The sequence below is a fragment of the Pinus tabuliformis genome, chromosome 5_1 (genome assembly GCF_031772625.1).
Source record: "Pinus tabuliformis cultivar Carrire ecotype Pingquan chromosome 5_1, CPIR1, whole genome shotgun sequence".
Classification (NCBI taxonomy): Eukaryota; Viridiplantae; Streptophyta; class Pinopsida; order Pinales; family Pinaceae; genus Pinus; species Pinus tabuliformis.
In genome coordinates this window covers 100,666,667-100,738,755 of record NC_142305.1, presented here as the reverse complement: position 1 = coordinate 100,738,755, position 72,089 = coordinate 100,666,667, and the positions used below count along the sequence as shown (strand labels likewise).

Sequence of the window (72,089 nt, the reverse complement as noted above, 5' to 3'; positions counted from 1 at the left end):
GTATTACCGACACTTGATCCGTGGCTTGACACCTGATTGGTCCATGAGTTCTATTTAAAGCGCATGGAGGGTCTTTGTTCGGGTAATCCGTGCATGAGAGAAGCTTATGTAAATTTTCATTCTTTGATTAATAAATTGCCTGTAGTACCCACGTTGGGACAGGCCATGGACTGTTTCCCTCCTTGCACTTTGAGGGTTTTAACCACGTCAAAAATACTGGTGTATTGATTTGAGATCTGGTTGTGAGCGGTGTCCTTTTGGTGTTCTTTCTGAGGAACTTACCCTGTAAATTCCTACATTAAGCGCATAAACCTGCGGATTTGGGGAGGCATGCACGCAGGAAATACAAGAGGTTGTCACGTCTGTTGGACTCCCTTGTAACCCCTGTGGGTACCCCTTCGAGTAGTAGCGCATTAGACAGAACCGCGCACGGACTGTCTTCCACGTACCCTCTGGGTATATAGGAAGCCCCCTAGCTCCCTTGAAACCTCACCATAGATAAACCTTCGGCCGTCTTGTGGCTACAGTACACCGAGAACAGCACTCGGAGAGATTACTCGCCCGTACGATAGGGTAGTCGGATTGTACGGCTAAGGGTACGGTCGATCCTCCTTAGTTAGAGCCCTGAAACATTGGGCCGAGTACTACTGTCAGACCCTTATGTATATTGCGATCTGTAGCACCTGACACTCCCCAAGACCATAGTTCCCTTTCTATCGGAGGATCACACATCATCTATTCCAGATCAGCAACAGCAGTTGTTCCACCATTCAGATCTCTCAGATCCACCAGATCGGATATTCCAGATCAGCAGCAGCAGTTGTTCCACCATTCAGATCTCTCAGATCCACCAGATCGGAGTAGTTGTGAAGGGTTCCTGTACCTGGATATAATTTTCGCAGGACTTTTGGCGGCATTGACATTTTGAGGATTTGGCGACTGCAGTATTGATCAGGAAGGAGTAAAACTCCGTTAGGAGTTTTCCAAAAAAAAAATCTGAGATCTTCCGGGGCACTTATTGGTGACCTAGCCCATCAGTATCAGGACGACGAGCTGAGCAAGGTGGTACCATTCAATTTCTTAGTAAAAAAATTTTAGGCGGTCCCAATTTTTCATCAGGTTGGTGTATGGTAGAAACTCGCGCTCAAGCGATGGCCAATGAAAGGATCGACAAAATTGAAAACCATGTGCACTCCCTCCAAACTGTGGTGAACAATATCGAACTTCAGCTTCAAGGAATGAGTAACCAGATACAACTTGAGCTTAAAGGAATAAGTAACCAGATACAGGATGCACTCCCAAAGGGCAAGGAGCCAGCCTACGAGGAGGCGTATAATGGCCATGAATACCATGAGGGTGAGTCTAGCCACTCTCATCACGTCTGGCACTCCCATCCACCACCCAGTCAGCGACCTCCCAAGTTGGATATGCAGAAATTTGACGGTTCTCACACGTCCACATGGCTAGCACAAATGGAGCAATATTTCCAATTGAATCATATCACAGATGAGGGGACTAAGCTTATGGTGGGCACCATGTACTTGGACAATGAACGATGGCAATGGAAGGAATGGCATCAGCGTTGCAATGGACATTTTCAGAATTGGGCCCAATTTGCCAAAACTCTTCGCAGTCGCTTTGAACAGGAAGACTCTTTTTTGGGGCGTCTCACTAAGCTCCGACATACGGGTACAGTAGAGGAATATATTACTGCTTTTGAAGCCTTAGCCTTCCGCACTAAGGGTCTCACAGATGAGTTCTACATGGAATGCTTTATCAGCAGTCTTAAAGAAGCCATCAAAGCTCAGGTTCTACTCCACCACCCTCCCACATGGACAGAGGCTTGCCAGGTAGCCAATCCAGCCGCCCCAACTTCCCCGCTAAAGGTCGTCCCTCACAGGCTCCCAATATGACTCAGACACTTAAGATTCAAAAGGTGTCACCTGCAGAAATGGCCGAAAGAAGGAAGCAAGGACTATGTTACTACTGTGATGAAAAATATTCCCTGGGTCATAAATGCAAAGAGCACAAGTTTTTTCAAATAGATGCCACTGACTACAGCTCCACCGAGGAAGACCCACCACTTGAGGAACCGGAGGCGATCGAAGAAGATAACCAACAGGAGATTGTATCTAATGAACCAATTATTTCGCTAAATGCATTGGCAGGAATTTCTTCCCCTCAAACTCTCAAAATCAGGGGTTTTCTTAAACATCGCCCAATAGTAGTCTTGATTGATAGTGGAAGTACCCATAATTTCATCCACCAAAAGATCGCTGAAGCAACACATTGTTTCGTCCGGGCAGTTTCTAACTTCCAAGTCCAGATTGCAGATGGGGGCACAATGAAATGTGAAGGTCGCTGTGAAAATGTCAAAATTCAAATGGGGGATTATCAATTGAAAACCCACATGTTTGCAATACACATGGGGGGTTGCGACATTGTCCTAGGCGCGGAATGGCTCCGCACTCTTGGGCCAATCACAATGGATTTCCAGGAGTTATATATGAGTTTTAAGTAGAACAACTCCACACATACCCTCCGTGGACTACAGGCGGGAGCCCCCTCTATCATCAGCTCGCATAGGATGGAAAAATTGTTAAAAAAGGGCCATCATGGAGTGGTAGCTCAATTTAATGCCATCCAGGTAGTAGACACCATGTCTCCGCCAATTCATCCTGAGATGCAACAGATTTTAAATAAACATCGGACGGTCTTTGACAAGCCTCATGAGCTTCCACCCTCGCGAGGGGAACATGATCATAGCATCACATTGGTTCCAGGGGCCCAACCCCCAAATGTGCGGCCATACAGATATCCGTTCACCCAAAAGGATGAAATAGAAAAAATCATCAAGGAATTGTTGGAAGCAGGTGTCATTCATCCCAGCATTAGTCCTTATTCATCTCCAGTGGTCATGGTCCTCAAGAAAGATGGGGAGTGGCGGATGTGTCCAGACTTCAGGGCCCTCAATAAGTTAACAGTCAAAGATAAATTTCCCATCCCAGTGGTTGACGATTTGCTGGACGAACTCAATGGGGCTCAATTCTTCACTAAGTTGGATCTTCGCTCAGGCTACCACCAAATTCGCATGAAGGAAGTCGACATTCCCAAGACAGCTTTCAGAACTCATGAAGGCCATTATGAGTTCCTGGTCATGCCATTTGGTCTCTGTAATGCCCCCTCTACTTTTCAGAGCCTTATGAATCACCTCCTCAAACCATATCTCAGAAAATTTGTCCTTGTCTTCTTCGATGACATCCTCATCTATAGTGGCACTTGGGCGGCACATCTTCAACATGTAGATCTACTCTTGCAACTGCTCTGCACGCATAAATTATTTGTCAAGATGTCTAAGTGTTCGTTTGGCATGGAAGAAGTTGAGTATTTGGGCCACATTGTGGGGCGTGAAGGTGTCAAGGTGGACCCAAAAAAGATCCAGGCAATGCAAGAATGGCCTCAACCTAAGACCTTGAAAAGCTTGAGAGGATTTTTGGGTCTCACATGCTATTATCGTAAATTTGTCCGCAACTATGGCCGCATAGCGAAGCCCCTAACGCAACTCCTAAAGAAAAATTCCTTCTTCTGGAACGAAGAAGCACAACAGGCATTTACTGCTCTCAAAACCGCCATGTGTTCCACTCCTGTCTTAGCACTACCAGACTTCACCAAATCATTTGTCATTGAATCTGATGCTTCGGGAACAGGTATTGGAGCGGTCTTAATGCAGGAAGGGCGACCATTGGCCTTCACCAGCCAACAACTAAGTGGGAGGAACCTGGGCCAATCTACCTACGAGAAGGAAATGATGGCCATCTTACATGCAGTCGAGACCTGGCGACCTTACTTGTTGGGGCGACGTTTCCAAATCCGCACAGATCATCACAGTCTTAAATATTTTTTGGAGCAACGCCTATCTTCCCCACAACAAAATAAATGGTTAGCCAAAATGCTGGGATATGATTATGAGATCATTTACAAGAAAGGGAAGGACAACAGGGTAGCAGATGCATTGTCGTGCCAATTTGAGGAGGAAAGTACTCTGCTCGCAATTTCCCTCCCCATTCCAGACTGGATTGAAGAGGCTCGCAGGGAATGGTTTTCACATCCCGGGCTCTCCCAACTCATTTCTCAATTGCAGGTAGATCCTAATTCCAGCAAGGGCTACTCGTGGCAGAATGATATTCTTCGCTACAAGGACAGAGTCGTAATATCACCAACATCCACCCTCAAAAGTCGCATTTTGGCAGAATTGCACTCATCTCCCATTGCAGGACATTCGGGCTTTCAGAAGACATATGCTCGCACCAGAAGATCATTTTTTTGGGCCGGCATGAAACAGGACATCCTTACTTTCGTAGCAGAATGTGACGTCTGTCAACGCCACAAAGGGGAAACCGTCAACACACCAGGCACATTACAACCATTGCCCATTCCGGCGTCAATTTGGACGGAGGTCTCCATGGATTTCATTACAGGTCTTCCAAAGTCTGGGAACAAGTCAGTCATCATGGTGGTTTGTGGACCGACTGTCGAAGTATGCTCATTTCTGCGCCCTACCCCAACCATTCACACCCACTTTGGTTGCTCAAACTTTCATGGATCAGATCTTCAAATTGCATGGCATGCCCACTTCTATTGTGTCCGACCGCGACCCAATCTTCACCAATAATTTTTGGCAGGACCTCTTCAGAATACAAGGCACTCAACTCAAACTCAGTACTTCATATCATCCGCAAACAGATGGTCAAACCGAAGCCGTCAACAAATGTCTAGAAACCTACCTTAAGTGTTTCACTTCAGAAAAAAAACACCTTTGGGTACAGTGTTTACCTCTGGCGGAATGGTGGTATAACACCAACTATCATGCCACCACCAAAATGACTCCCTATGAAGCAGTCTATGGACAACTTCCGCCTTCCCCTACTTCTTATCTCACGGGGTGCTCCAAAGTACAAGTCGTGGATCAACTCCTACAACACCGCGCAACCATGCTTGCCCATCTGCGCGAGAATCTTCATCAAGCTCAGAACCGTATGAAGCAACAGGCTGACCAACATCGCTCAGAGCGCCAATTTCAAGAAGGGGATCAGGTCTTTTTGAGGCTGCAACCATATAAGCAAACATCACTCAAAGACAAGGGTTGTCAAAAGCTCTCTCCAAAATTCTACGGACCATACCAAGTACTTCAGCGCATTGGAGAAGTGGCTTACAAGTTGGCTTTGCCACCTACAACAAAAATCCACCCAATTTTCCATGTATCGTGCCTCAAGAAAGTGATTGGGAACAATTGCCGAGTTCAAACCAGTCTACCTGAATTGGACGAAGAAGGGTCAATCTGGCTTCAACCTGAACAGGTTCTAGACACACGAGACAAGCACCTGCGCGACCGCATGCTTAAGGAGGTCCTCGTCAAATGGAAAGACACCTCTCCGGAAGATGCAACTTGGGAACCAGCCACTATTCTTCAGCATTTTCCGCAGCTTCAGCCTTTAGGACAAGGCTAGTCTTAAGGGGGAGGGCATGTTAGGGTCCCACCCTAACCCCCTTACTTATGTCATGGGATCACGTCATAGTCAAGAGTCAATAAAGCCCATATTAATATTTGTAAGTGGTTAACCCGCAATTAATGACGGGACCACAGTTAGTTGCAAATGGGCGGTAGTATTAGATAGATGGTATTAATGAAACCCACGATATTGGCCCATGGTATTGCATGTATGAGTCATATATAAAGGATAGAGACTCCCTGCGAGGAGTATCGTGTCTTGTTTTGTAATCGAGCTCTTCTCTATTGGAGGTTGCCCCCTCGAAGAGGCCTGTGAACATTTCTCTCTGAATAATAAAATCATTGCTATTCTGTGTTCTGGGTATATTTCTTCGCATATTTTGTGTTCTCGGTATCTTTTCTTCGCAAATTCTATGTTTGGGTATTACTTTGCAGGTTAAGAGCATAACACAAGATGTCATCCATTAGACTTATGAAGGTTGCTGGAGCATTCGTCAATCCAAAAGGCATAACCAACCATTTGAAAAGGCCCTCCTTGGCTTTGAAGGCAGTCTTCCACACATCAGAGGGTTCGATTGGTACCTGGTGGTATCCTGACTTTAGATCGATCTTGCTGAAATATTTTGCCTCCTTTAGTTGGTCCAGGAGGTCATCAATCCGTGGGATCGGGTACTTATTACGGACAATGATCTTGTTCAGCACCCGATAGTCAATACAGAGTCTCCAAGCTACATCCTTCTTCTGTACCAATACGATTAGGATCCCACAAGGCGATGAACTTGGACGGATGTGACCTTTCTGTAGCAACTCTTGAATTTGCCTCTTGATTTCATCGTTCTCCAGAACGTAGCGCCAATAGATTGGTCCATTGGGTAGCGGTGCACTTGGGGTCAGATCGATGGAGTGCTTGACCTGATAGTGCAGAGGAACCCCTAAAGGGGAGGTGAAGATGTCCTCGTACTCCTCCACAACCTTGTCCATCTGGAATTTTTGTGCAGAGGGGCCCTGTCTAGAGGTCGTGGCCACCGTCTTCTTCTTTCCTTGAGGGCGTATCATCAGGAAAACAAATTTTCTGGTCTTGGAAATGAGCTTACTGCATTGTTTTGCAGTAACCAAAGAGATGGCGGTAGGCGGTGCTACCTCCGGTATCCTGTACAACTTATTTCCCAATGTAACAATAACAGCACAGGGCCTTGATTCATACACAGCATGACGCTTCCACAAGTAGGGTTGTCCTAATAATACATCACAAACTTCAAGGGGAGCAATGTCACACAATACCTCATCCGTGAAGGGCTTGATGTTGTATGGAGGGTGACATTGTTGGCTCACACAAAGATCCCGTCCTTGGTGAAGCCACCCGATGGTGCACGGTTGTGGATGTGCTGTGGTCGGTAAGCCCAACCGCTTCACGACCTCTACCGAAATGAGGTTCTTTTGGCTCCCGCTATTGACAATGAATTGTAGCGGGGAGCCTTTTACCCACATCTGGGAGTGGAAGAGACACTCCTCCTCCTCTAGATCTTCGGGTTCCTCCTTCTGTATCTTCGTGGTGGAAATGGTGGCGTTGGGCTTCGCATCAATAATCTGCTTCCCTTTGTCATTCCCCTTATCAAGTTCTGACTAAGAGTCAGAACATGCATCTGATTCTGAAAACTTTAGCTTAGCCACCAGTGACTGCTTGGCCCGACACTCACTTGTGTTGTGAGTGGAGCTCTTATGGAATTCACACCATTTTCCCGTGTCCTTTTTCGGCTTCGCGGTGTTGCTCTTTGCTTGCAGCTTTGGTCGGTTGTCTTGGGCTGCCCCGCCTTGGCTTTGTCCTTTGTTCTGTGGTTTAGGGGCACCTTTCCCTTGGTTCGAATTCGCAAATCCAAAGTCTTGCTTCTTCTATTTAAACTTCTGCTCGACCTTGACGGCATATCGGTATGCTGTGCCAAGCGAGGAGATGTTCAGGAATTCTATTTCTTCCTGGATATACTTGTGCAGGTAGCCGCAGTATTTGAGTATCAAATGCTGCTTTGAATCCTTGATACCCAACTTTGTGCAAAGTGTATGGAAAAGATTGGTAAACTCCGGCACGTCTTGGTCGCTTCCCTACCGCAGCGTGGTCCATTTTATGTATTGATCCTCATCGCTTCCGACAGGGTAGTACTGCTCCTTGATGGCATCCCGGAATGAATTCCGAGTGGGTGCAGCTGAAAATAGTGAGCCGGTATTTTCATCCTTCTGCTCGCAGTAAGTTTCCCACCAGTCCTTAACCTGGGGGGCTGCTTTGAGAAGAGCGAAAACAATCTTTTCCCGACTCGAAAATTCATGAACAAAAAAATAACCCTCTAGGAGATTTAACCATTTATCTACGACATTTGTGTCTATCTTACCATCGAATATGGGGATTTCAAAATTAAATTGTACCTTAAAGGGCGTGGCATTTCTAGAGTAGCTGTTGGAAGCCGATGTGTCGCTTCTGGGTAGCCGTTGAAGGATCTAGGCAAAGCTGTCCATCATCGCGTTCATTTGTCACTCGAGGGCTTCTTCGAGCAAGATTTTGATAGGATCTCCTGCCCCCATGACCTGTTTGGCAAAGCCTTGATGACACCCATAAGAAGTTAGATTCATCAATTTTTTCTTAGCACACCACCTTGCCCAAGCATGAGTTTCCTCTCCATACCTCTCCGCATGTGTAAAAGGGTAGACCAAAGCCCGCTTATACCAAAGGGGGGGTCTCAGACTCTTACCTCAAGGCTTGTCATTATTCCCTACCCCCTTACTATGTGTTATATGCTGGTTGTCCCACTGTGTCTAAAGCCGAGCCCACAGGCCCTTCCTAAATCTGGCAGGACGCCTGCAGTGATTCCATCTTCTTGCTCCCTCGGCCCACAGAGAAATGGCTTGGCCTCTCGTGACCCTCCGGCAAGTTTTCCACACAGGGTTCCTGGCTTTGCCTTCAATGTCATACGGGTTCCAGCGATCCTAGTGGGTTCTCTGCAAGCTACTGCCATGGTTGCAGCCCCATCCCCCTGCCCTCAACTTTTCCCTGCCTCTCTCTACAACCGCCAACCCCTCTGGAATTGCAATGCCTCTATCCCGTGTCCCCTTGGCCTTAAATACAAAGCGCAGACCCTCCTAGCCCTGCAACCCACTTTTGCCCTACCCCCCCGCAGCCATGGTTCTAACTCAATTGGGAGAAAATATATATGCAAAACCAGGCTATGGCATGCCATTTCCGCCCCCATTGCCACCAGCAACATTCTATTCCCCATTGCTTTGGAAGCTTACCCCTCCCTTCCCCCCAACAGAACATTGATTCAATGTTGAGGCAAGGTCAAAATACATACTCGGTTCCTGCAGGCATCTGTCTACGACCAAGGTTCCTCTCTTGCCGTCGACCTTCTCCTGCTCTGTATTGCCACCCTTCTCCACAACGTTTCCCACCTGCACTGCACGTTGAATTGTCTTGTCTACTCCAACACCCTTATCTTATTCCCTTCTCTGCCACCTTGCCTACTTACCAAACAAGCATTCATGCCAAAGGACGCTGCACCCCCTACCTTGAGCATGTGGGAGGCGGCAATGATTATTGCCCGAGTACTACGCATATCTGCACCCAGCCTAGCCTGACTAACAACAACTCGAGTACTACACATATCTGCACCGAACCTATCGTGACTGTCAACAACCTGCATCTCAATTGGGAGAAGAAAAACATATTAATATAACAACTATTCATATTCAAATAAATATACTTATTGAACTTCCTTGTAAAAAATCTTCCGAAATATATTTGAAACATGTTCTCAACATAGTTCATACTAGAAAGAAAGAAGAAAAAAATTAAAAATAAATTAATAAATTATTGATAATTCCGGGATTTCACATTTAAATATATTAAGATTTCAACCTATACCTATATTAAGATTTGAAACTCTACCTAATTCACTTGAATAAATCTTCATTTGCATGAAGATACGAAGACCTCTTTCACTTGATAAAGGTTGTTAAGATGTCACGTTTTCTTTATAAATAATGAATTTAAATAAATATTTTATATTAAAGGGTAAATTTATTAACTTTATTTTCATTCATTTAGTTAAAAATAATTAAAATTATTTTTCATTATTTAAATTTAAAATTAATTTTCCTATTTAAATTTTATTTAATAATTTTAAAAAAATATACTTATAAAATCATTTTATTTATAAAATTTTAAATTATTTTCGAACTTCACATGAAAAGGTTGGTTGAATTTCGTTTTTACAACTCATCAACACTTCCAACTTTCTTTTTCACTTTCACTGGATACAGTTTTCTATTCACAACTCTTCAGCACTCCCAGCTTTCTTTTCACCGTCAACTTCAACCTCATTGACAAACTTCTTTTATTGCTTACACTACGACTATCTATTAATTTCATTTTTTCACTGTCAACATTCACTCCCACCCTCTCTGATTGCCACTAATGGCAGTGGCAATACTCAACTTTCTACCAATTACGCCTTCAACTCCTGGCAGTAGTCAGCTTCCTTTACTGCTGACAATACAACTTACTTTTTGACTGTTAGCTTCATTTACTACTACTGACAATACTCGATTTCCCTTACTGCTGAATCTCTGAGAAGTGTTGAACTTGGTGGTCTTCTTGTTATTTCTGTGAACGCTGCAACGGACAATTGCAGTAGACCAGAATGCAGATTCGTGCGTACACGCAATATCCAGCGAAAGACAGCGAGGCAACACTAACGTGTGTTGTTCCACTTGTTGCTTATTGGCTTTCGCCAAAACTTGCACATTTATTTATAAATTTTGTCAGCCTGTAAATCTGTGTACCATTGATTTGTGGACCTTGTCATACTTTCACCCTGTCAACAGATGGCTGGAGCTAACTAGTCATATATTGGGTATTTAATGCCTTGAGAGCAGCAGCAACTTAGCCCGATAACAGGGGAGCGGGCAAATATTATTTAATGCCGAATTTCCCGTGTTATCGCGTGCTACTCTGAAGGCATTAAATACCCAATATATGGTTGGTTAACTCTTTCTGTCAACAGATGGCGGTTTCTATTTTGTAGACTATAGAAAAGTAAATGCGGGCTGATATGTCAGGCATTTACTTTTCGCCCTCTTTCTCCAGGCTGCTATCTCGATTCGCTTGCTATGAGAGAGGGCGAAAGGTAAATGCCTAGCATGTCAGCCAGCATTTACTTTTCTATAATCTACGAAATAGGAGTTGCCCATCATATCTCGGTAAACTGGGTTCTTATTTCGTAGACTATAGAAAAGTAAATGCTCGCTGACATGTCAGAGATTTACCTTTCGCCCTCTTTCTCCAGACTGCTATCTAGATTCGCACGCTGTGAGAAAGGGCAAAAGGTAAATGCCTGACATGTCAATCAGTATTTACTTTTCTATAATCTACTAAATAGGAGTTTCCGTCAACAGATCATGTTCTTTTATCTACTCGTTTCCATTTTTCAAAACAAAGTCGCTGACACCATAGAATACCGTGCCAACAGATAATCTACTTTCCTCCCTCCTTACTATTTTTTTAAGCAGTTGTCTATAACGCGACTTTTTGAAAGCTTTTCCGGCGAGTTTTTCCGGTCGAAATCCGGCAGGAATTTATTGGAATCGCAAGTTTGATAGCTAGTTTCTGCACAATGAAAGCGTCCCAGGGGTTTTTCAGGGTGCTGAATTCAAATATGCAGTTAAAAAACCATTTTAACTGCAACAAATCAAGATTTAACATCAATTTCTTCCGCCGGAATCTCCAAAAATTCGCATTATAGACAACTCCTTTTTTTAAAACAAAGTTGCTGATACCAAAGCTTATCGGGCCAAGTCGAACGTGGACTTTCTGGCATCGGAAAGCGTTTGCTGGGCCTTGTCCATGTTAGAAACTTGATTTATTTGTTAGATGAGATTTGGGGGTGGTTGCAGTAATTTCAGGAAAAGTAATTAATTTTATTGATTTAAAAAATAAAAAATTATTGATTAATATATGGAAATATAATAGGCCTCGAATATGTTTTAGTTTAACTGTTAATTTTATTGATTTAAAAAATAAAAAATTATTGATTAATATATGGAAATATAATGGACCTCGAATATGTTTTAGTTTAGAACTATTTTTGTTTGGTTAAAAGTTTGTTTACCTAGAAAAAAGAGCAGTCAATCCATCCATTCATATGCGACCCAGAGGGAGTAGCCTTCAATACCGGTCATACGGGTTGCGACCAAAGGGAGCTGTGATGACATACGATCTAAAGTCAATTATCTCCCCTGTCCAAAGATAGCATAAAGAGAATAACCCCTGGGTAATTCCTTACTGAGGTAACTAGAGAGAGCCTAGATCTTAAGTCAATTATCTCCCCCAAAATGATAGGGCGTTCAGATATAAGTGGTGCTTGTTTCATTACATAGGTTGCACAATTGATGTGATGATGTGAGATGAATCAATTATGTTACGTATATAATCTAATTTTGAATAAGTGAGTCGAGATTATTTATGTTTTTTTCATTAATGGCCCAAGACTCATAGGCATGTGTTATCAGTGAAAGTCTATCTCTTTATGATCACCAATTGGTTATTCCAGGTGGCTTGGTTTTCTTTTAATAAGGTTGATGAGTTAGCATGCATTCTCGGATAATAGCGAGAGATAGTTATTATGATAAGTTTTCCATGTACGAAAAAAACATATGGAGATATAAAACAGGGTAACTAACCAAGACTGAGAGGTATTGGGGAGGAGTGAAAATCTGCCTCCCAAGGACTACTAGCCAGTTATTCCAGGTGGCCTACATTCACCGGTAACAACTAGAGATGAGGTATTTGGGTGGAGTTATTCCAGGTGGCCTACATTCACCGGCAACAACTAGAGATGAGGTATTTGGGTGGAGTGAAACTCTGCCCCCTAAGGACTACCAAGTGGGTTATTCCAGTGGCGTGCATTCACGGGTAACAACTACAGATGGTTGTCCTGGCGTGCATTCACCGCTAGAGATGGTTGTCCTAGTGTTGATGACTGAGTTATGATAGGTTTTCGAGTACAGATATCATATATTTTATTCAAATGGGTTAATAGTATTTACCCTAAAACTAGTTCGTTTCTTTTGGACATAAGGAAATATCTCATATTTAGAAGCATTTGGTAGAAGGGAAAGCTTGTCCCAGTGAAGACCAATCACTAACAAGATAATTCCACATAGTATATAATTCAATAATAACGATGAATCAACTTATATTGATAAATAACAAAGGAACTCTTACATTGGTATGGGGGGGAAGGAACAAGCATGAAGGCAGAGGTTGTTGCTCTTTGGGGTTTATTATGGTTTATTAAGTTTTTGGATATCCCTCGAGTACAAATTTTTGGGGATTCCAAATGCTTAATAGATCATATAAATGGAAAGAACAATATCCAACAGGTTTCCCTACGAGGCTGGATGAGACAGAGATTAAAAAACATATGGAACTCCTTTGAGAAACCATCCATTTAGCACATTAACAGGACACATAACAAAACAATCGATGATTTATTGAAGAAAGGATGAATAGCCACAGAAGAAGAAATGTATATCATGATCAAAATGGGAGAAGACGAGACAGAAGTAGAAAGTCTAACGCTGTGAGGATAGGACACCAAAGACTATGTAAGTCTAAAGTTGCTAGGATAGGACACGGAAGACTATATAAAAAAGGCAGAACTTCAATACAGATAAGTTCAAATTTAAAATTTTGTACAAATTTTGGTTCAGTAACTATAAAGGAAACACATGAGGAATGCCAACTATATACTGAATTACAGAATATGTAAATGTCCTGTGACATATCTAGAGCCTAACATCCCTTTGATTATTCTGTGATATATTTGTAATTATAGCAGAGAAATCTGTTCTTCATAATTATGTACTGTTTTAACATAATATAAAACAAAAAAAAATTTCTTACTGGAAAAAAATTCCTCACCGGAAAAAAATAACAATCAACAATGACTTTCTTCATTACTAATATAGCAATTAAATTATAATAAATTTTCCAGCCATATAAAACTAATATTATTTTATTCTAAAATCATTATGATTTGGTCCTAGCGTTTCTCCCGGTCATTTGTGATGGCGCTGACGCCCAATCTATTCTAACGATGTTTTGAACACTTACGTAACATACAGATAATTGAATCTCCATAGAAGTCCAGGCTTGAAAGGTATGTGAAAGAAAATTCAAAAAAGAGTTAGATCATTTGAATTCGTGTGGCGGGGGTACATGCAAATATGGATATTTTATTTTGAGTCCGTGACTCTGAGAAATCTGCAACCACTTGAATTAAATTAAGATAAATGTATCCTTATAATCCTGTGAATTAAGTTAATTGGGTCACTACAGCCTATTTTTTAATTTCTAAACACAGTATCTGGTATGTTTTATAAAATTATATGTTAGCATATGCTTATTGCTATTATCAAATGTTTTAAAATATATTATAATGAGCCGCTGCTGTCTGGTATGTTTTGTGTGTTGTTATCTATTTATTGTTATTATTAAATATTTAACAAATTAGTACGATGATCTAATAATGGTACATAGACGATAATATTGGTGTAGTTTATTTGTAAGATGTTGAATTTATATATATATTTAAAAATCTGATTTGAATAACAAAAAAATTAAAATTTGATCCAAAAAAATATACAAAATTCTAATCACAATCTCTAAAATATGTAATAGTTAAATACTTCTCTAATATTTATGATTTACATATAAAATATTCATTTATCAATCTATATATATATATAAAAGTAAATATAAAAGTTTTACTTATAGTTATTAATTAGATTTATTTCATGTAATTAAAAAACATGATAAATATTTTCTGTTCAAATTTATTTTTTATAAATAATATGATGAATTTGATATTATAACTCTAACGAAAATTTTCACATATAAAAAACTTCATTTATAAAAATAATTATAAATTTAATATAAATTAAAATAAAACTTTACTCATATTCATTTAAAAAAAATCACATAGAAAACTTCACTTATAAAAATAATAAAAAATAAAAAATTTAATAATATAATTAATATAAAGTTTGTGAGAGATTTTTCGGCGAAAATCACATGGAATACCATTTGTCGACGCGTTTCGAACCAACTAGTGTGGTTCATCGTCAGGACAAGTTGAAGAAACAGATCCAACTTAGCATGTTAAATAGTCCGAACAGAGCCTCCAACGGCTAACTTGACCAACGGCTAATTTGACTTAGGACTGGGGTCAAAATTATTTAATAATATAGTTAGTAATACCTAGAATCAATATCTTGAAAATATATAAAATATTTTTTAATGGGTATTCAGATAAAAAAAAAATATTATAAAAATTATAAGTCAATTAATATTTAAAAGGAAATTTAGTTAAATAAAAGACCCTACAAATAATGAACTCTTTAATAATTAATATAAATTAAAATAGAAGTATACACATATTCATTTAAAGTAGTAATTTATTAATCTCTTTTTCAACTTTATGGAGTCAAAGTTTAGATTTGCTAATTATTTATACAATATCTGCATTTGAATTATTAGCCTCCAAACAACATCTATCATGGTGCATTTGAATGACTAGCCTCCAAACATGTTGAGGTAATTCTTATTTATTTTCGGAGTCAAAGTTTACACTTGCTAATTCCTAACAAACATGATAGAGGTAATTCCTATTTATTTTGTTACATGAGTTTTCATTTCTTTTTAAATATGTAGGTGTTGACTAGAAAAGTGAATAAGCAATTATTGGTATGTAACAAATAATATGTTTAGGTAATTATTTTCACACATGGTTTTGAATATGTAATTGTTGACTGGAAAATAGAATAAACAAACAAAATACAGTGCGCCTAACTTTACCCAACAAAAATGGCGAGATGAAGCCCAGCTAAGCAATAACAAGTATTTGTTGAACCTTTCAATATTTATTAAAATGATTTATAAACTAGTTTAAATTTATCTCATATAATTTTTTAAAATTTGTAAAAATATTTTTTAACTTTTCAATATTTATTAAAGTTTAAATTTATCTAGACTAATTTTCTAAAATTTGAAATTTGTAAAAAATAATTATGTTGATAAGAAATTTTCACTTTTAAGTATTTTAAATATAAGATTAAAATAAAATTATATTAGTTATTTTTCAAACATAAGGTTAAAATAAAATTTGGTGAGTTATTTTATATATTTGAAAATGTATGACTCTAACATTTGTGTTAAATAAAATGGATTTAGGATTTGTGATGATTGATTTATAAATTATGGTGGATATTTTATTGTTTGATATAAAATTTATTGAAAATTTGAAATTTTGTTACGAGGGTTAATTTTTGTTTAGATTTCTAGATTTGTTAAATTATTATTTTAATGATAAATGTAATATATGAAATAGGAAAAAAAGAGAATAGTAAAAACCGAACACTTCCAAATCACAATGACACAATATATACTCTAAGAAACTTTTATAAGATAAAAATTAGTCAGAAGGTGAGGTTGTTATGCTCTCTCTTTCTTAGAATGGAAATGGTGCAAATCTAAAAGAGTGAGACATGTGGCCACTATGTTTTCTCTCTCCCTATCCAATCTCAACAACTCTACTCATCTAAGGCACAAAATACACTCGAATAGAATGGAACCCTTTTTCCTCCTAATAGCCCAATTATAACATAGCTCAATAACCTACTAGTTGTTAAGTTTGACTCTTTCAACCCTTAACTAGAGTTACAATATTGACTCTTCTAGAGTCTTCTTCATCATGTTCACATGGCTAGCCCATTTTCCATGTGTAATGGGGCTAACGTGGCATCCTTTTGCATCATTGTGATCAAAATAAGAAGGTTTACTTCTGGCTAGGACAATGTTTGCATATGGATTCCATTTTAGGTCTTTATTACATCGTTGGGAAGGTATTTAAGCATAGAACAATGACATGGGGTCTACATAAGCGAGATTTTTTGGACCCAAAAAAGATTTAGGAATGCCTCAAACTACCTATGTAAATTTTAAAACCCTAATTTGCCAGAGTGGGACTTGCTAGTAAAAATGGTCCTAAGAGTTGATTCCTCCAATTTTTCCACTCTGAAAACATCAAGATGGATGGAAAATAATATGATGATCTAATCTAGATCATACTTTCCCATTTTGGGAGGCTTTTGGTCCCCAAAATCTTTTATTGAATGAGGTGAGGAAATTTATCCTCTACCTTCTCCTTGGTATACCATTTAACCTTGCATGGAAGTTGTCCTTTCAACCTAATCTACCAAAGGTTATATTTCTTTTGTCTTATAGTTTTAGATCACTTATGCAAAACCATATCCTCTGTCAACTTTTCCCGAGCATCTATTGTTAAAAGCTCTACAAAAGGTAAGACTTGTTTCTCTTACTAATCTCACATGGAAGGGTCATAGAGTTTCATATTTTGCACATTAACCACAAAGTAAATGCACATGTGTGGGGGTAGACTTAGAGTATAGGCATTATCTCCCACCCTTTTCAGTATCTTAAACATACCATATTGCAAAGAATTGATTTTATTACTAAGAATCTTTAGCTTCACATTGTTCAACTATAACCATACTTTTCCTCCCACTTTGAGTGACTTCTTTGTCTTGTGTTGATTATGCTTGTATTTTTCTTGTGACTTTTTTAGTGTCTCTTGCACTTGTAGATGGATCTATCTAATCTTCTCAATAATTTTTTCTACCTTTGAGACATCTCTTGTAAGATCCTCCCTCACTCCTCCTTATTTCCCATATGCAATATCTAGAGAAGGTGGAAAATATCCAAAACAAGCTTCAAATAGGGACTTACCAATAGACATGTGGATTGCTCTGTTATAAGGGTGATGTATATATACTAGATTTTCATCCCAAGTCTTTTTTATGCTTCATATTGTAACTCCTCGCAAGCTACACCAAAGTCCTATAGATTACTTATGTTTTCTCATTTTCTTATGGATGGAATGTTTTAGACCTCTTCAACTTCATGTTTAGCTTCTCCCACAATGTAGTCCAAAATGCACTAAGAAATATTGTGTCCTTGTTTAAAAAAATGCTTCTTGGGATTCCAAAGTGCACTAAGACCCATCCAAAGAACAAGTTTGTTTCTTCTTGGCCTACTGATCTGGATTTAAATAGGAACACAACAAATTACAGAGATAACCACAAACACAGATATGCAGCGGAAATAATACTTCATTTAATTAATGTAAAATACTGAAATACGCTTACAAACAATAATGGAAATAAACCAGCTAGGGCAATGGTAGCTTATATCTGAGAAGAGATGTGGCGGCTACATGCCTCTGAACTGTCTTATAATGAGGCTCGAAGGCCTATTTATTGTTGAGAAACAATGGAAAACCCTAAACATCCAAAAACCTGACCTAGAAGATGAAACGCCAAACTGTGGGCCCCGTTTGGGTAAATTGGTACATCAACTTCCCCGGGTCGTAACTTTGGCATATGATCTTCGTTTGACGCGCACAATATCTCGTTAGAAAGATCTATCCGAGAACTACAACTTTGGGAAGAGCAGCATAGGTTCATGGACCCATGTTGCTCCTAGTTTTCCCAAAAAACGTTGTTTAGGGCCTCAAAACGGCTCCAGAAGTTCAGGATTCGAAAAACTGCTAAAAATAGTAAGTTGTGCTACAATTAAGGAAACTGGTATCACAGGAAAAGTGATGGTGCCTGAAAATCATAATGATCAACAGCTATAACAACAACCACAACAGCAACAAGCACCTCAAACACCTGAAAGTGGTGTTAGAAGATCTACTAGGATAAGTAGACCCCCTGAACGATACTCTCCTTCATTATATTATGTATTGTTGACTGATTCTGGTGAACTAGAACGTTATGAAGAAGCAATGTAGGTAGAAACGAGGAAGAAGTGGGAGAGAAGAGATGGACTCCTTAGCACATAGCCAGACTTGGGACTTAGTCAGGTTGCCTGCAGGTAAAACAACATTATAGAATAAATGGGTTTACAGGCTAAAGGAAGAAGATGAAGGTAGAAAAAGGTATAAAGCTAGACTTGTGGTGAAAGGGTTTGTACAGAAAAAGGGTATAGACTTTGATGAGATATTTTCTCTTGTTGTGAAAATGACTTCAATCAGAACTATTCTAAGTCTAGTAGTAGCTGAAGATTTGCATCTTGAGCAGTTAGATGTAAAGATAGCCTTTCTCCATGGGGATTTGGAGGAAGAGATATATATGTAGCAGCCACAAGGATATGAGGTAAAAGGGAATGAGAAACTAGTGTGCAGGTTGAAGAAGAGCGTGTATGGCTTAAAACAGGCTCCAAGGCAGTGGTATCTAAAATTTGACAGGTTTATGTCTGAACAAGGTTATACTAGGTGCCACTCTGATCATTGTGTTTATCTCAAAAGGCAAAATGATGACAACTATATTATATTGTTATTGTATGTAGATGACATGCTTGTTGCAGGTTCTAACATACAGGAAATAAATGTGCTCAAAAGGAAATTGGCAAACTCATTTGCAATGAAGGATTTGGGTGCTACAAAACAAATCCTTGGTATGAGAATAACTAGAGACAGGAAGAATCGCAAATTAACATTGTATTAAAGTGAGTACATAGAAAAGGTGTTGAAAAGGTTTAATATGCAGAATGAAAAACCAGTTAGTATACCTTTGGCTAGCCATTTCAAATTAAGTAAGGAGGTGTGTCCCAAGACTCGGGAAGAAATGGCTCATATGTCTAAAGTTCCATATACATCAGCAGTTGGAAGCTTAATGTATGCAATGGTTTGCACAAGGCATGATATTGGACATGCAGTGGGAGTTGTAAGCAGGTACATGAACAATCCAGGAAAAGAACATTGGATGGTAGTTAAGTGGATTCTCAGGTATTTGAGAGGTACCATAAATCAAACATTATGCTTTGGTCATTCAAACATTGCTCTACAGGAATATGTTGATGTAGATATGGCAGGTGACAGAGATAACAGGAGGAGCACTACAGGATATGTATTTACTGTAGGTAGAACAACTGTCAGTTGGGTTTCAAAAATCCAAAGTGTTGTTGCACTTTCAACAACAGAAGTAGAGTATGTTGCTACTATAAAGGCTAGTAAAGAAATGATTTGGTTACAAAGGTTTCTGGATGAATTAGGTAAGAAGCAGGAGTTGGGCAGGTTATACAGTAACAGCCAGAGTGCCATACATCTTGCAAAGAACTCTGCATTTCATTCCAAGACTAAACATATACAGCTCAAGTACCATTTCATATGGTCAGCATTGGAAGATGGACAGTTGAAGCTGGAAAAGATACACACTAGCCAGAATTCTGCAGATATGCTAATAAAAGTTGTAACCAGGGAGAAACTGAGAATCTGCTCAGTTTCAATTGGTCTTCAAGTATGATGAAGAAGATGAGAAACAACCAGGTCCAAAGTGGAGTTATTGTCTAGCAAATGAAGCAGCGGTGGAGTTGCTATAATCGGTCTCCAAGTGGGAGATTGTTGGGTGTAGGCCATGATTATTTTTTGTATTCAAAGGTCTCAACCGGATGTATACCCTAGGAAGACTGTACACCCCACCACGTGGGGGGGACTTGTCTCCCTCGCGGGGGTTCAGGGGGGCTAATCCCCCCTCGACTGGGGGTCCGGGATCTAGCAGTCCCCCGGCGGGGGCTCGGGGGGCAGCGCACCGAAAGCTAAAAACATATGTAAAATTGCCTTGTAAAGGTATAGTAATTTCTAGTCAATCTGGGCCATTCATTAGGCGGATGATCTGACAGTAGAAGTTATGTTTAGTTTAGGGTTTTTTGCCCTAGAAGGCAACCCCTCACTATATATGAGGGAATTGTATTGTGTCTATGTATCTTTGTATTCTGAGTGAGGAAGAGAGAGGAGATTGAGAGCGAAGAGGGTGTTACAGCGGATCTGCTGTAGGTTGTATTTCTTCAGTTTGATGGATAATATAATAAAATAATGACTGACTGTTTCTCTGTGGACGTAGCCCAAACTGGGTGAACCACATATATCTGTGTCTCTCTTGTTTTATGCGTTTTTTGTGTTTATATTTCTGCAATATTTTATGTGTTCCATTGCTCTGTAATATATAATTTTCTAACAAGAAAATAATCTGAGCCCCTTAAAGGAATGGGATGTCTATCTTAGGAATATGTATGACTCCTTAGACACCATGGGCTACATCAGAAGCACTCCTATAGAGGGAGATACCTTTTCTTTGGATGACGTGGAACCTGGGATTAAGAAACTTTCTAACAGGAAAGCTAGGGATATTGAAGGGTACCAAGCTGAAATTATCAAAATTGGAAGGTCCATCCTCGCCCCACACTTGCACAATCTCCTCAACTTGTAAGTTAAACATGACTTCCCCAAGTTGTGGACGCAAAGCCTTATGATGCCTATATTTAAAAGTGGGGATAAAAAAAGTTCACTCTAACTATAGGACTATCATGATCATCCACATTTTAGCCAAGTTGTATGGTCTCATTCTAGAAAAGAAGATTAACATCTGGCTTGAAATCTATGGTAAAAGAGCCGTTGGGCAAGCTGGTTTTGGGAGGCATCACTCTACGATCAACCACCTTATCACTCTTAGGACCATTACCAAGGATTGTCGCAACAGTAAGACTAATCTCTTTTGTTGTATTGTTGACTTTAGAAAAGCTTTCGACATGGTTCCTCGAGAAAAGTTATGGCAAAAGCTCGATGAGATAATGGTTCAACCCGAGTTAAGGGTTGTTGTTATTAGATTATAAGAGAATGTTATTGCCAAGCTTAAGACCACCGAATGTTGGTCTACTGATATTAAATGCAACATTGTGTTAAGCAAGGGAGTCCCCTATCCCCTACCCTTTTTGGCATTTACATTAATAAGCTTGAAGAATGCTTAGAAGTTGTTGGCTGTGAAGAGCCAAGCTCGCTGGTATACTCATTACTCTTCGAGGTGATATAATGAACATGAAGAAAATATAGTCTTGCCAAACTTATAAACAAAAAAAAATATACAAAAAGGGCTTGAAAACATGTTGAATCTATCCCCAAACATACAAAAATTAACATAAAGATTGAAAAATCTTTATCTTTTCATGAATATACTTTGAAAAAAAAAATATAATATCTTTAAAACCAATATAACTTAAAAATCATTGTAATATTATAACAATTAATATAAGCAAAACTCAACAATTATATAATCTAAAGTAAATATTCTTTTCTTTCCTACTTATTTTTCTTTCATAAATTTACTTTGCTATTCTGAAAATGAAGATTTATTTCTTCAACGTTGATTTTTAATTCATAAATTTATTAAATTTATTTACCTTTCCTCATTAGAATACCTCCACTTTTGTGATTTGACATTTATTGAATTATTTAACAGCTCCACTTTTGTGATTTGACATTTATTTATTTTTGTTCTTATTTCTTCACCGTTGCTTTTTAATTCATAAATTTATTAAATTTATTTACCTTTCCTCATTAGAATACCTCCACTTTTGTGATTTGACATTTATTGAATTATTTAACAGCTCTACTTTTGTGATTTGACATTTATTGAATTATTTAACAGCTCCACTTTTGTGATTTGACATTTATTTATTTTTGTTCTTATTTCTTCACCGTTGATTTTTAATTCATAAATTTATTTACCTTTCCTCATTAGAATACCTCCACTTTTGTGATTTGACATTTATTGAATTATTTAACAGCTCTACTTTTGTGATTTGACATTTATTGAATTATTTAACAGCTCCACTTTTGTGATTTGACATTTATTTATTTTTGTTCTTATTTCTTCACCGTTGATTTTTAATTCATAAATTTATTTACCTTTCCTCATTAGAATACCTCCACTTTTGTGATTTGACATTTATTGAATTATTTAACAGCTCCACTTTTGTGATTTGACATTTATTTATTTTTGTTCTTATTTCTTCACCGTTGATTTTTAATTCATAAATTTATTTACCTTTCCTCATTAGAATACCTCCACTTTTGTGATTTGACATTTATTGAATTATTTAACAGCTCCACTTTTGTGATTTGACATTTATTGAATTATTTAACAGCTCCACTTTTGTGATTTGACATTTATTTATTTTTGTTCTTATTTCTTCACCGTTGATTTTTAATTCATAAATTTATTAAATTTATTTACCTTTCCTCATTAGAATACCTCCACTTTTGTGATTTGACATTTATTGAATTATTTAACAGCGCCACTTTTGTGATTTGACATTTATTGAATTATTTAACAGCTCCACTTTTGTGATTTGACCTTTATTTATTTTTGTTCTTATTTCTTCACCGTTGCTTTTTAATTCATAAATTTATTAAATTTATTTACCTTTCCTCATTAGAATACCTCCACTTTTGTGATTTGACATTTATTGAATTATTTAACAGCTCTACTTTTGTGATTTGACATTTATTGAATTATTTAACAGCTCCACTTTTGTGATTTGACATTTATTTATTTTTGTTCTTATTTCTTCACCGTTGATTTTTAATTCATAAATTTATTAAATTTATTTACCTTTCCTCATTAGAATACCTCCACTTTTATGATTTGACATTTATTGAATTATTTAACAGCTCCTGAACTCTGTGTTTTCTTTCAATATCTATAACTCTGTGTTTTCGTTTGCAGTTCTTAATCTATCACTCTGTGTTTTCCTTCTTACTTGCACTTGTCTTCAATGGCGGACCTGCAAACGCCCACCGTTACTTCAGCAGTTGATACCCCCTCCACCTCCAATACTTACCCAAACTACAACTTCGATGTCTTTATCAGTCATCGGGGTCCCGATGTTAAAAACTCCTTTGCTGGCCATCTCTACCGTGACCTTCATGCACATGGATTGCAACCTTTCCTCGACAGGGAAGAATTGCAGGCGGGCAAGAGCATAAATCCTCAAATTGAAGACGCCATCAGAAGCGCCTATGTCCAAATAATCATTTTCTCGCCTGGATATGCCGACTCAACTTGGTGTTTGAATGAGTTGCTTCTTATATGGAAAAAGTCCGAGGATATCATAATCCCTGTATTTTATAAAGTGAAGCCTTCTGAGCCTCGATGGGCCAAAGATGGAAGGTATGCTCAAGCCCTTGCTAAACATGAGCAGACAGGCAGATACGACGGCCAAACTCTTGAAAACTGGAGAAATGCGCTCCACGACGTCTCAAACAGAGTCGGTTTCGAACTCGACGCCTATAATGGGTTGGAACTCTTAACTCTCCCTTCCCTATTATTAATTAATCTAATTGGCATTGATATACACTTCACGTTTTGTATTAAATTTTACAATAAAGAGGCGGTTTTGTTTGTTTTGTTTTGTTTTGTTTGGTTGCCAATTTCCAGTGACGAGGTGAAGCTGTTGGAGAAAGTCGTGGAATGCGTGCTCAAAAACAGCAGAAACCGGGGAAAGAAGGCCTTGTATGTGACTGATCACCCAACTGGTCTACAATTAAAAGTAGAAGATTTTGAAAACAAGATGCTATTGCAGCAGCAGCATCAGAAGAATGACAAGGCTCGGGTTCTGGGGATTGTTGGGTTGGGTGGAGTTGGCAAGACAACGCTTGCCAAAGAACTCTTCAACAGGAAGAGTTGCAATTTCAAGCAATCCTGCGTCTTATATGATGTCAGAGAGGTTGCAGCTCGAGAATCTTTAATTTTCTTGCAGAGCCAACTTCTCAAGGGCTTGACTAACATCACTGAAAAAATATATGGCATTGAAGAAGGTATACAAATACTCAAAAGGCACCTTTCATCTTTACATGCTATAATATTTATAGACGATGTAGATGATGCACATCAGTTGAAAGCACTTTTGCCAGTAAAGGAATTTTTGCATTCCGATAGCTTGATTTTGATTACATCTCGCTCCAAGGATGTTCTCACACATTCAGGAATAGAGGAGTCATCAATATATTACTTAACAGGTCTCGATGAACAACACTCCAGACAGCTCTTTTGTTCGCATGCCTTCTTTCAGCCTTATCCAGCACAAGGTTTTGAATGTCTAGTAGATGAGTTTTGCAAGGCCTGCAATGGATTGCCTTTGTCTTTGAGAGTGCTTGGGGCACTTGTTTATGGAAAGAATGACATATCTTATTGGGAACGCCAATTGGATGCACTTCGTCAAGTCAAACTTCCCAGTGAGATTCGAGAGAGGCTTAAGATAAGTTACGATGCACTGGAGGCAGAAGAAAAACAAATATTCATAGACATTGCCTGTTATTTCAATGGAGAAGACAGGCATATGGCCGTCCGAATATGGGATGGATCAGGTTGGAATGGTTTGATGGGCTTTCTAAATCTGAAGGGAAAGTGCCTTGTCGAAGTGGATGGAAATACCATAAAAATGCACGATCAGCTGCGAGATTTGGGAAGAGAAATTGCGGATGAGGAAAGGCCGTTGCGTCATCTTTGGCGACCAACCAAGCACATTGGTGATTTGTGGCAGCAATCTTCTGTAAGTGCTTGAATTTTTCATTAAACTTTAAGGTTTCTCTGTTCAACAGAAGCAAGAAGAGATCCTGTTACTCTCTTTCATTTGTATGTTGTTTCTTTGTTACGCACAGGTAATAACGGAGGTGCGCGGTATTAGGACGGTTCCTCGCCTTGTTGAATACTATAAGAGCCCAGAATCAGAAGAAAAATGGTCATGTTTCAAAAGTCTGAGGAAGCTGATCGACCGTGCACCATATAGTTTCAGGAACTTGCAACTTGTTGCAACTGAAGAAGGTAATCTAAAAAACATATTGAGGAGGGTTGAGTCGCCAAACTTGAAATGGTTACGCTGGAACAACTGTCCCTACTCTTGCCTGCCTCCCTGGATTCCGATGAAGAATCTAAGAGTTTTAGAAGTGGCGGGATACGAATTGAAAAAACTCTGGCAAGCAGAGTCTCAGGTCAAAGCTCGTTCTTTGTTTTTTCTCTGCTCTGATTTATAGTAGATTACTGTTGCTATTAGTATACCGAGCATTTTGTAGATGAAAAGTGATCATATCTTAAATTCAAATAAAAACGTCGGGTTTCAGGCACCTCTGGAGTTGCGGGAGTTACGGATTTCTGCTCCTCTTTTCAAGTTTCCAAAGTCCATTGGGCGGCTGATGCACATCGAAAAGATTGTGGTTACGAGTCATAACCTCAAATCGCTGCCAGATGCTTTCGGGTCTTTGACAAACCTCCAAGAACTCGATCTCTGGTGCGACAGTCTGCAAGCACTTCCAGATTCCTTTGGGTGTTTGACAAACCTCCAAGTACTCTGTCTTCCACGCTGCGGAGGTCTGCAAGCACTTCCAGATTCCTTTGGGTGTTTGACAAACCTCCAAGTACTCTGTCTCACAGGCTGCAGAGGTCTGCAAGCACTTCCAGATTCCTTTGGTTGCTTGACAAACCTCCAAGAACTCCGTCTGACACTGTGCAGGGATCTGCAATCACTTCCAGATTCCTTTGGGTGTTTGACAAACCTCCGAGAATTCTATCTCACGCGGTTCCACAATCTGCAAGCACTTCCAGATTCCTTTGGGTGTTTGACAAACCTCCAAAAACTCTCTCTAAAAGGTTCCTCGAGTCTGGAAGCACTTCCAGATTCCTTTGGGTGTTTGACAAACCTCCAAGAATTCTATCTCACAGAGTGCCACAGTCTGCAAGCACTTCCAGATTCCTTTGGGTGTTTGACAAACCTCCTAGAACTCGATCTCTCAGGGTGCAACCGTCTGCGAGCACTTCCAGGTTCCTTTGGGTGTTTGACAAACCTCCAAAAACTCGATCTCTCATGGTGCGAGATGCGAGCACTTCCAGATTCCTTTGGGTGTTTGACAAACCTGCAAGTACTCGATCTCAGAGGGTGTAGCAGAATGCAAGCTCTTCCAGATTCCCTCCAGTTCTTAACAATTCTCCGAGATCTCTATCTGCCAGGGTGAGGCAGTCAGAAAGCATTTGACAAACCATTCCATCTGGTGCTCGACAAACCTCCATATGTCAGAATGTATACGTCTGCAAGTGCGTACAAATCTCCAAAATGCCGATTTCTGAGAGTGTGGCACTCTTCAAGCGCTTCCTTCCACAGTCCTTTCGGTGCTCGACAAACCTCCAGGAGCTTCAGGAATTTAATTCGACTTGAATACATAAGGCTGTGTGGGAAACATAAATATTCGAGTTAAATTATGGTCATTGTCCCGGCCAGCAACGTATCTCCATCATAAGTCGCAATGATCAGGTGAGAACTGCCAGCGAGATTTAGTATTTGTTTGTACTCTACTAAGAGGGGCATTGTAATCTTAAAAAACTTGAGGATCTAAACATTTGCATGTGTATGGAAGTCGAGGAGATTCATTCTGACTTAGGATGGTTATGATGGTTGTTATGAGTTGAAAAAGAATACATGGCCTGACGCAGCTAAGCACGATTTGAGTTCGTTCCAGAAGCTTATTGCTAACTGTACCAAACTGCCCCATTTATTGAAATGAGCGTTGAAGCACAAGTGTATATGGCTCTGTGGTGATTTTTTGAAAAAGCATTTGAGTGGTTTGTTTTTCTTCAACAGTGAAAATCGAGAAAAATTCTTATAATTTAGTTTATTCAAACCCGCAGTGAGTGGTTTGTTTTTCTTCACACAGTGAAAACTGAGAAAAATTCTTATAATTTAGTTTATTCAAACCAGTAGTGAGCTCAGATTCTTCTCTTGAAAAGGATATTATACACGGTTAATATTTTACTTGATTTAATTGAATTATCTTTTTATTTTTTATTTTTTGGTAAGTAAACACCCACGGGGATTTGAACCAGTGACCTATCGCAAGAAGTGTCTTAACAATGCACCCATTCACTGTCAATTCAAAGCCCCATGGGCTAATTGAATTATCTTTTTAATACTAATACATTTTTAAATATATATCTCTTAATATAATTAACTTATTTTTTTAAATTAATACATTTTTAAATATATATCTCTTTCCTATTTATATATAGATTGGTTTGGTTTTTTTGGGGCTATTAATATTTTTTCATAATTATAAGTATCTTTTCTAGCTAAATTCTATAGAATATTTCACTATTGGTAGATCATTTTTATATACTCTTTCTAACAAATATGTTCATTTATTAATATGTATTTCTTAATAGTGTATTTAATTATTAATAAGTATTTCTTAATAGTGAATTTAATGTTTTATATGTTGGAATATATACCACCTTATTAGTCCCTACCATCTGGCATCCGGCAGGGACTATAGTAATCGATATGACCCCTACTTAGCATTACTTCACCCCTTTCCTTGTCTGTTATACGGCGGTTAGATCGCGGTTAGATCAAGGTTAGATCAAAGTTTCAAGGCTGTCTGCCCTCCCCGCCAGGATGCCGAAGGACTGCTATCTTATTTGGCCTCTTCCCGAGGCGGAAGAGGCCCGACCATGGCTTATATCAGTTCTACGCCTGCTGCATTTTGGCTAACTGTAAACGGTTTTGTTTTAATGCTAACATTAGTTTGAAACGTTAAATGTGTGAGATTGGCAGGTAGTTACAAGCAACATATCATAAGTTCGTTCATTAGCAATCATAAGTTCGTTCATTAGCAATCGCAGGTAATTACAAGTGTCTTTGCATGTGTTACAGGTGGATGATGCAGCGCAGCTGTGCTTTGCTTTATATTCATTGTAGCTTCTAAGGAACTCCTCAGCCTTCATTTTCCGCCCAGACAACGTCCAGTTCCGCTTGCTTGTCGCTAAGAGGCTTGGCCGTATAGAGGCTCAGGCTCTTCTGCCCAGTGGAAGGGTTTTCTTCTTTTTCTTTATAACTGCTTGGTCCATCTGCTTCTGAGCAGCAGATTTCTGCTCCTGAACAGCAGTAGCCGCTGCCTGACGAGCGGCAAATCGAATAGTAGTTTCATTATAACTGCATGGTCCATCTGCTTCTGAGCAGCAGATTTCTGCTCCTCAACAGCAGTAGCCGCTGCCTGAATAGTTGCGGCCAGCCTGAATAGCATGTGGTAAGTCCTAACCTGCCTGCCAAAACATAATGGTTCAGCAAAGTAAATCCATGAATCCGAGGTTGATCTTATGATGTTAAATTTTGATATAAGATGAATTTCAGTAAAAAACAAGATCTGTCAACAACATATTTTATTTAAGAACATGAAATCCACTTACTATTAGAATTCTTTATACAAAAAACATGCGGGAACTAAATTGAACATCAATAGCAGCGGCAGCTTTTCACCCGTTTAGTTCACTGGCTTTAGAACTGTAGGGTATAGAAAAACATTTTGCAGTATTTTCAAAAAAAAACTTAGAAACCCTTAATATAACTAAAAACAAAATTCACTGGAACCTCGTACATAAACTTAGCACACTTTTCTGTGAGAGATTTCCTAAAAACAATGTCGACAGGAATGGGAAAAAACCAGAAAAGCTCAAGAGTCGGGTGAAATGACCTGAACTCAGAAACAAGATTTCGGCAACCCTCACGTGAGCTGGAACAGATACCCAGTTGGGCCATAAGGGTCCGCAAACCTTGAAAACAAAGAAATTATGCCATTGAGGACCAAATCGAATTTCAGACATAAGCCAACTGGGCACGCAGATTCACCTGACCTGTAGTAAAAGAAAAGGGAGAAATGAATACAACAACAACAAATCTATTAACTTTAGGTAAAATTGGAAAACTCAGAACAACCCTTGAATTCATTATTGACTTAAAGCACAGTCAGAAAACCCTTGCTTATAACTAAAAACAAAATTCACTGGAACCTTGTACATAAACTTAGCACACTTTTCTGTGAGAGATTTCCTAAAAACAATGTCCAGAGGAATGGGAAAAAACCAGAAAAGCTCAAGAGTCGGGTGAAAGGACCTGAACTCAGAAACAAGATTTCGGCAACCCTCACGTGAGCTGGAACATAAGGGTCCGCAAACCTTGAAAACAAAAAAATTATGCCATTGAGGACCAAATCGAATTTCAGACATAAGCCAACATTGGGCACGCAGATTCACCTGACCTGTAGTAAAAGAAAAGGGAGAAATGAATACAACAACAACAAATCTATTAACTTTAGGTACAATTGGAAAACTCAGAACAACCCTTGAATTCATTATTGACTTAAAGCACAGTCAGAAAACCCTTGCTTCTCCTTGTATGCAAGTATAAAGCACTGCAGCCATGAAATAAATGTAAGAAGATGGATCTTTGCCATTTAGAGGAGCACTTACCTCCTTGTAGGAGAAGTGGGAAATCGCTGAAGTTAGAGACAAATCACCAAATTGTAGAGCGACTTCACAGTCGACGAAATAATGGAATGAGGGTTTGGACAGACGGTGGGGTATGTCAGTTGCCCTAATCGTAGAGGGATAGATCTGAACCATCCACTAAACCTTCATCTTGCGATCGAGAGCAGACCATTTGTCAGTCGAGTGCGACTAACGCTTGTTAGGGCTCTAGAAAGTTTCACCAAGTACAAATTCTGTGTCGTCCATGAATGTCTTACTTTACGAGCTACCTTTGCTTCTGTCCCAGCGTCTGTAACCTCTGTGGTGGCATTGCTCCTGCTTCTGGAACTTGCTGCATCTGGTGGAACTACTCGCTTTGATTTTGCACCTGAAATGCCAGGTTGTTTGCCAGGTTGTTTGGTATACCGCTGGTACTTTGTGAGATGGCCACTGCTGGTTCAAGTGGCCTATCCCATTGCCTTCTGAAATAGATCTTTAGTCCCTTGCAAGCTTTGAATCAATCTAACTATCCTTGGGCAACCTTTGAGTAGACCACAGGCGGGTACTATCGGATAGAAGCCAGCTAGAACACAATCTTTCTCCTATAACACGTGTAATACATGCGCCATGCTCTCCACATGTGGTACATGCGTCTTGGTGCTCCATGCTCGCTATTACAAAACAATTAAATAAATTTTTGGGCCTACATTAATTTATCAATGTATTGTTATATCTCTTGCTTAGGTTACTGGTTATGTTTTATTTTTCATATAACATCAACGTATCATTCTGATTAATAATTCCATTCACTCGGATCCAGGTTCGGCGAAGACAGATCCAGGTTCTTGCGATCTCATTGGACCTATTTCCATTTGTTTTCTTTCTGCAACATATCTTATGATATGTCTTTGTGATTGAGTGCTCCTGGACTGACTTGATGTACAGGTGGCATCAAAGTGGAAAAAGTTCGATGCTATGATCTTTACATTTTGTCTTATCAATTGAGTCTAAAGATTGAGTCTTATCAGTTGAGCCTTTTTAGGTTAATTTTTCCGAGTTAATAATGATTAAACATTAAGATTGGACTTTCAAAACTGGACAATTTGTCAAATTTAACAGGTTTAGTTATAATTATAATATAAAGATATTTTGTATTTAACAACAAACTACTAAAATTATACATGTACATGTAGTGATCGACTTTCTGCTTGATCATCGAAAATAAAATGTTTTTTTAAATTGGACTGGTTTATCGATGTGCTCATAAGTAAACAAGCATGCCCCAATGGCTTAATCTCATCTGTTGGGAACATGGGCAATCTCTTGAATCTGGCGATCGTTCAAAGTAGGCAGTTTGGTGCTCCCCCGAACCGACGGCAAGCAACAAAGCAAGTAATGAAAGCAATACTAACTTTTCACTCAGCGGAAGGGACTTGCTAGTCTCTGGCTATCGTGTTTTTTCTTCGCTCAACAGCAGGGACCTAATGAAGATTTAGAGCCCTCACAGTCATTACTTTCAATATATAACGTTAATAGGATCTGTATTGAGCACCTGAAAATTCACTGTATCTGCAGACTCACTGATTCTTTGGTATCATTTTATTTTTCAAAATGTCTGACTATGAGCTTGGTGCTTTTTTGTGTCGCAGGAAAATCCACTCTCACTGATTCTTTGGTGGCAGCAGCGGGTATCATTGCTCAAGAAGTTGCTGCTGGAGATGTCCGTTGGTATCATTGCTCAAGAAGTTGCTGGAGATGGCAGATGAAGCTGAACCGTTCCCTTCGTTTCTGCAACAGTTTTTGCTTTCATTTCTGCAACAGTTTTTGCTATTTTTTGCATTCGCAGGGACTCACTGCTTCGCAGCCGGCCTTGTTTAAAAGTGTTTTAGATGGACCAATATACATCTCATCATATAAATCATTAAACACACTAATGCTAGGTTCATTAGATTAGGTGTAGTCTAACCAGTCTACATTTTGTCTTTTTCATGAGAATTTGAAGATACAATTATTCACGAGAATGTAACTTCTCATTGTTTAATTATATTTTTTATTGTATAAACGGATTCAACACCCTGAAAAATCATTGCAACATTCATATTAAACAAACTACATAACTTAAACATGCAATTCCAACAAATCACCTTTAGAATCTATGTGCAGAAGAGACTCTGTGAAGATAAGTTAATTTAGAGGAAAGCTAATGTGGTTCATATGCATCGTAAGTAAATGAGAATGAGAAATAAAATAAGCGTACCCTTGCCTTGGGGTCCTCTATGTATGATACCGACAAGAAAATCATATGTTATGCAGAGTGTGGAGTTTTCTGCATATTGTAAGAACAGAGTCATAAAAATGAATAATTGTATAATTGTTAATAAATGGTGCAAAAAGGAGTATGATGTGCATGTCTAGTGTGGAGGGTAGTAAGATGAGGAAAAAACATTCTTCCTTCTGCACCCACAAGCAATAAAGGATGTAGCAAAAAGGCTCAACGTGAAAGGGAATTGACATTTCAGCTCCAATCATGTGATAGAGATCCCTATGAGTTGTTGAGAATCCAGAAGGCTCTTCCCTTTGGGCATGAAATCAAAGAAAGAGAAATAAGAAAAGGCAAAGAAATTACTATTAAACCATTTAAATATGAAGTAGTATAAACAATGATAGAGAAAAACAAACTACAATATATTGATTATATAGTTCCTAAAAATGTTCATGAAAATAATTTTTTTAAGTGTTACCCATTTACTCCAACTATACTTTTGAGTGTATAAGAATTAAAACCACAAACTTTATGTATTTGGTAGGGGTCAATCCATAAAATATCAAACTTGGAATGAAAGGATGTTTTTTTTCTTTGTTCCACAATAAAATGATTTGAACCTTATTAAATTATTTCATCATAGAAGTTTGGTCAAAATATCTCTTCATTGCTTCATGTTTCTTTTGTATGTTTATTACAACTTGCGCTCTTTGCTCTTCTAGCTACATCAACTAATAATAATGAGTTTGCAAAGGTGTGACCCCTTTTGTCTTCTATTCCAATGGCTATGTCGGAATCATTCATCCTTGAGTGTATTGGTAATCTCACAACCTTTCCATAGACAAGAGAATATAGGGAATGTTTCCTACTTCTTTTTGGAGTGATTCTATTGGCCCAGAGCATTAGTTAGTTTCTTGTGCCAATTCCATTGGTTTGTGGACATCATCTTCTTAAGAATATGTATTAAATATGTATTAGTTGATTCTACTAGCCCATTCCCCTTGGGTAATAATTTGAAGATTGACACATTGTTATCCCAAAATTTTCACAAAAATATGTGAATTTAGATCTAATGAAAATGAAATTACTACCGTGATGAATGTTGAACCTAGATAGGATATTTCTTGTAAAAATAGTATGAGTTGCTCTAAATCAATCACCTTTAGTGCTACTACTTCCAACCATTTGATGAAGTAGTCAATTTTTGTCAATAAATAAGAGTGCTCCATGGTATATTTTGGATTTCTGGGACAAATAAAATCCAATTCCCATTTTATAAAAGGGCTTTTAATCAAAATGGTGCTCACGAGCATAACTACTCTTTTGTTTTTTTCTAGAGGACTTGTGACAAGGTAGACATTTCCTTGTAAATGTATGCACATATGTGATTAAAGAAGGGAAATAAAATATTTCTCTAATGTTTCTATGTATGGTTACCATTAGAGAAAGATTTCCACCACATGCACCTTCATGCACTTCCTTCAATATCTCAACAAATTTTGAATGATTTAGAGATATTAACAACATACCCTCAAAATTTCTTTGGAGTAAGATTCTAGAAATCAATACATAATGATTTGATTTCAACTTTAAATATCTCCTTTCTTTTCCTTTCATTCAAATAGTAAATTGCTTAAACTTCGAGTAGAAAATGATGGTTTTATGTTATTTATGTATTTGGTAGGGTCAATCCATAAAATATCAAACTTGGAATGAAAGGATGTTTTTTTTCTTTGTTCCACAATAAAATGATTTGAACCTCATTAAATTATTTCATTATAGAAGTTTGGTCAAAATATCTCTTCATTGCTTCATTTTTCTTTTGTATGTTTATTACAACTTGTGCTCTTTGCTCTTCTAGCTACATCAACTAGTAATAATGAGTTTGCAAAGGTGTGACCCCTTTTGTCTTCTATTCCAGTGGCTATGTCAGAATCATTCATCATTGAGTGTATTGGTAATCTCACAACCTTTCCATAGACAAGAGAATATAGGGAATGTTTCCTACTTCTTTTTGGAGTGATTCTATTGGCCCAAAACATTAGTTAGTTTCTTGTGCCAATTCCATTGGTTTGTGGACATCATCTTCTTAAGAATATTTATTCAATATTTATTAGTTGATTCTACTAGCCCATTCCCCTTGGGTAATAATTTGAAGATTGACACATTGTTATCCCAAATTTTCCACAAAAATATGTGAATTTAGATCTAATGAAAATGAAATTACTACCATGATGAATTTCTTAAGAATGTTGAACCTAGATAGGATATTTCTTGTAAAAATAGTATGAGTTGCTCTAAATCAATCACCTTTAGTGCTACTACTTCCAACCATTTGATGAAGTAGTCAATTTTTGTCAATAAATAAGAGTGCTCCATGGTATATTTTGGATTTCTGGGACAAATAAAATCCAATTCCCATTTGTAAAAGTGCTTTTAATCAAAATGGTCCTCACGAGCATAACTACTCTTTTGTTTTTTTCCTAGAGGACTTATGACAAGGTAGACATTTCCTTGTAAATGTATGCACATATGTGAATAAAGAAGGACAATAAAATATTTCTCTAATGTTTCTATGCATGGTTACCATTAGAGAAAGATTTCCACCACATACACCTTCATGCACTTCCTTCAATATCTCAACAAATTTTGAATGATTTAGAGATATTAACAACATACCCTCAAAATTTCTTTGGAGTAAGATTCTAGAAATCAATACATAATGATTTGATTTCAACTTTAAATATCTCCTTTCTTTTCCTTTCATTCAAATAGGAAATTGCTTAAACTTCGAGTAGAAAATGATGTTTTTATGTTATTTAGTTCTTGAAACTATGGAATCTTTGTTAGAGGATTCTTTATTCAAAATAAGTGAATCTATGTTTACTAGTTCAATTGTGCTTCATTTCCTCCAACCAACCTATATAAACCTTGTCGCTTCACAACTTTTAATGGTTTTATTTCTATATCATATTCTTGCAATTTCGCCAACCAATTAGTCCATCTACCTTCTTTCAGTTGTTGATATAAGATCATTTTAATGGGATGATATGACAGATAGACAATTGCATGCAATGACAATGTGTGTGTTCTGAAATAACAACTTTCATAAGGGAACATGCTTGTTTTTCCATAGATGAATATTTTAATTCATGTTCTTGCAAACCTTATAAAAGAAATGGGATGTTGTTCCTTCCTACCTCAACTTCAAGTTAATATAACATCAATAGTTTCATTTGAAGACAAGGAATATAAAAGGAAATCTTTTTCAATGTCAAAATTGACCACAATTGAAGCAAATGGAATGGCTAATTTTATATTTGAGAAAAAAATTGTGCATCAAGAGTCTATTCAAACACTCGATCTTTATTCAACAATTTATTCATTGACATCACAATCGAGGAATAATTGGGAAAAATTATTTGAATAAAATTTATCTTACCAAAAAGGATTATAAGGCTTTAAAACTTATTAGTTGTTTTAATTCAATCAAAGCTTGGACATGCTCTAAATGTATGTAAATCCCTTCTTTTCTTACAATGTGGCGTAGTAATTTTTCTTCCAAACCTGAAAATTAGATTTATTTTGTGATTTAAAAAAATCTGTATAATCTGCATCATTGAAAAACTCCTCTATGGTGTCTTAAAGGAGCTTCTCTTAATTTTCAAATAAATTTTTAAGTTATCAATGTAATATTGTATTCTTTCATTTTCCTTTTTCTCCAAAGGAACTAATTTCTATTGTTCACAACGCATCTTAGTGAAACTTCCATTTTTATCTCGTAGCACCATACAACTTCCATTGTTCATTAAATATTCATCAAGCAGAAAAATCCATTCACATCCCAATACAACACCATATGCTATAGGTAAGTGAACCACAATGATGGTGAGTAGAGTTTTGATATGTTATGCAGAGCTTACCCATGCACAAAAATCTTTAGTTTCTCAAGGGTGAAAGCCTGGAGTTGGGTTACACTTTTTCGTGAAAGAGGGCACGTTTGGGTGGAAAAATAAATGGCTCGATCAAGATATAGAACTCGATTGAGCTTTAGGGATCGATCGAGCCTTCTTTTTTTTAATATATACCAGTCTTGTAGTCTGTGCGCGCCATTTGCACAAATCACGGGAGCTCCACTGTGAGTTTAAGAGTAGCTCGACCGAGGTTTTTGGAGCTTAATCGAGCAATGGGGCATTCAAAACAATCTCACCAACCACCCCGCCAACATCGCAAAGGCTCAAACGAAGGTAGGTACTCTATCCTTTGTCTTTGTTTTTTGATTTTTTTTGCAAAATGTAACAAATTAATTTAAAGAAAAAAAACAACCATGTACAAAACCCATGAAACCCAATTAATTAAGAAAAAAACAACCATACAAAAACTACGAAAACCACAAAAACCACAAAAACACCTTTGAAAAAGCTTAGAAAATCACAAAACCACCCAAAAAAAAATTTCAAAGCAACTTAGAAAACCGCAAAACCAACCTAGAAAATCATAAAAAAAACCCTTATAAAAAATCTAGAAAACACTTTGAAACCACAAAAAAACTATAATTTAGGTTTTAAATTTGTTTTTTACTTGCAATATTTTGTGTATTGAATGCAGAGTCTCTGATTTGGAATGGTAATTTAAACATGTTTTCTAATTATTTTAGGTTTTAAAGTTTTTCTTTAGGAATTTTGTGATTTTTTTTATTATTTGTTATTTAAAATGCATTTTAAATTTCTAGCAAATTTGACAAAAAATATACCCCAAAAAAGTCCAAAACATAAAACAATGAAACTATAACCAATAAATAAGTAAATTAGGGGCTGAAGATTGACATGATGAATGTGATTTCTCATAATGAACCTCTATTTATAAAATAAAAGATTTTACTTAATAAATAAATATAGTACGATTCTAGTTGTAAAAAAAATATTAATCTTTAAAGTTAAAATTCTGAAAAACTTATATATATATATATATATATAATATCACTGTATATATAATTATACCATTTTATATAATATATATAACTATATAACATATTTAATTATTATTTAACTATAACATCACATAACTATATATTATAGTTCTATATATAAAATATATAGCATAACAGAGTTTTACAACTATTTAACACACACACACATATATAATTTATAACATAACATAGTTCTATAACTATTTAATTCATAACATAAAGTTATAACCTAGAACTCTATAATTATTTACGTATAACATAAAATTATTTAACACATACATATAACATAACAGGAAACATAATATAATTATCTCATAACTATATAATTATTTAAATATAACTATATATATTTAACTAGATTATAAGGTTATAACATATCACATAGCTAAATATATTATAGTTCTATATATATTGTTTATAACATAACTTATTATTTAACATTTAAAACACAGCATAAAATTAGTGAACATAACATAATTTTATAATTATTTAACATAGTATATATATATATATATATATATAGATATATATATAACATAGGAAGTAACATAACTATAACTACAACTCATATATATATGTATGTATGTCAACAATGCATCATTTACAGAAGCATTTAGACTCAAGTTTCTAATTTGTACCATATTGTTTCATTATGTAGTGTGTTGTACAAAAAATATTGTCCTCATGGGCTTGCACTTAGTACATGTTATGTGTCAAAGTCAAACATCAAGAACATAAAGTCTATTGTAGTATTTGATTGGCATGACATTTTATTAGTTTTGTAAATAGGTTTATTTCAATTTTTTACATATATATTTACATATTTATGCACTATGAATAAAATGCATTATTTAGAAATGAGAAAAAGTGTGAGGGTAGATTTGATCACTTCTGTCGATTGTGTTTACATGGGACTCAATGTACTTTGGTTGATAAATTATCAAAAAAATGGACTCTAAGTTTTAGGGCTTCGGGCAAGATTTTTCTGCTTGAGTTTAGAAATGGTTTTTTTGTCAACATTGTTTTCTTAGATTAGTTTATATGTATTATAAGTAACATGCTAAGGCATCCCATATACATGCCCCAACTGTAGACCGTCGTAGTGTGAGAGGTTATGTTATACATGGTCGTGTTGAGCGCTAAAGAAGGTATGTAATTACCACTTATTTTGTCATCCTTTCCTTAAATTCATAACTTCTTTACATTATGAAATAGGTATATGGTGAAAGATTATGATAAAGTTTAGAATATTTGTGTGCAACGTAAAATGACTAATAATGACCCTTTTCCTATGCAGAAAAAGAGGAAAACGAAAAATCGCCATTCCAAAGGAAAAGACAAGATGAAATTAACTACTGTCCCTTGACAAGGAACCGCATCCAAGTGAGGCAATCCAGATTGGAGCGTACAAGCCAAGAAAAGGAAGAGGAGATACCAAATCGGCGCAAGAGAACAAGAAGATAACTGAGAGCTAACAATATGGCGAATCAGATCGCTACTTTAACGATTATTTGTATCGTTGATATCTCCGCTCGGCTGCTATAAGAAGGTACAACAGTGCTAGCCCAAGGGGCGGACTATTGTTGTTTTTATGAAATTCACTGTGTAACTTAAACTTTGATCATTGACTCTCTTTAAAAGAGTGATTACTGTAACTCTATTTTTATGCTTAATACATAAATCCTATGGCCATTCCATCTTTGATTCTGGAGTAATCATAAGCAATGCGTCCCTAGAGGCTAAGGGCTTGACCCTCGTGGATCACTTGCTTCCTGTACCACTATTTTCCAATTCCAAGTTCGTGTGTGGTTTGATTTCTCTTATTCGCTTTGTTCAGTAATCTATTGTTCCTAATTATTTCATGTATCAGCTCTGTTATATCTCGTTCCTATTTGAATAGTAAGGTTGTTCTCTGTAACAGGATTGTTATGCTACTCGTTCTAAAGTTATATCATATTCTTGTTCCTTTAACAGATTGATATTATTGTATAACATTGTTGTTCCTTACAGATTACTGTTACTGTTCGATTACAGAGTAACAGTGTTGTGTATTTCTAAATCGGTATTATTGTCTATTCATCTACGGTTTACTTCCAAGTGTGATTGCTGTTCATTTGGGATTACTGTTCCATAGTGACCACAATTACTATTTCTTCATAACCGTGATCAATAATTGTTATGAAACTCAGATTACTGTTTCTTTTGATATAGATGTGCTGTGTGCAATATTCGATTTGGTTTGTTGTGCGTTTACATTTGGTTTAGGTTGCTGTTCAATATTTCATAACTCCCTTTAAGTTGCTGTCCCATTTCCGTTTGCTGTTCAAATCATTTCTAAAGTAAAGATTGTTGCTTGATTCCTGTAGATTACAATTACTGCTTCATTCATTCATGTAGGATAAGGCTTTGCTGTTCAATCTTGCTAAATAGATTCGTTGTTGTTCCTTTTCCTGTTATTTGAATTATCATTGCTTTGGTGTGCACAGAACGATTTGAAACTATAGTGAACATTCACAATCGTTGTCCAGTTCCCAGGTTGATGATCTTTTCCTTAATTGCTTCTCAATTACATCAGTTTACAAAGGGAGGAGTTATTATTACTGCACCCTTGATTGATAAGTGTTGCAGTTCCTTAAATGAATGATTTAGTTACAGGCATTTCCAGTTCTTGCCGTTATATTTAGAGATTGTTTTCATCATTTAGTTACTTTTGCAAAAGCACTATACTACTAGCATTACTCTGACAAATGACCGTCTCAGATTGAGTACACTCATTGAGATAACAAATCGTACCTAGATTGATAATTAATGTAGGGTAAATAGAGGTGAAAAAGACCATTTTTACTGCTCGACATTTTGGCGCCATTGCCGGGAAAGAGTGTAGCCATTTGTTTCTTTTCAGAGTGGTGTAAGTAACTACTAGGAGAGAATTGGGTTTTAAAAACAGAAGGTAAGAACCTGCATACGGAGCATGTAACAACCCTCCTCCCCTGCCCGCTTTCTCGCAGATTTGTTGTTGTTTTGGGTAGAAATCAATATTTGATTTGTGTGCATGACTAAGAAGAAAAAGCCTGAAAAAAATCCTAAACCACTACCCAAGCCTGATAAAGCTAAGGGGCCTGTGACCCTTGGCCGATTGACCTTTCTAGACAAAATCCTTAAGAAAGCAGAATCTCAACCTTTAGTGGGACTTAGAAAAGTTGCTTCTAGACAACCTACTAGTTCCATTCAGGTCACATGATCACCATTTGTAGCCTTTGCTGAGGTCACAGCCAAACTGAGGAGCAAGATTTTCAAGAAATTGAGAATTCTAGCCCAAAATCATTGCAAGAAGGGAACATTAGTATCTCCGTGAAGGGAGAGGAGAAACAGGGGAAACTAAAGAACCAAGATCTCCTCTTGGATTAATTCATCCATTAAGCAGCCCAGATAAGGGAAGTGCTGCAAAAATCATTCATAACGAAGTTGAAGAACCTGAAGAGCTAAAATCCCCTTAGAAATTAGGAACTCTCATCATCCCAGACAAAGGGAGTGCTGTTAAGGCCATTCCTGTTAAGGCCATCCCTGCTCCGTCTAATCATCCTAAGAAGACCCTCCTAGAAATCCTGGAAGGATATTGGTACATATTTGACCAAATGGCCCAGAACCAGCCAAACACCCAAACCTCCACATTGCAATATCCCATTGTAGATACTGCAGTCAATGCACCTATGAAGGCAATTCCTCTCCAGCATATCCCTACATTTCATGGCCTAACATCGGAAGACCCAGATGCATTTTTGTTTGAATTCGATGTGTTGTGCAGAGGATATGACTATACCACCGACCCCCAAAAGCTGAAACTATTTCCCTCTACCTTAAAAGGGCTGCTTTACGATGGTTTATGGGGTTGGGTGGGGGTGTTATCAATGACTGGGATCAGATGAAAGGTGCTTTCCTGAAGAAATATCAGGATTATTGTAGATCCAGAGAGTTAAAAGATGAAATATTTCATATGGTAGCTAGACCTAATGAAACATTAGAAGAATATGTTGAACGTTTTCAATATAATCTTCAAATATCTCCTTATGCATCATTACCCTTACCTGATAATGTATTAAAAACAACATTAATTAAAGGTATGAAGGAACAATGGATTGAAACATTGAATATTATGGGAAAAGGAGACATCTATCAAGAAGATTTTGCTAACATCATTGATTTATGTATCAGGAGCTCATGAGGAAGCACAAGGCTAAAACCAATGGAACATGACATGTTTACAAGGGACAACAAGACCTCTGCAGAAGGAGTAACTCGCGCGGAAATTGGAAAATCTCAAAACCGATATATTGGGAACTCTGACAACGCAGCTCAATATTATGCAAGCCAAACAGAAACAAGCAGAGGCAGAGCAAAATCTGGCAATATTCTGTCCCAGATGCAAAAAGAAACACAGCCACAAAGAGTGCCCATTAGATGCGGTTCAAGTTTGCGCCATTTGTACAAAAGACCACTCTACATAAAGTTGTCCCTCACTTCCTAGCTTGAAAGCAGTACACAAAGAAGCGGAAGAAGAAATATATTTTATATTTTATTCAATACGGATATAGGTTTTCGAAAGATAGGTTTTCGAGTACGGATATCATATATTTTATTCAAATGGGTTAATAGTATTTACCCTAAAACTAGTTCGTTTCTTTTGGACATAAGGAAATATCTCATATTTAGAAGCATTTGGTAGAAGGGAAAGCTTGTCCCAGTGAAGACCAACCACTAACAAGATAATTCCACATAGTATATAATTCAATAATAACGATGAATCAACTTATATTGATAAATAACAAAAGAACAAGAGTTCCGAGTACATTGGTATGGGGGAGAAGGAACAAGCATGAAGGCAGAGGTTGTTGCTCTTTGGGGTTTATTATGGTTTATTAAGTTTTTGGATATCCCTCGAGTACAAATTTTTGGGGATTCCAAATGCTTAATAGATCATATAAATGGAAAGAACAATATCCAACATGTCTCCCTACGAGGCTGGATGAGACAGAGATTAAAAAACATATGGAACTCCTTTGAGAAACCATCCATTTAGCACATTAACAGGACACATAACAAACAATCGATGATTTATTGAAGAAAGGATGAATAGCCACACAAGAAGAAATGTATATCATGATCAAAATGGGAGAAGACGAGACAGAAGTAGAAAGTCTAAAGCTGTGAGGATAGGACACCAAAGACTATGTAAGTCTAAAGCTGCTAGGATAGGACACCGAAGACTATATAAAAAAGGCAAAACTTCAATACAGATAAGTTAAAAAAAAAACATGTTTCTTTTTGTTTTTGTTTAAAATTTTGTACAAATTTTGGTTCAGCAACTATAAAGAAAACACATGAGGAATGCCAACTGTATACTGAATTACAGAATATGTAAATGTCCTGTGACATATCTAGAGCCTAGCATCTCTTTGATAATTCTGTGATATATTTGTAATTATGGCAGAGAAATCGTAGTTCCACAATTGTCGCAATTTGTAATTTACAATTCAGTTGTATGTATGTAGAATATTTTCTACCCATGTAATCATGTTGTGGATTCCACAGGGCTTATGAAGACGATTTGTCCTTCATAATTATGTACTGTTTTAACATAATATAAAACAAAAAGTTTTTTCTTACTGGAAAAAAAAATTCCTCACTGGAAAAAAAATAACAATCAACAATGACATTCTTCATTACTAATATAGCAATTAAATTATTACTAATATAGCAATTAAATTATAATAAATTTTCCAGCCATATAAAACTAATATTATTTTATTCTAAAATCATTATGATTTGGTCGTAGCGTTTCTCCCGGTCATTTGTGATGGCGCTGACGCCCAAGCTATTCTAACGATGTTTTGAACACTTACGTAACATACAGATAATTGAATCTCCATAGAAGTCCAGGCTTGAAAGGTATGTGAAAGAAAATTCAAAAGAGAGAGAGATCATTTGAATTCGTGTGGCGGGGGTACACGCAAATATGGATATTTTATTTTGAGTCCGTGACTCTGAGAAATCTGCAACCACTTGAATTAAATTAAGATAAATGTATCCTTATAATCATGTGAATTAAGTTAATTGGGTCACTACAGCCTATTTTTAATTTCTAAACATAGTATCTAGTATGTTTTATAAAATTATATGTTAGCATATGCTTATTGCTATTATCAAATGTTTTAAAATATATTATAATGAGCGGCTGCTGTCTGGTATGTTTTGTGTGTTATTATCTATTTATTGTTATTATTAAATATTTAAAAATTAGTACGATGATCTAATTATGGTATATAGACTATAATATTGGTGTAGTTTATTTGTAAGATAGACAATAATATTGGTGTAGTTTATTTGTAAGATGTTGAATTTATATATATATTTAAAAATCTGATTTGAATAACAAAAAATTAAAATTTGATCCAAAAAAATATACAAAATTCTAATCACAATTTCTAAAATATGTAATAGCTAAATACTCCTATAATATTTATGATTTACATATAAAATATTCATTTATATATATATATATATATATAAGTTTTACATTTATTTCCTGTAATTAAAAAATATGATAAATATTTTCTATTCAAATTTATTTTTTATAAATAATACGATGAATTTGATATTATAACTCTAATGAAAATTTTCACATATAAAAAACTTTATTTATAAAACTAATTAGAAATTTAATATAAATTAAAATAAAACTTTACTCATATTATTTAAAAAAAATTCAGATAGAAAACTTCACTTATAAAAATAATAAAAAAAATTAATAACATAATTAATATAAATTAAAATAAATTATAAACATATTCATTTAAATTAGTAATTTATTAATCTCTTTTTCAACTTTATGGAGTCAAAGTTTAGATTTGCTAATTATTTATACAATATCTGCATTTGAATTATTAGCCTCCAAACAACATCATCATGGTGCATTTGAATGACTAACCTCCAAACATGTTGAGGTAATTCTTATTTATTTTCGGAGTCAAAGTTTAGATTTGCTAATTCCTAACAAACATGTTAGAGGTAATTCCTATTTATTTTCTTACATGAGTTTTCATTTCTTTTCATAAATATGTAGCTGTTGACTAGAAAAGTGAATAAGCAATTATTGGTATGTAACAAATAATATTTATTTTCTTACATGAGTTTTCATTTCTTTTCATAAATATGTAGCTGTTGACTAGAAAAGTGAATAAGCAATTATTGGTATGTAACAAATAATATGTTTAGGTAATTATTTTCATACATGGTTAAAAACCATGTAATTGTTGACTCGAAAATAGAATAAACAAACAAAATACAGTGCGCCTAACTTTACCCAACAAAAATGGCGAGATGAAGCCCAGCTAAGCAATAACAAGTATTTGTTGAACCTTTCAATATTTATTAAAATGATTTATAAACTAGTTTAAATTTATCTCATATAATTTTAAAATTTGTAAAAATATTTTTGAACTTTTCAATGTTGATAAGAAATTTTCATTTTTAAGTATTTTAAATATTAGATTAAAATAAAATTATATTAGTTATTTTTCAAACATAAGGTTAAAATAAAATTTGGTGAGTTATTTTATATATTTGAAAATGTATGACTCTAACATTTGTGTTAAATAAAATGGATTTAGGATTTGTGATGATTGATTTATAAATTATGGTGGATATTTTATTGTTTGATATAAAATTTATTGAAAATTTGAAATTTTATTACGAGGGTTAATTTTTGTTTAGATTTCTAGATTTGTTAAATTATTATTTTAATGATAAATGTAATATATGAAATAGGAAAAATAGAGAATAGTAAAAAGTGAACACTCCCAAATCACAATGATACAATATATACTCTAAGAAACTTTTACAAGATAAAAATTAGTTAGGAGGTGATGTTGTTATGCTCTCTCTTTCTTAGAATGGAAATGGTGCAAATCTAAAAGAGTGAGACATGTGGCCACTATGTTTTCTCTCTCCCTATCCAATCTCAACAACTCTACTCATCTAAGGCACCAAATACACTCGAATAGAATGGAAGCCTTTTTCCTCCTAATAGCCCAATTATAACATAGCTCAATAACCTACTAGTTGTTAAGTTTGACTCTTTCAACCCTTAACTCGAGTTACAATATTGACTCTTCTAGAGTCTTCTTCATCATGTTCACATGGCTAGCCCATTTTCAATGTGTAATGGGGCTAACGTGGCCTCCTTTTGCATCATGGTGATCAAAATAAGAAGGTTTACTTCTGGCTAGGAAAATGTTTGCATATGGACTCCATTTTAGGTCTTTATTATGTCGTTGGGAAGGTATTTAAGCATAGAACAATGACAGGGGGTCTACCTAAGCGAGATTTTTTGGACCCAAAAAAGATTTAGGAATGCCTCAAACTACCTATGTAAATTTTAAAACCCTAATTTGCCAGAGTGGGACTTGCTAGTAAAAATGGTCCTATGAGTTGATTCCTCCAATTTTTCCACTCTGAAAACATCAAGATGGATGGAAAATAATATGATGATCTAATCTAGATCATACTTTCCCATTTTGGGAGGCTTTTGGTCCCCAAAATCTTTTATTGAAGGAGGTGAGGAAATTTATCCTCTACCTTCTCCTTGGAATACCATTTAACCTTGCATGGAAGTTGTCCTTTCAACCTAATCTACCAAAGGTTATATTTCCTTTGTCTTATAGTTCTAGATCACTTATGCAAAACCATATCCTCTGTCAACTTTTCCTGAGCATATATTGTTAAAAGCTCTACAAAAGGTAAGACTTGTTTCTCTTACTAATCTCACATGGAAGGGTCATAGAGTTTCAGATTTTGCACATTAACCACAAAGTAAATGCACATGTATGGGGGTAGACTTAGAGTATAGGCATTATCTCCCACCCTTTTCAGTATCTTAAACATTACTAAGAATATTTAGCTTCACATTGTTCAACTATAACCATATTTTGCCTCCCACTTTGAGTGACTTCTTTGTCTTGTGTTGATTATGCTTGTATTTTTCTTGTGACTTTTTTAGTGTCTCTTGCACTTGTAGATGGATCTATCTAATCTTCTCAACAATTTTTTCTACCTTTGAGACATCTCTTGTAAGATCCTCCCTCACTCCTCCTTATTTCCCATATGCAATATCTAGAGAAGGTGGAAAATATCCAAAACAAGCTTCAAATAGGGACTTACCAATAGACATGTGGATTGCTCTGTTATAAGAGTGATGTATATATACTAGATTTTCATTCTAAGTCTTTTTTATGCTTCATATTGTAACTCCTCGCAAGCTACACCAAAGTCCTATAGATTACTTATGTTTTCTCATTTTCTTATGGATGGAATGTTTTAGACCTCTTCAACTTCATGTTTAGCTTCTCCCACAATGTAGTCCAAAATGCACTAAGAAATCTTGTGTCCTTGTTTAAAAAAATGCTTCTTGGGATTCCAAAGTGCACTAAGACCCATCCAAATAACAAGTTTGTTTCTTCTTGGCCTACTGATCCGGATTTAAATAGGAACACAACAAATTACAGAGATAACCATAAACACAGACATGCAACGGAAATAATACTTCATTTCATTAATGTAAAATACTTAAATATGCTTACAAACAGTAATGGAAATAAACCAGCTAGGGCAATGGTAGTTTATCTCTTAGAAGAGATGTGGCAACTACATGCCTCTGAACTGTCTTACAATGAGGCTCGAAGGCCTATTTATTGTTGAGAAACAATGGAAAACCCTAAACATCCAAAAACCTAACCTAGAAGATGAAACACCAAACTGTGGGCCCCGTTTGGGTAAATTGGTACATCAACTTCCCAGGGTCGTAACTTTGGCATATGATCTCCATTTGACGCGCACAATATCTCGTTAGAAAGATCTATCCTAGAACTACAACTTTGGGAAGAGCAACATAGGTTCATGGACCCATGTTGCTCCTAGTTTTCCCAAAAAACGTCGTTTAGGGCCTCAAAACGGCTCCAAAAGTTCAGGATCCGAAAAACTGCTAAAAATAGTAAGTTGTGCTACAATTAAGGAAATTGATATCACAGGAAAAGTGATGGCGCCTGAAAATCATAATGATCAACAGCTAGAACAACAACCACAATAGCAACAAGCACCTCAAACACCTGAAAGTGGTGTTAGAAGATCTACTAGGATAAGTAGACCCCCTGAACGATACTCTCCTTCATTATATTATGTATTGTTGACTGATTCTGGTGAACTAGAATGTTATGAAGAAGCAATGCAGGTAGAAACCAGGAAGAAGTGGGAGCAAGCCATGAAAGAAGAGAATGACTCCTTAGCACATAACCAGACTTGGGACTTGGTCAGGTTGCCTGCAGGTAAAACAACATTATAGAATAAATGAGTTTATAGGCTAAAGGAAGAAGATGAAGGTAGAAAAAGGTATAAATCTAGATTTGTGGTGAAAGGGTTTGCACAGAAAAAGGGTATAGACTTTAATGAGATATTTTCTCTTGTTGTGAAAATGATTTCAATCAGAACTATTCTAAGTTTAGTAGCAGCTGAAGATTTGCATCTTGAGCAGTTAGATGTAAAGATAGCCTTTCTCCATGGGGATTTGGAGGAAGAGATATATATGTAGCAACCACAAGGATATGAGGTAAAAGGGAAGGAGAAACTAGTGTGCAGGTTGAAGAAGAGCTTGTATGGCTTAAAACAGGCTCCAAGGGAGTGGTATATAAAATTTGATAGGTTTATGTCTGAACAAGGTTATACTAGGTGTCACTCTGATCATTGTGTTTATCTCAAAAGGAAAAATGACGGCAGCTATATTATATTGTTATTATATGTAGATGACATGCTTGTTGCAGGTTCTAACATACAGGAAATAAATGTGCTTAAAAGGAAATTGGCAAACTCATTTGCAATGAAGGATTTGGGTGCTGCAAAACAAATCCTTGGTATGAGAATAACTAGAGACGGGAAGAATTGCAAATTAACATTGTCTCAAAGTGAGTACATAGAAAAGGTGTTGAAAAGGTTTAATATGCAGAATGAAAAACTAGTTAGTATACCTTTGGCTAGCCATTTCAAATTAAGAAAGGAGGTGTGTCCCAAGACTCAGGAAGAAATGGCTCATATGTCTAAAGTTACATATACATCAGCAGTTGGAAGCTTAATGTATGCAATGGTCTGCACAAGGCTTGATATTGCACATGCAGTGGGAGTTGTAAGCAGGTACATGAACAATCCAGGAAAAGAACATTGGATGGCAGTGAAGTGGATTCTCAGGTATTTGAGAGGTACCACAAATCAAACATTATGCTTTGGTGGTTCAAACATTGCTCTACAGGGATATGTTGATGTAGATATGGCAGGTGACAGAGATAACAGGAGGAGCACTACAGGATATGTATTTATTGTAGGTGGAACAACTGTCAGTTGGGTTTCAAAAATCCAAAGTGTTGTTACACTTTCAACAACAGAAGCAGAGTATGTTGCTGCTATAGAGGCTAGTAAAGAAATGATTTGGTTACAAAGGTTTCTGGATGAATTAGGTAAGAAGCAGGAGTTGGGCAGGTTATACAGTGACAACCAGAGTGCCATACATCTTGCAAAGAACTCTGCATTTCATTCCAAGACTAAACATATACAGCTCAAGTACCATTTCATATGGTCAGCATTGGAAGATGGACAGTTGAAGCTAGAAAAGATACACACTAGCCAGAATCCTGCAGATATGCTAACAAAAGTTGTAACCAGGGAGAAACTGAGAATCTGCTCAGTTTCAATTGGTCTTCAAGTATGATGGAGAAGATGAGAAATAACCAGGTCCAAAGTGGAGTTATTGTCTAGAAAATGAAGCAACGGTGGAGTTGCTATAATCAGTCTCCAAGTGGGAGATTGTTGGGTGTGGGGCCTAATTATTTTCTGTATTCAAAGGTCTCAACCGGATGTATACCCTAAGAAGACTGTACACCCCTCCACGCGGGGTGGGGGGGGGGTGCGGGGGGACTTGTCTCCCCCGTGGGGGTTCGGGGGGGCTAATCCCAGCCGGGGGCCAGCAGGGGCAGCGCCCCGAAAGCTAAAAACAGATGTAAAATTGCCTTGTAAAGGTATAGTAATTTCTAGTCAATCTGGGCCATTTATTAGGCAGATGATCTGACGGTAGAAGTTATGTTTAGTTTAGGGTTTTTTGCCCTAGAAGGCAACCCCTCACTATATATGAGGGAATTGTATTGTGTCTATGTATCTCTGTATTCTGAGTGAGGAAGAGAGAGGAGATTGAGAGCGAAGAGGGTGTTACACCGAATCTGCTGTAGGTTGTATCTCTTCAGTTTGATGGATAATATAATAAAAGAAGGACTGGCTGTTTCTCCGTGGACGTAGCCCAAATTGGGTGAATCACATATATCTGTGTCTCTCTTGTTTTATGCGTTTTTTGTGTTTATATTTCTGCAATATTTTATGTATTCCATTGCTCTGTAATATATAATTTTCTAAAAAGAAAATAATTTGAGCCCCTTAAAGGAATGGGATGTCTATCTTAGGAATCTGTATGACTCCTTAGACACCATGGGCTACATCAGAAGCACTCCTATAGAGGGAGATACCTTTTCTTTGGATGACGTGGAACCTGGGATTAAGAAACTTTCTAACGAGAAAGCTAGGGATATTGAAGGGTACCAAGCTGAAATTATCAAAATTGGAAGGTCCATCCTCACCCCACACTTGCACAATCTCCTCAATTTGTTAGTTAAACATGACTTCCCCAAGTTGTGGACGTAAAGCCTTATGATGCCTATATTTAAAAGTGGGGATAAAAAAAGTTCACTCTAACTATAGGACTATCATGATCAGCCACATTTTAGCCAAGTTGTATGGTCTCATTCTAGAAAAGAAGATTAGCACCTGGCTTGAAATCTATGGTAAAAGAGCCATTGGGCAAGCTGGTTTTGGAAGGCATCACTCTACGATCAACCACCTTGTCACTTGGCATTTACATTGATAAGCTTGAGGAATGCTTAGAAGTTGTTAGTTGTGAAGAGCCAAGCTCGCTGGTATAATCATTACTCTTCGAGGTGATACAATGAACATGAAGAAAATATAGTCTTGCCAAACTTACAAACAAAAAAAATATGCAAAAGGGGCTTGAAGACATGTTGGATCTATCCCAAACATATAAAAATTAACATAAAGATTGAAAAATCTTTATCTTTTTATGAATATACTTCGAAAAAAAATATAATATCTTTAAAACTAATATAACTTAAAAATCATTGTAATATTAAAACAATTTATATAAGCAAAACTTAACAGTTATATAATCTAAAGTAATTATTCTTTTCTTCCCTACTTATTTTTCTTTCATAAATTTACTTTGCTATTCTAAAAATGAAGATTTATTTATTCGCCGTTGATTTTTAATTCATAAATTTATTAAATTTATTTACCTTTCCTCATTAAAATACCTCCACTTTTGTGATTTGACATTTATTGAATTATTTAACAGCTCCATTTTTGTGATTTGACATTTATTAAATTATTTAACAAAAATAAATAAAGAAAAAATAAAATTTCCTATCAATTTTTATTTTATAAATTTACTTTAAAACTCTAAAAGTTAAGATGCCTTATTAAAATATTATAATAATTGATACAATTATACAATCTAATCTAAAGTAAATGCTCTTTTCTTTAGTACTTATTTTTCTTTCATAAATTTATTTTGTCACTCTTACAATGAATATTTGTTTCTTCACCATTGATTTTCATTTCATAAATTTAATTTACCACTCTTATATATTAAGATTCCTCATGAAAAGATCTCCACTTTAGTGATTTTACGTTTATTGAGTTATTCAACGAGAATAAATAGAAAAAAGGAAAGGAGGAAAAATAGATTTCTCTATTGATTTTTATTTCATAAATTTACTTTAAGACTCTTAAAGTTAAGATCCCTCATAAAAAGACCTCCACTTTTAGTGATTTGACATTTATTAAGTTTTCAACAAAAATAATAAAAACAAAGAAGGGAAAATATATTTTTCTCTCAATCTTCCCCGTGAAGACCTCCCCCTTTAATAATTTCTAACCGGAATAAAAATAAAAAATTCCTTCTTAGTCCCATCCCATCATTCTTCAACTACTTCCACCAATAATCGTCCTTTAATACTCATCCCTTTGATCTTTTGGTACTCATAGGAATATAAAAGAAGAGGAGGTGATAAAGTTTTATCCACCATTGGTCCATCATTTTCAATAGACAAAATAAATGAAAATGAATGATAATTATAGATTTATTTTTTCGATAGGTTTTCCTTTGCATAGGTTTAATATTTTCTTTTTTATATATCCTCTTCTTAAACTTTCTAAAGTTGAGCCTAGAAAGTTTTGGACAAATATTCTTGTTCGTAAATCGAAAGAAAATAATCTGAGCCCCTTAAAGGAATGGGATGTCTATCTTAGGAATATGTATGACTCCTTAGACACCATGGGCTACATCGAAAGCACTCCTATAGAGGGAGATACCTTTTCTTTGGATGACGTGGAACCTGGGATTAAGAAACTTTCTAACGGGAAAGCTAAGGATATTGAAGGGTACCAAGCTGAAATTATCAAAATTGGAAGGTCCATCCTTGCCCCACACTTGCACAATCTCCTCAACTTGTTAGTTAAACATGACTTCCCCAAGTTGTGGACGCAAAGCCTTATGATGCCTATATTTAAAAGTGGGGATAAAAAAGGTTCACTCTAACTGTAGGACTATCATGATCAGCCACAATTTAGCCAAGTTGTATGGGCTCATTCTAGAAAAGAAGATTAGCACCTGGCTTGAAATCTATGGTAAAAGAGCCATTGGGCACGCTGGTTTTGGAAGGCATCACTCTACGATCAACCACCTTGTCAATCTTAGGACCATTACCGAGGATTGTCGCAACAGTAAGACTAATCTCTTTTGTTGTATTGTTGACTTTAGAAAAACTTTTGACATGGTTCCTCGAGAGAAGTTATGGCAAAGGCTCGATTAGATAATGGTTCATCCCGAGTTAAGGGTCGTTGTTATTAGATTATAAGAGAATGTTATTGCTAAGCTTAAGACTACTGAATGTTGGTCTACTGATATTAAATGCAACATTGTGTTAAGCAAGGGAGTCCCCTATCCCCTACCCTTTTTGGCATTTACATTGATAAGCTTGAGGAATGCTTAGAAGTTGTTGGTTGTGAAGAGCCAAGCTCGCTGGTATAATCATTACTCTTCGAGGTGATATAATGAACATGAAGAAAATATAGTCTTGTCAAACTTACAAACAAAAAAAATATGCAAAAGGGGCTTGAAGACATGTTGGATCTATCCCCAAACATACAAAAATTAACATAAAGATTGAAAAATCTTTATCTTTTTATGAACATACAAAAATTTTTGCATTCCGATAGCTTGATTTTGATTACATCTCGCTCCAAGGATGTTCTCACACATTCAGGAATAGAGGAGTCATCAATATATCACTTAACAGGTCTCGATGAACAACACTCCAGACAGCTCTTTTGTTCGCATGCCTTCTTTCAGCCTTATCCGGCACAAGGTTTTGAATGTCTAGTAGATGAGTTTTGCAAGGCCTGCGATGGATTGCCTTTGTCTTTGAGAGTGCTTGGGGCACTTGTTTGTGGAAGGAATGACATATCTTATTGGGAACGCCAATTGGATAAACTTCGTCAAGTCAAACTTCCCAGTGAGATTCGAGAGAGGCTTAAGATAAGTTACGATGCACTGGAGGCAGAAGAAAAACAAATATTCATAGACATTGCCTGTTATTTCATTGGAGAAGACAGACATATGGCCGTCCGAATATGGGATGGATCAGGTTGGGATGGTTTGACGGGCTTTCTAAATCTGCAGGGAAAGTGCCTTGTCGAAGTGGATGGAAATACCATAAAAATGCACGATCAGCTGCGAGATTTGGGAAGAGAAATTGCGGATGAGGAAAGGCAGTTGCGTCATCTTTGGCGACCAACCAACGACATTGATGATTTGTGGCAGCAATCTTCTGTAAGTGCTTGAATTTTTCATTAAACTTTAAGGTTTCTCTGTTCAACAGAAGCAGCAGAGAAAGATCCTGTTACTCTCTTTCATTTGTTTGTTTTTTGTTTGTAACAAGCAGGTAATAACGGAGGTGCGCGGTATTAGGACGGTTCCTGGCCTCGTTGAATACGATGAGATCCCAGAATCAGAAGAAGAATGGTCATGGTTCAAAAGTTGGTGCGATGAGTTGTTGGGAAACTGTCTGAGGAAGCTGATCGACCGTGCACCATATAGTTTCAGGAACTTGCAACTTGTTGCGACTGAAGACGGCAATCTAAAAAACATATTGAGGAGGGTTGAGTCGCCATTCTTGAAATGGTTACGCTGGAACGACTGTCCCTACTCTTGCCTGCCTTCCTGGGTTCCGATGAAGAATCTAAGAGTTTTAGAAGTGAGGGGAAAGAAATTGAAAACACTCTGGCAAGCAGAGTCTCAGGTCAAAGCTCGTTCTTTGTTTTTTCTCTGCTCTGATTTATGGTAGATTACTGTTGCTATTAGTATACCGAGCATTTTGTAGATGAAAAGTGATCATATCTTAAATTCAAATAAAAACGTTGGGTTTCAGGCACCTCTGGAGTTGCGGGAGTTACGGATTTCTGCTCCTCTTTCCAAGTTTCCAAAGTTCATTGGGCGGATGATGCACATCGAAAAGACTGTGGTTTACAGTCGTAAACTCGAATCGCTGCCAGATGCTTTCGGGTCTTTGACAAACCTCCAAGAACTCGATCTCTCAGGGTGCGGCAGTCTGCAAGTACTTCCAGATTCCTTTGGGTGTTTGACAAACCTCCAAAAACTCGATCTCTCAGGGTGCGGCAGTCTGCAAGCACTTCCAGATTCCTTTGGGTGTTTGACAAACCTCCAAAAACTCGATCTCTCAGGGTGCATCGGTCTGCAAGCACTTCTAGGTTCCCTTGGGTGTTTGACAAACCTCCAAGAACTCTATCTCACAGAGTGCTACAGTCTGCAAGCACTTCCAGATTCCTCTTGGTGTTTGACAAACCTCCAAGAACTCGCAAATTGCAACAGTCTGTAAGCACTTCCAGATTCCTTTGCGTGTTTGACAAACCTCCAAAAACTCAGTCTCGCAGAGTGCGACAGGCTGCAAGCACTTCCAGATTCCTTTGGGTGTTTGACAAACCTCCAAGAACTCTCTCTCAAAAAGTGCGACCGTCTGCAAGCACTTCCAGATTCCTTTGGGTGTTTGACAAACCTCCAAGAACTCTATCTCACAGAGTCCTACAGTCTGCAAGCACTTCCAGATTCCTTTGGGTGTTTGACAAACCTCCAAGAACTCGATCTCACAGAGTCCTCCAGTCTGCAAGCACTTCCAGATTCCTTTGGGTGTTTGACAAACCTCCAAGAACTCTATCTCACAGAGTCCCACAGTCTGCAAGCACTTCCAGATTCCTTTGGGTGTTTGAAAAACCTCCAAACACTCGATCTCGCATTTTGCAAGAGTCTGCAAGCACTTCCAGATTCCTTTGGGTGTTTGACAAACCTCCAAAAACTCAGTCTCTTTGACTGCGAGAGTCTGCAAGCACTTCCAGATTCCTTTGGGTGTTTGACAAACCTGCAAGTACTCGATCTCAGAGAATGTAGCAGTCTGCAAGCTCTTCCAGATTCCCTCCAGTTCTTAACAAATCTCCGAGATCTCTATCTGCCAGGGTGAGGCAGTCAGAAAGCATTTGACGAACCATTCCATCTGGTGCTCGACAAACCTCCATATGTCAGAATGTATACGTCTGCAAGTGCGTACAAATCTCCAAAATGCCGATTTCTGAGAGTGTGGCACTCTTCAAGCGCTTACACAGTCCTTTCGGTGCTCGACAAACCTCCAGCAGCTTCAGGAATTTAATTCGACTTGAATACACAAGGCTGTGTGGGGAAAATAAATATTCGACTTAAATTATCGTTATTGTCCCGGCCAGCAACGTATCTTCATCATAAGTCGCAACGATCAGGTGAGGACTGCCAGTGAGATTTAGTGTTTGTTTGTACTCTACTGAGAGGGGCATTGTAATCTTAAAAAACACATTGTAATGTCCATGTGTATGGAAGTCGAGGAGATACATTCCAACAAATATGTTGGACCTGGATAGGATATTTCTTGTAAAAATAGTATGAGTTTCTCTAAATCAATGACCTTTAGTGCTACTACTTCCAACCATTTGATGAAGTAATCAATTTTTGTCAATAAATAAGAGTGCTCCATGGTATATTTTGGATTTCTGGGACCAATAAAATCCAATTCCCATTTTGTAAAAGGGCTTTTAATCAAAATGGTCCTCACGAGCATAACTACTCTTTTGTTTTTTTCTAGAGGACTTATGACAAGGTAGACATTTCCTTGTAAATGTATGCACATATGTGAATAAAGAAGGGCAATAAAATATTTCTCTAATGTTTCTATGTATGGTTACTATTAGAGAAAGAGTGCCACCACATACACCTTCGTGCACTTCCTTCAATATCTCAACAAATTTTGAATGATTTAGAGATATTAACAACATACCCTCAAAATTTCTTTGGGGTAAGATTCTAGAAATCAATACATAATGATTTGATTTCAACTTTAAATATCTCCTTTCTTTTCCTTTCATTCAAATAGGAAATTGGTTAAACTTTGAGTAGAAAATGATGTTTTTAAGTTATTTAGTTCTTGAAACTATGGAATATTTGTTAGAGGATTCTTTATTCAAAATAAGTGAATCTATGTTTACTGGTTGAATTGTGCTTCATTTCCACCAACCAACATATATAAACCTTGTCGCTTCACAAATTTTAATGGTTTTATTTCTATATCATATTCTTGCAATTTCGCCAACTAATTAGTCCATCTACCTTCTTTCAGTTGTTGAGATAAGATCATTTTCATGCGTTGATATGACAAATAGACAATTGCATGCAATGACAATGTGTGTGTTCTGAAATAAGTAACAACTTTCATGAGGGAACATGCTTGTTTTTCCATAGATGAATATTTTAATTCATGTTCTTGCAAACCTTATAAAAGAAATGGGATGTTGTTCCTTCCTACCTCAACTTCAAGTTAATATAACATCAATAGTTTCATTTGAAGACAAGGAATATAAAATGAAATCTTTTTCAATGTCAAGATTGACCACAATTGAAGCAAATGAAATGGCTAATTTTATATTTGAGAAAAAAATTGTGCATCAAGAGTCTATTCAGACACTCGATCTTTATTCAACAATTTATTCATTGACATCACAATCGAGGAATAATTGGAAAAATTATTTGAATAAAATTTATCTTATCAAAAAGATTATAAGGCTTTAAAACTTGTTAGTGGTTTTAATTCAATCAAACCTTGGACATGCTCTAAATGTATGTAAAACCCTTCTTTTCTTACAATGTGGCGTAGTAATTTTTCTTCCAAACTTGAAAATTAGATTTATTTTGTGATTAATTTTTTTTTATATAATCTGCATCATTGAAAAACTCCTCTATGGTGTCTTAAAGGAGCTTCTCTTAATTTTCAAATAAATTTTTATGTTATCAATGTAATCTTGTATTCTTTCATTTTCCTTTTTCTCAAAAGGAAAAAATTTCTATTGTTCACAACGTACCTTAGTGAAACTTCCATTTTTATCTGGTAGCATCATACAACTTCCATTGTTCATTAAATATCCATCAAGCAGACAAATCCATTCTCATCCTAATACACACCATATGCTATAGGTAAGTCCACCACAATGATGGTGAGTAGAGTTTTGATATGTTATGCAGAGCTTACCCATGCACAAAAATCTTTAGTTTCTCAAGGGTGAAAGCATGGAGTTGGGTTACACTTTTTGGTGAAAGAGGGCATGTTTGGGTGGAAAAATCAATGGCTCGATCAAGATGTAATGCTCGATTGAGCTTTAGGGATCGATTGAGCCCTTTTTTTTAATATATACCGGTCTCGCAGTCTGTGCGCGCCATTTGCACAAATCGCGGGAGCTCCACCGAGAGTTTAAGAGTATCTCGACCGAGGTTATTGGAGCTCGATCGAGCAATGGGGCAATCAAAACAATCTCACCAACCACCCCGCCAACATTGCAAAGGCTCAAACGAAGGTAGGTACTCTATCATTTGTCTTTGTTTTTTTTTATTTTTTTGCAAAATGTAACAAATTAATTTAAAGAAAAAAAACAACCATGTACAAAAACCATAAAACCAAATTAATTAAGAAAAAACAACCATACAAAAACTACGAAAACCACAAAAACACCTTTGAAAAAGCTTATAAAATCACAAAACCAAAAAAAAAAAAATCCTTCAAAACAACTTAGAAAAGCACAAAACCAACCTAGAAAATCATAAAAAAAAACCCTTCAAAAATATCTAGAAAACACTTTGAAACCACAAAAAAACTATAATTTAGGTTTTAAATTTGTTTGGTTTTTTTTTTTTTTGAATGGTAATTTAAACATGTTTTCTAATTATTTTAGGTTTTAAAGTTTTTCTTTAGGAATTTTGTGATTTTTTTTTAATTATTTGTTATTTAAAATGCATTTTAAATTTCTAACAAATTTGACAAAAAATATACCCCAAAAAATCCAAAACATAAAACAATGAAACTATAACCAATAAATAAGTAAATTAGGAACTGAAGATTGACATGATGAATGTGATTGCTCATAATGAACCTTTATTTATAAAATAAAAAAAATTACTTTATTTTAAATTTAAATTAATTTATATTTTAAACAACTTTTTAATAATAAATATAGTGTGATTCTAGTTGTAAAAAAAAATATTAATCTCTCTCTCCCCCTCTCTCTCTATATATATAACTATATAATATGTCACTGTATATATAATTATACCATTTTACATAATATATATAACTATATAACATATTTAATTATTATTTAACTATAACATCACATAATTATATATTATAGTTTTATATATAAAATATATAACATAACATAGTTTTACAACTATTTAACACACACACACATACACACACACACACATATATATAATTCATAACATAATTATTATATAATTATATATATTTAACGAAATTATAACTTATATAACATCTCACACACATATATAATTTATAACATAACATAGTTCTATAACTATTTAATTTATAACGTAAAGTTATAACATAGAACTTTATAATTATTTATGTATAACATAAAATTATTTAACACATACATATAACATAACAGGGAACATAATATAATTATCTCATAACTATATAATTATTTAAATATAACTATATATATTTAACTAGATTATAAGGTTATAACATATCACATAGTTAAATATATTATAGTTCTATATATATTGTTTATAACATAACTTATTAATTAACATTTAAAACATAACATAAAATTAGTGAACATAACATAATTTTATAATTATTTAACATAGTATATATATAGATATAACATAGCAAGTAGCATAACTATAACTACAACTCTATATATATATATATATATATATATATATATATATATATTTCAACAATGCATCATTGAAAGATACATTAAATCCATCAGAAAAAGTGTATTTGGTCTAGTAAATAGAAGCATTTACACTCAAGTTTCTAATTTGTACCATATTGTTTCATTATGTAGTGTGTTGTATAAGAAATATTGTCTTCATGTGCTTGCACCTAGTACATGTCATGTGTCAAAGTCAAACATGAAGAACATAAAGCCTATTTTAGTATTTGATTGGCATGACATTTTATCAGTTTTGTAAATAGGTTTATTTCAATTTTTTACATATATATTTACATATTTATGGACTATGAGTAAAATGCATTATTTAGAAATGAGAAAAAGTGTGAGGGTAGATTTTATCACTTCTGTCGATTGTGTTTACATGGAACTCAATGTACTTTGGTTGAAAAATTATCTAAAAAATGGACTCTAAGTTTTAGGACTTTAGGCAAGATTATTCTGCTTGAGTTTAGAAATGGTTTTTTTGTCGACATTTTTTTCTTAGATTAGTTTATATGTATTATATGTAACATGCTAAGGAATCCCATATACATGCCCCAACTGCAGGCCGTCGTAGTGTGAGAGGTTATGTTATACGTGGTCGGGCTCGTGATAGATCATGTAGCCCACTAAGAGTTCATGTTCCCATCGTAGATCCTGCCTCCAACGCCAGTCAAATTGTTAGAGGTAGCGTTTCTGTCTTTGTTTATGACCATGCTACATCGAATGGACCTTCTTCACCTATTTGAGGTACACCTCTTCCATTTTAAATCCTCTTTAAACTTTATGTGTTTATGTCTTGAAATTGTTTTTAATTTTTTAAATTGTCTTCAACTGATGTGTTTGAATTTAATGTATATGTTATTATTCTTCTAGTTTGTCAATTATATAAATGTTAAATTATTTTTATGATTTACAGGTCCTCAACAGGTTGAAGCTGAGGATCAGAGTGCAAGATCGATCCCTTAGTGGGATGATGCCACATCTTAGATCACATTAGAGGATGTTACGACACGTCATACACAGATCATAACAGAGATAAATAATATCCCTGCCAATTCACCGACTCTTCTTGCATTGTATTTGATGCTAGATAACATGACTAGGTTAATCGAGACATACCAGAGGTCGGGCCCACATAGCCACATATTACAGTTCATACATAGGGTTAGGAGGCATGAGGTTAGAGGCCCAGATTCTTGGGAGGTGGTGCAAGAGGCCACCAAGGACATTGATGTTCATGGGGAGTTGTTCAACATCCCTTCGAATATCCTTGCTAGATGTAAAGGTCTGATCCCACTGAAATATTTTTGTGATGTTCATGAAGCCCCTTTTATGTATGATAGATTCATAGGAGCTTGGGGCAAGTTCCCCAACCATGACCAGGTCACCATTTATTTTTCTAAGCATTTATATGCAAAGTTTGTGTTACATATGAGCCTGGATTACACTAATATTGAATCTCATTTTTATGGTATCAACATGGGACGTATCTATGAGCGCGAGGGGGATCGTAGGGGCCCTAGGCATGTACCACCACGTTTGATATTCTTGCCACTACCGTCTCGGATCTCGGTACTACTTGGAGAGCTAGAGTTGTCACAGCTAGATGGTGAGACGTGGGAGACTATTGCAGACAACACGTAAGCTTCATTGTCTAGTGTGCGTGTTTCATTGCATGGAGAGATTAGGAGACCACCACTACTGCCTTGTGACCGACCAACGCCCTTATATGATGATGCATGTTTCATGAGTTTACCATTCGATCAAATTTTGACACTTACATGTATGTATCATGATGTCATTCATGAGACTTGGAGGGTGTATGGCCTGTGTGACATAGACCAGGTACATATATATGTTGGAAATAATACTGAGAGGGGGGGGGTGAATCAGTATTATCTAGCAATTTAACAAATCTTCCTTATTTGATCTTTTGAATTATTCTTGCATATCAGTACCATAAAATAATGAGCATGAACAAAGAAAATAGATAGTCACACCAAAGAACACAAGATGTAAGGTGGAAACCCAATGTGGGAGAAAACCACCTGCTGCAATATGTCTCTATCTTCTTTCAATTTAGAAATTCTTTTACAATGATTTTGTACTGGTGCAGTCCTTTACCAGTACGTAGGCTGCAACCTGCAGAGAGCTACAACTCTCTCTCGTTTTCTAGTCTCTCCTGGAAGGGAGCTACAACCCCCTACTTCTTTTCATGAAGAATCAAATGATCAACAAGCATACAACAGTTACAGTCCACTACAGTTATCAGATCAGTAATCACAGAACTAACCCAGAACACCTTATGAACAGAAAAATACAGTCAACAGATCATCTTAAGACAGGGACGCAATTTTTCTTTCTGTGGCCTGCGACTGGACGCAGTTTACCTTCTGCTGCTCTGCGTGCCGACGCACTGTTCCTTTAAACTGCTCTGCGTACCGGCGCACCCAACAATACTATCGCGCCGCGTCTTTCGCTTCAGAGACGCACCTGAGCCCTTACTGTACTGCGTCTCGGCGCACTTGCCCTTCACTGAACCTGCGTCCCTTCAGATATAAAAGATATGAAGACTTCAGAACTAGCCCAAACATTCAGATCTGCAGATCTGATCATGCGCCATAGAGATCACAGTCCATTAGAAGATTCGCCCTCATAGATCTGGACTAGATCTCACCAAAAGATATTCAACCAAAGACCATGCTTAATCCAAATGAACTCCTTTGCTTTATATAGGCAAGCTCCTCCCCAAAACATGGAACAATACCACGAGCCGACACCATAGAAACACAAAACCGTCGGCTAGATACCACACAAGAAACCCCCACGTGCTTTTCTCTGTCTTGAAATGTGTGCACTGGGTGGACGCACCCCCTGAACGGCTGGCCTGCGTCCCTGGACGCGGGTTCTGCATGGTATACCTGCGGGGTCGCACTTTCTGAACAGATTGCCTGCGTCCTTCTTAAAAATAGAGAGTTGATCATCAAGAATAGTGATCTACCACCTGAATGGGTTGCCATCAAGGACAACACCTGAATCATAATGCCAACAATCTCCCCCTTTGGACTTGATGGCAACCTCATGATCTTCAGCTTCATTCTCCCCCTTTGACATCAAGGGCAAAGGGTATGCTCCCCCTACGCTCATGCTCCTCCAGATCTGCAACGAATAACCAGAAATCCACCATGAAAGAGATAGAGACATATTGCAGCTATTTCCAAGATCTCCTTCTCCATAATGCCAACAATGCATTATGTGCTCCCCCTGAGCCTATATCACCAATAAGAAGATGTTCAACAATAAGATGATGCATCAACAACCCCCAGCTTTTGCCTGAGGTATTCAAAAGTGTCCCTTGGCAACGGTTTGGTGAAAATATCAGCAACTTGTTCCTTAGAAGGAACATACTCCAACTTGACCTTCTGTTCAAGTACTTGTTCCCGGAGAAAATGGTACTTGATTGGTATGTGCTTGGTTTTTGAATGCATAACCGGATTCTTTGAGATGCTGATTGCACTTGTGTTGTCACATAAGATAGGGATTGGAGGTGTACAAGTGATTTGATAATCCTGCAAAGTCTGCATCATCCAAAGGAGTTGGGTGCAACAAGATGCAGCAGCAACATATTCCGCTTCAGCTGTAGACAAGGCAATTGAACTCTGTTTCTTGCTGAACCAAGATACCAGTCTGGAACCCATAAAGAACGCACCACCACTTGTGCTTTTCCTGTCATCCACGCTTCCGGCCCAATCTGCATCTGTATAAGCATGAAGAGTGAGATCTGTATCTCTAGGATACCATAAGCCATAATTTTGAGTCCCTTGAAGATATTTGAAAATTCTCTTCACTGCCTGAAGATGAGTCTCCTTCGGATTTGCCTGAAATCTTCCAACTATTCCAACTGCATGCATGATGTCCGGTCGGGTACCTGTCAAATATAGTAAACTTCCAATCATAGATCTGTAGGTTGGTTGATGTACTGCTGCAGATTCATCATTTGCACTGAGACTACATCCTGTGACCATGGGTGTACATACTGGTTTTGCATCTTCCATGCCATATTTCTTCAAAATCTGCTTGAGATACTTGGTTTGAGATAAAAGGATTCCTCCTTCCTTTTGTTGGATTTGCAAACCAAGGAAGTATGTCAGTTCTCCTAGCAAGGACATTTCAAATTCTTTCTGCATGACCGAGGCAAAGCTTTGACTCATAGCTTCTTCATTGCTGCCAAAAATAATGTCATCTACATACACAACAAGTATTAGCAATTTGTCATTTTCAACTTTTATATACAGATTGCTATCTGCTGAACCTTTTGAAAAACCTTGTTGATGAAGATATTTGTCCAACCGGTAGTACCAAGCCCTTGGAGCTTGTTTGAGACCATAGAGAGCCTTTTTCAATCGGCATACAAGATTTGGATCATTTCCAAGAATGAACCCATCTGGCTGTTCAATGTACACTTCTTCTTCCAAGTCTCCATTCAGAAAGGCTGATTTCACGTCCATTTGAAATACTTTGAAGTTCTGAAAACTTGAGAGAGCAAGGAACATTCGGATGGCCTCAAGTCTTGCAACAGGAGCAAAAGTTTCTTCAAAGTCTATTCCTTCTTGCTGCGCATACCCTTTACAAACAAGTCTGGCTTTGTTTCTAATTACTTCTCCATTTTCATTCAATTTATTTTTGAAGACCCATTTTGTTCCAATAACATTCTTATCCTTTGGTCTAGGAACCAGCTCCCAAGTGTTGTTCTTTTCGATTTGCTCAAGTTCTTCATCCATTGCTTTCACCCAACATTCATCTTTGCATGCCTCTTTCACATTTTGTGGTTCAGTAGAGGAGAGTAATGCCAAATAGCTTGAAGCTTCTGCAACTGTTCTTCTAGTTTGTATACCTGCTTCTTTCTGTCCCATGATCTGAGATTCTGGATGGTTCTTCTGAACATATCTGGATGGAGTCTTTTCTTCTATTCTTGTTCGTTCTTCTGCGTCTTCGTGAGGTTCTTCTTGAGGTTCTTCTTCTTCATTATTCTGTCTTTGAGGGTAGCTTTCATCTTCTTCGATGTCTTCACGATGTATTTGCCTAGGAATGTATCCCTTCTCATCAACCACTACATCAATGCTGTCAACAATTCTGCCAAGTCTTTTATTGTAGCATTTGTATGCTTTGCTATGTGGAGAATAGCCAAGAAGAATGCCTTCATCTGCTCTAGGATCAAGTTTGCCAAGCTGCTCCTCAGTATTCTTGATATAGCATTTGCTCCCAAAGATTTTGAAGTGCTTTACCGAAGGAGTTTTACCACTCCAGAGCTCATGAGGAGTTTGAGTGCTGTTCACCCGGACATTTGTCTTGTTGAGAATAATAACCGCAGCATGTGCAGCTTCACCCCAGAAAGTTGCGGGAGTTCCTGATTCATCAAGCATAGCACGAGCCATTTGTTGGATTGTTCTGTTCATTCTTTCAACAACTCCATTTTGCTGAGGAGTTCTAGCTGTAGAGAATTCTCTCCTTATCCCATGTTCATCACAGAAATCGAAAAATTCATTTGAAGTAAATTCCCCACCTCTGTCGGATCTGAGGCACTTAATTTTGTGACCTGATTCATTTTCAACCAAGGCTTTGAAGGATTTGAATTTTTCGAATGCTTCATCTTTGTGCTTCATAAGTCCTAACCAAACAAACCTGGAGAAATCGTCAATAAATAATATCAAGTATTCCTCTCCTCTAGGTGTTCTTTTCCTGAATGGTCCACATACATCTGTATGTACTAGCTCAAGAGGCATGCTAGCTGATCCTTCTTTCTCTGGAAAGTTAGTCCTGGTTTGTTTTCCAAACTGACATGATCTGCATATGGTGTTGTCAGGAATTTTGATATCTGGAAGATCGCGAACTGCCTGATATTTGCATGCTTTCCTTATTTGTGAGAAGCTTAGATGTCCCAACCTTCGATGCCATAACCAGTGCTCTTCATCCTTGCTTAGATAGCATTGTTGTTGTCCTTCTTCAAATATGTATAGATTATTTGGAGTTCTTTTCCCTTTGAGAACTGTTTTACCTGTATCAAGATCACGAACAAGACATCCATTTGATCTGAATATAACCTCGGTTCTTTGATCACACATCTGGCTGACACTTAGTAGATTATGCTTTAATCCATCAACATACAAAACATTTCCAGCCTTAACATCTTCTTTTAAAGGAGCAATACCTTTTCCTTTTATAGTTGCAGGAGTATCATTTCCAAAAGAGACTTTCTTTCCCTTTTCTAAAATAGAATAAGACTCAAGTTTTTCTTTATCACCTGTCATATGCTTCGAACATCCACTGTCAATGTACCATAGATTTTCTTGTCCTTCTGCATAAAATGCTATCCCACATCTTTCTGTTTGAGGTTCCTTTATTCTCCATGTTTTGGTGCCTGAGGCTTGTTCCTTTTTCCGCTCTTGTTCCTTTCTTTCCTGAAACCTGCTTCTGCATTCAAAGTCTTCATGACCAAAATTATTGCAAATAGAACATTCAACTTCATTTTCAAGAGCCGAAAAGTTGTTATAGGTCCTTTTTGTAATCCCTGTCATACTTCTTTGTTTTTGAGCTTCCCTAGTCATGATTGTTTTATACGCAACACATTGAGCTGCTTTGTGACCAAAGTTATGGCAAGAAAAGCATTGTCCATTGAAGAAGCTTCTGCGGTTATTGAATCTACCAGCCAACTGATTGTAATTTCTATTTTCATCTATTCTTGAACCAAACTGGGAAGATTTTACCTGTGGCTGGTTGTGGCTTTTGTTCACCCTTAAGCTGGATTGCCCCTGATAGTTTCTGTTTGAAGTTTGTCCCTGCTTTACCTGATGATCTTCATTGTGCTTTTGCTCATTTCTTCTTGCTGCATCAAGATAACTTTTTGAAGTGGATGCTTGAGAAGTTTCTCCATTATAGCCCAGACCTGTCTTATTTAGTGGAGACCGCTGCACACTGATAATCTCATCCAAAGTTTCAGATCCTTTGACAAACTTGAGATTAATAGCTTTTGTTTTCTCAATTTCTTTTCTAAGACCAACAATTTCACCTTCTAATTTTTCAAGATGTTTTTCCTTTTCATCAATTTGAAATTGTAGAGTATCAATGATCATGTTCTTTTCTTCTATACATCTCTTGAGTCTAGTAATTTCATCATAAAGGTTATCCACATCTACAGCATCCTCATAATCATCATCTTCAAATGCCATTAACAACCTATATTTATTACCTTGTTCATCTTCATCACTGTTTGATAAGCCATCACTATCTTCATGGGTGTAGTAGCTTTTCTTATTTGCACTTTGTTTCTTGTTCCATCTAGCTGGTTCCTTTCCTTATCCTTATAAGGACATTTCGCAGCATAATGACCTACTCTTCCACAAGCAAAGCATTTGAAAGGTAGCTTACCTCTGAACCTTCCAGAACCCCTTTGAAGATTTCTGACAAAATTTGATTCTTCTTCCTCTTCTTCTGGAACATGGCTTGCTTCATAGTGATCTTCTTTGCCTGATGCCTTAAAAGCAGCCTCCCTTCTGTCTGATGGACCTCCCTTTCTCATTTCATAAGCAGTTAGAATTCCATGTAGCTGAGACATAGTGAGAACACGGAGATTTTCTTTTTCTTCTATTGCAGATACTTTAGATTCAAACTTGGGAGATAATGATCTTAGAATCTTTTGAACTACTATAGACTCTTTTATTTCTTCACCCAAATTTTTCATACAATTAACAATCTCATCTACCCGAAGAAAATAATTAGCCACACTTTCATCATTATACATCTTGAGAGTCTCATATTGAATCCTGAGAGTTTGAAGTTTAGCTTGTTTTACCTGTTCATCTCCTTCATAGCTCGTGATCATTTTGTCCCATATTTCTTTTGCTGATTTGAAGTGCATTACCTTCATGAATTCTGTTTGGGATATACTTCCTAATAGAGTACTGACTGCTTTTGCATTTGTTTCATACTTCTTTTTCTCAGCTGGATCTGTAGGAGTAGCTGAAGGAAAAGCATAGCCTGTTTCTACAATGTCCCAAACTTCTGTACTAAGAGATTGAAGATATGCAGTAACTCTTACCTTCCAATAATTGAAGTTTGTCCCATCAAAAACCGGTGGCCTGATTGATGCTTCTCTCTCGTAGTTGCTCATGATGAACGATCTACCTTCAAGCGATCAAGCTTTTCTGAAGGACCTGCTCTGATACCAATTGTTGGAAATAATACTGAGAGGGGGGGGGTGAATCAGTATTATCTAGCAATTTAACAAATCTTCCTTATTTGATCTTTTGAATTATTCTTGCATATCAGTACCATAAAATAATGAGCATGAACAAAGAAAATAGACAGTCACACCAAAGAACACAAGATGTAAGGTGGAAACCCAATGTGGGAGAAAACCACCTGCTGCAATATGTCTCTATCTTCTTTCAATTTAGAAATTCTTTTACAATGATTTTGTACTGGTGCAGTCCTTTACCAATACGCAGGCTGCAACCTGCAGAGAGCTACAACTCTCTCTCGTTTTCCAGTCTCTCCTGGAAGGGAGCTACAACCCCCTACTTCTTTTCATGAAGAATCAAATGATCAACAAGCATACAACAGTTACAGTCCACTACAGTTATCAGATCAGTAATCACAGAACTAACCCAGAACACCTTATGAACAGAAAAATACAGTCAACAGATCATCTTAAGACAGGGACGCAATTTTTCTTTCTGTGGCCTGCGACTGGACGCAGTTTACCTTCTGCTGCTCTGCGTGCCGACGCACTGTTCCTTTAAACTGCTCTGCGTACCGGCGCACCCAACAATACTATCATGCCGTGTCTTTCGCTTCAGAGACGCACCTGAGCCCTTACTGTACTGCGTCTCGGCGCACTTGCCCTTCACTGAACCTGCGTCCCTTCAGATATAAAAGATATGAAGACTTCAGAACTAGCCCAAACATTCAGATCTGCAGATCTGATCATGCGCCATAGAGACCACAGTCCATTAGAAGATTCGCCCTCATAGATCTGGACTAGATCTCACCAAAAGATATTCAACCAAAGACCATGCTTAATCCAAATGAACTCCTTTGCTTTATATAGGCAAGCTCCTCCCCAAAACATGGAACAATACCACGAGCCGACACCATAGAAACACAAAACCGTCGGCTAGATACCACACAAGAAACCCCCACGTGCTTTTCTCTGTCTTGAAATGTGTGCACTGGGTGGACGCACCCCCTGAACGGCTGGCCTGCGTCCCTGGACGCGGGTTCTGCATGGTATACCTGCGGGGTCGCACTTTCTGAACAGATTGCCTGCGTCCTTCTTAAAAATAGAGAGTTGATCATCAAGAATAGTGATCTACCACCTGAATGGGTTGCCATCAAGGACAACACCTGAATCATAATGCCAACAATATATACAAAAAATTTGAATCTTATTGTCAAATTATGCATAATTATTTATATTAAAATTTCTAGTTTGTATTAGATTGCATAATTTATATTAATAAGTTCATGATAACATGTAGATACATCCCAACTACATGGTTGAGCTTAGAAGGTCATCCAAAGGGGTGGTTGATCATTCAGGGCATCCTCGACTAGAGCACATTTCCATGGATTCTCCTCCACCTCCACCTCCACCTTATATGTTCACTAATGTGGAGGAGTGTCACTATGTACAACCACATGGACCAATAGTTGAGGTAAACTTATTTATTCCTATATTTCAACATTTTCTTTTTTCAAGTTACATAAATATGCTAATTAATTTGTAGACTAATTATAATTTGTCATTGTCATTATCTACACAAGCCCATATGTAGAGTGTCATTGATGCCACTGTTATGTGGAGACATGAGTGGGATGTTGGGTTTAGAGGCATTGATGATGCAAGTCCATCGATGCAGGCCCCATTCATTGAGCCACTGGTAGGGGAGAATTAGACCTATATTCATGATCATACCCCCATCCTATCGGACTTGCATTTGGACTCGACTGAGGTTAGTAGATTCATGTATATATGTAATTAAAAATGTGGCTCAATATAATTTATTTACATATTGTTTATTTTATACTAATAACAATCTAATTAGTTTAAATTTGAATGTGTTATATTCCAGTACCATCTTATGGACACTTACCTTGTGCGACAGGACCCACATAGGAGTTTTGATGGTACTTAGAGTGTCATAGTTTGTATATTTTCAGGATAATTTCATAGGGCATATTCACATGTGTGATACAAAATTTGTATATTTTCATACATGGAAAGTTTATGGATGTACATCATCGACATTATTTTAGTTTATGGATACTTATTATTTCAGTTTATGGATGTTCATGTGATATTTGTAATTTTTATATATTTTCATATGGATAGTTTATTGATATGTATTCACTATTTCAATTTATGGATTTGTATTAATATTGTTTATGTTCAATTTTGATTTCTAGTTTCACAAACTAAGAAAACAAGTACAATCTTAAAATTTATGATGTTAGTCACCTTTATACTTAAAATAAACTAAAATATATCATGTATCAATTTAATATTGAACATGGAAATAATTCTAATCATGCTTCATATTCTATAATCTTATATAATGTTATCAACTTTCCTAAATTTACAAGTAGTTATCCAAGTGTTTCAATCAATTCCTTATGATGGAAATTTAAGTTTTATTCAATTTTTAAATACTCAAATATGACGGAAATTTCTCTTCTTCCCTCTCTCCCCCTTCCATATATATCTCTATCTCCTTTTGTCTCTCCTTCTTCATATCTCTATATCACCCCACAAACATACACATTGTTTCTCCATATCTATCTATATCTCCCTCCCTCTCCCGCTGTCCCTCCTCTCTTCCCCTTCTCTCCCTTGTCTCTCCTTTTATCTCTATTACCCTTCTCTCCCTCTGCCTCACCTTCTATCTCTCTTCCCTCCTACTCTCCTCTCTCCCTCTCTCTCAACCCCCCTTGTCATTCTCTCTCTCTCTCCATCTCCCTTGCCACTCCCTCTCTCTCTCTCCACCTTTCTCTCTCTATATGTCTTTCTTCTTACCTCCCTCTCTCTCCCCCTCCAATTCCATCAATCTCTCTCCCTCCCTCTCAAGTCATCTCTCTCTTCCTTTCTCTCCCACCTCCCTATGTCTCTCCCCCACGTCACTCACTCACTCACTCTCTTTCTCTCTCTATATTTCTTGAAATTCTTCCTTCCCTATATTTTCCTCCAACTCCATCTCTCGAGCTCCCTCTCTTTCTCGAAGACTCTCTACTCCTCTCTGTCTCTCCATCTTCGTGTCCCTCTTTCTCTCTCTTACCTTTCCCTCCCACTCTCTCTCACTCTATACTTCACAAATTTAAAAATACTTTGACAATTGATATATATATATATATCATTTTGATGTTTTGTGGCAATTTTTTATTTTATTTTATGTAATACATATTTAAAATGCAAGGTTTCAAATGTGTGTTGTACATTCACCTGGTGGGAAAATGATAATTTTCCATGGAAATATTATCTAAATTTTCCAAACTATTAATGTTCCAAATACCTCCATCAAAGATACATAAAGCACTTCATGTCTTCCAATTGAAATTGTTTAGGTTTTATTAAGTTAATCTACTTTTCAACTTATTAATTGTTTTTGGATTTTTATGCTGAAGCTAAACAAAGCTAATTACGAAAGCATGAAATGATATAAAGGAGATCCTATTTTATCAACTTAAAAGGTGAAATGTGCTTGAGTTCAGATGTTGAGAAAGACTGTCACTCTTATCTATTGCAACTTCATTCAATGCAAAATTAAAGAAGAAACAAGATTACTAAGCTATGAAATAACTAAACTGTGAATGAAATGACATGACTGAGTTATACTGGGTATAAAGCAAACGAGATAATTGAGTTATGCTAGATGTAAAGAAAAAGATATTATTGAGTTATGATAGGTATAAAGCAAACGAGATTACTAATACAGAGATCAATCAAGTGAACCTAGTCGCGAACTCCATTGAATTGCATCCTAAAAATATAAAAACAGAGCATCCATAAATTAAATCTATGAAATAAAAGAAAATCTAATTGCAGTAAATCAAATACCTGATTTACACTCAGGGGCCCTCCACGAGGTAGTTAGTAGCTTTAATCAACAACACATAAAATGTATGAACCAAGATCTTTGCATTAATTGGAAAAGAGTTTCAATAGGATGCTTCAAAATTACATAGAGTGGAGCACCCTTAACACAGAGCTGTCATTGTTTTTATAGAGTTTTTAATTAACAACATGAGAAATTCAAGCCTACAAGTCTTCTCTACAATCCTTATCAAAACCAAATCATATCGCTTATTCGTCAATTTTCTATTGAAAAAGCAAATTGATAATGTCTCTTGAAACTCAGACTTTATTCCAACACGTTATCTTGCGGTTGACTATCATGGTTGACCATGTTGTAGTGAGAATATATTGATGGATTCACTCGAGTAAATAGGAAGAAATCCATGAGAGGATCATTCCCTATCTACCCATATTCTCCGTTTCTGAGCTGGCACACTAGAACCTTGTCAACAATGGAAGTAGTTGCGGATCTGTGGATTAGTTGCATAATCAGGTCAATTATGTAGTTGCATGTAAACTTTAATGAAACAATAAGGCATATTGACAAAATATGAAAAAGAGGACATATGAATGCTTACCTTAACAAAAACTTATATTTATTGCATTTATCTGGATGATAACGATAGGAAAAAGGAAGTAACATGGACAAAAATGGTGTCAAGTAAAGCAGTTATTGGACTCTACAGTGTGCCAATGCGTGCTAAGGAGTGTTATGGAGTGCCAGAAAAACATAAGGGAGCACTAGGCACTACAAGAAGAAAGGACATTGGTGAGGGGCAAAAAATGTCACCATAAGCTCATTGGTGACGGTCAAAGGAGCCTTCGTCACAAAAAATTGAATGTCACCAAAGGTGGCGTTGCCAAAAGTATAGGTGTTGTAGTGACATTCAAAGTCCATCACTAACAATGATTTATAATGATGGATAGCGACCATCACCATTTCATATGAGCAATGGTGACAGACCATAGCCTTTGTCACAAAAAACTGAACGTCACCAAAGGTGGCATTACCAAAAGTATAGGTGTTGTAGTGACATTCAAATCTGTCACCAATAATGATTTATAATGAAGAATAATGACCATCACCATTTCATATGAGCAATGTTGATGGACCATAGCCTCGGTCACCAAAAATTGAATGTCACCAAAGGTGGCTTCGCCAAAAGTATAGGTGTTATGGTGACATTCAAGGTCCATCATGAATATTGATTATAATGACAGATAGTGACCGTCACTATTTCATATGAACAACAACGATTTATTGTGATGGATATTTCATGGTCGTCACTATTGGTGCATATATATGGTGACGTTCATTGACCGTCACCAAAAGCCGCATTGCCAGAAGTATAGGTGTTGTGGTGACATTCAAGGTACGTCACGAATAATGACTATAATGACGGACAATGATTGTTACCAT

The 72,089-nt window shown here is 36.7% G+C and overlaps 1 protein-coding gene and 1 long non-coding RNA gene across 2 annotated transcripts; one reads left to right on the top strand and one right to left on the bottom strand.

Annotated features, from left to right (window-relative positions):
• Nucleotides 1–23,162: 23,162 nt before the first annotated feature.
• Nucleotides 23,163–54,740, top strand: LOC149163633 (uncharacterized). Its single transcript, XM_089429218.1, has 11 exons — nt 23,163–23,767; nt 23,909–25,022; nt 25,072–25,461; nt 25,591–26,474; nt 29,881–30,170; nt 31,408–31,486; nt 51,457–51,618; nt 52,372–53,038; nt 53,151–53,507; nt 53,637–54,058; nt 54,152–54,740. Exons 1-11 carry the CDS (start codon nt 23,247–23,249, stop codon nt 54,738–54,740), a joined length of 5,475 nt encoding a protein of 1,824 aa, XP_089285344.1. The 5' UTR covers nt 23,163–23,246.
• LOC149163634 (uncharacterized) lies at nt 28,155–29,451 on the bottom strand. Its single transcript, XR_016260633.1, has 3 exons — nt 29,406–29,451; nt 28,987–29,146; nt 28,155–28,558 (listed from the first exon to the last, which is right to left on the bottom strand). It is a non-coding gene; the product is annotated as an uncharacterized LOC149163634 (long non-coding RNA).
• Nucleotides 54,741–72,089: the final 17,349 nt, after the last annotated feature.

What these genes read in the sequence shown, in the direction of transcription:
- LOC149163633 (XM_089429218.1), top strand. Translation starts at nt 23,247, where the DNA reads ATGGCGGACCTGCAAACGCCCACCGTTACTTCAGCAGTTGATACCCCC. An exon ending in TCTGGCAAGCAGAGTCTCAG is followed by an intron (nt 25,462 to 25,590) that starts GTCAAAGCTCGT and finishes GTCGGGTTTCAG; the next exon opens with GCACCTCTGGAGTTGCGGGA. An exon ending in CGAGATCTCTATCTGCCAGG is followed by an intron (nt 26,475 to 29,880) that starts GTGAGGCAGTCA and finishes GGGGTATGTCAG; the next exon opens with TTGCCCTAATCGTAGAGGGA.